Here is a 72089-nt window from a genome sequence, read left to right on the forward strand (position 1 = left end):
GTCACTATGGTCATTTTGACAAGTGACAAGGTTGATGGCTGCCTGGGGATGTAGGGGGGATGGGGTATGCATGGTTGGCATTTCAAAGGAGGGTTTGCTTGGGGCTTCTGTGCTGACGGAAGCAGAGGAGGGCACGAGGAGGCTCAGAAAGCATCTCTCTCTCTGACTTGGGGACAAAGTGGCACACTCAGAAAATGTGACCATGCCTTTCTTTCTTGCAGCCATTTGGCAGATTTAGAAAGCATAGCTGGAGGCAGTGGGATTCTACTCTTGCTCTGTGATTCCTCTATGATGGCCAAGATGCTCTCCTGGGTACGTAGACTAGACTGGGATAGCCGCGGGGATGCAGCGAATGGAACTCTTGTCTCCCTTTCACCTCCTTTTGTAGGTGAGCTAAAGGCCAGAGAATGACGCCCTGATCAAAGAGCAAGAAGCCCTTGGGAATCATAGGCAGGAGAAGTCAGACTCTTTTATACCTTAAACCTGCTTAAAGCGAGCAGAAAGTCAGAATGGTGGAATGAGACTGTCAGGGAGAAAAATGTCACAGATCGGGATTGAGTACTGACATGACTCTGCTTCACACGAAGTACATAGCATAACATATCTCCAGTACGTCAACGGCATTATGTGGCAGTAAGGTCTCACAGGCCGAAGTCCTGGACTTGGCTAAATCACTTATGTCTAGCCTGGGGTAAGTTACGTACGCATTGTAAATCTGTTTTTCCCCCTTTGAAAATGGAACCAAATAGTAGAAAGGTATACAGTTGGTAAAAAGTATAAAGTTGGGAAAAAGACAATTAATTAATTAAGCTGCTGGGACAGGTGTGTAAGATTACACTTGTGTGTGTGTGAGATCGTATGCTGGTGCTTGAGGCCTAGAATTTGTTATTAACCAAGTTTTGTCTTATTGGGTGTGACTTCACACAGGGGTTCTTACGCTCTGAGAATGTAGCCTCTCTTTGTGACACGAACCTGATTTACAGGTAGCCTTCAGGCCAAGGTGTGTTGTGTTCATTGGCAGAGGACCCACAAGGGCCAGAGGCTACTTTTAAAACCTAAGAAGTATTTCAGAATGAATTTCTATTTCATTAGTTTCCACAGCATCTTTACGTATTAGCAGACTGATGGAAACGAAGAGCCATTTAATCCTGTTGGCAAGGTACAATGCTCAACGTTATCACAGGCTCTCGCGATAGCTCCGTGGCTCCCTCACTGACTGCGAGCCATGGTCTGTCTGGACGGAACTCTAGGTGAACATCTTTAAGACAGGTCTCATGTATCTTAGCCAATAACCCGAAGCTTGGTTAGATGTAGGAGATAGCCCTGTTGTACACAGGCGACTCTTCAGATTCATTTAAATCTCACCATCTTGGGATTCATTCCATCTCTGAGGTAGATGGCTTTGTGCTGGTCTCGGCACAAAGCATGCGAGCTTTGATCCCCTTTCAAAGTCCTTGCAATAGCGGGTATAGTTTCACGCTGCTTATGGATGGAAGCACAGACGTTGTCCGTGGGAGCGTGTCCCATGTGTGCTGGGCTCTACTACCCAAATCACCAGGAAGTTGTGTCTTTGCAAAGCCTTAGATGAAGACTTGTCGACAGGCAGCACATTTTGGGAAATAATTTCAGGACGAAGAAGTAAAAGGCACTCCAAAGCTATGTCACTGTGAGCTGGTCATACTAGAGGCGGGGGGGGGGGGGGGGGGGGGGGGGGGCGCAGCTGCGTGGACTCTGAAGAAGCTGTGTACAGCGCACTTCAAAATTGTCTCTTCAGACATGAAAAGGGGACATTTTCATCAACTCCCATCTCCCAGTGCTCAAGGTTTTTAATCTATGGATGTTAACACCCTTTCTCTTCCAGGTTTGCACACCTGTCACCATGCCTGGGACAGAGAGAAAAAAACTGCAAACAATTTAGACACAGCAGTGGTTCAAGGATGCTGGGTAGTGCTGGGGCAGAGCTGAGGGCTGGTCAAGAATGAGTGTCTTGGCTTATTATTTTATTTTACTTACTAAGTCCAGTCCTGTGCTGCGCAAGAGGCTTCGTCCTCAAGTGTGCCTGTCAGGGGCAGGGCTCGATAAGCCAACAAGCATGTTTCCTTCCCTCCTTACTGTTCATCTCCCTCTGCTGAGTCCTGGTTTTCTCCCGACAGCCACGCCTGCTTATAAAGTGCTGTATAAATGTGAGCCTTCCTTCTACTCTCTCTGGAGTTCCCCCTGACTTTCCTGCCTAAGTTCTTTGTGTGTGTGTCTGTGTGTGTGTGTGTATTTTCTGTTTTAGTCCTTTGAAAAGAAGTCAATTTATATAAAATCAAAAAAGTTTCTCTTTAATCTTGTTTTTTTTTTCTTAAACCATAATACTAAGAGCACAACAGTTGAGGGGCTTTTGAATGACTGGACAAGCACACGCTGCTTGCGTTACACATTTAATCATGATAGTAAAATGGTGAGTAGCCCAACTTACAGATTTCTTGCATTTTTTTTCAGAACCTCTATTGTGGTTTCCATGCAATGACTTTTTAAAAGTAATCTTGTGGTTTAAAACTTTAAGTTTAATTTATGCGCGTGAACGTTTTTGCCTGCACGAATGTACATGCGCCATGTTTGTGCCTGGTGCCCACCGAGATCAGAAGAAAACATCAGATTACCTGGAACTTGAGTTAGAGGTGGCTGTGAATCATGGTGTGTGTGTGTGTGTGTGTGTGTGTGTGTGTGTGTGTGTTGGGAGCAGAACTTGGGTCCTACACAAGGGCAACAAGTGCTCTTGACTCTGGAGCCTTCTCTTCAGCCCCTGGTGTGATGAGTCTTAAAAAAAATCTTCCATAACTTTTGTCAAAACAGGTTGCTGAGCAATCTCTATTAATCATAACCAAAGCTCAGTTTAACACACACACACACACACACACACACACACACTCAGTCACATACCACACACAAGTACTTAGAAGCACACACATATAGATGCACAGATGCACGCACATGTATGCACATTCACACCCACCACACAATGCACACACAATCACACACACACACACACACACACACACACACACACACTCAGTCACATACCACACACAAGTACTTAGAAGCACACACATATAGATGCACAGATGCACGCACATGTATGCACATTCACACCCACCACACAATGCACACACAGTCACACACACACACACACACACACCCTACACACCTTTCTACATCTTTTGTATAATCACAGTACAGGAAAAAAAAATCAAAATGTAGCTTTTCTGTAAATGAAATTACCAGTGAACTGAATACTTAGAGAGTACTCTTGATTTCCATATGAAGTGAAAATATTCTTTTAAAATAAATGGTCGTTCTCTTTTGCGTGAAGAAACCCCCATGCCTGCTAACCTCATTTTCTCACTCCAGAGAAACATTGTTTATTGAATGCAGTTTTGTACCTACGCCTGGAGGTTTGTCTGTTTGACTGAGTGCACATCACTGGACAGTTGGCAGTTTGAAAACATCGTGTTGGTAGTTCACAGCTTTATTTTTCTGGACTGCCCTCAGGAGCAGTCAAAGGCCTTGATTTGCACTTCACTGATGAGGGGCCAGAGCACTGAAGGATTTAGCATTTGAAGCTCAGATTCAAGTCCAATGTGCTGGAATGGGACACAAAGCCCAGCCCTGCATTCATTATCACTTAATTATACAGCCTGTCGGGGTTTCAAAGACGTTCTCCTCCCTCAAGCACAGACTATACCTGGGGCTTTTGTTTTTCTGGAACGACACTTTCATCTATATATTTCAATTTAAGCTTTGCTGTTGCAAACTCAGAAGCATTTTTCGTCCACGCTCTTCCCTAACGGTCTCCCGTTTTAGTTTGAGAGCGCTGGCCACCATTTTTTTTTCTCCACCAGGAGTTGTTCCTCAATGCAAAACAGCAAGCATAGTATTTGCTTTTTACAAATATCGGCCGAGGCGAAAGATGACCAAACTTGGGGTATGATTTCCTGATTTTGTATGGACTGTAGTAAGAATCACTAGCGGGAAGTCTGAGAACGACGACGGTTCTCCCGAGTCCGAACTAGAGCATTTTAGTCTCAGCACGGTTGGTATTTGAGTTGGATAACTCATTGTTGTGTATGTGCAGTGGAGGGTAGAGGGAGTCTGTCCTATGTACTGTAGAACGATTAGCAGCGTGGCTGGCCTCCGCACACTAGATGGCAGTTTTGTGCCCGCTCTGCCTGTCAGGACCACGGAAACCCTCTGCAGACATTTTAGCTCTTGGGTGGTGAGGGTACAGGTGGTCTAGGAGTATGAGAAACCAAAATTGATTTGTCAACAATGGTGTTCCTTCTCTACAGGTGTATTTGGAAATAGCTTGTCAGCATTCAGCTTTTCGTTTTAAAATATTTTTGGTACACTTATGACAAGGAATTTGGATTTAGAAGGTTTTATACTATTTCCACCAAAAAGATTGAGTAGTTTTCCCTAGGAAAAACCTCTTTTAGACTCTGTCCATGCCCTGCGCTGAGACCCCACAGATGGTTGAACAAATGCTTTAAATCGAAGAACTGAAGTCAAATTGTATCATCCCTGGGTGCTGAGAAAACCTGCAGTGGAGCCCACTCATTCAGAGTGAGACCTAAGGCTCCTACATAGCCGGCGTGGCCCTACACGGTCGGACCTCCTTCCTAACTCAACCTTGTCTCCTTGTCCCCTGTCTCTCTACTCACACTGTCTTGTGGAAAAGGCTCCCACCCGGGCTTTCCCATTCACCCTCTGCCTTTCAAGAAAGCCTTTACCAGGCAGTGCATGATATCACCTCCATTCTGCTTTTCTGTTCTGGAGCGTGAGTATCACAAGGTGGGCACTGTCCCTCACTTAGGACAATGTCTCAGTACTTAGAGTACCGACTGCCATGTCCACCATGCATTTACTTAATAAATTTTCATTCAAGAATTGAGTGGATTTTGGTTCTCAGGCTCAGTTTCCTCCCTAGACTCCTCTGGGACCAGGGATGCGGCATAACTCATCTTGAGAAAAAGACCCTATTCCTTAAATATGTAAAATACGTATTTCATTTCAGTTGAGGGAGAGTTTAATAATCATGGAACTGGTTTTATTAATCAGAATTTTTTCCTCTGTAAGAGGAAAATAATCGCATATAACCCTAAGGAAAAAGGGAATTTGTTCATAAAACTGAAATCCAGGGGCACATTTGACAGACATGGCTCCCTTCCTCCTCACCTTCCCTTCTCTTCCTCTCCAGTCTCCTCTCCTCTCATCTTTTCTCTCCTCTCCTACCCCTCCCTTTTCCTCTCCCCTTCTCTCCTGTCCACCCCATCTCCTCTGCTCTCCCGCCCTTCCTCCTTCCTTCTCTTTCTTTCTCTGCTCCACTTCCTGTGTCTTTGTTCCCTTTCCATATGATGACAAGAAAAGCCATGTAGAAACCTCACATTTCAATTGTTAGGGTTCATGGAGATAACATGGTTCCCCATGGCCTGCCTGAGGCCACAGATTCTCTTCTGATCTGGTCCTCATGCCTGATCACACGCCCCAGGTCATACATCTAAGTACCCAGAACACCGACATCCCCAGCATGCATTTGTTACTCATTAAATAGTCATTGAAGGGTCATATCTTCTGTCAATAAATTCAGTGTAAATGGGAACCCACAAAGGTGGAGGGTCTCTCCCACAAACATCAATAGATCTTCACCTAAAGGTGGGGGAAACGGATGCTGGACAGATGGGGTAGTGGTGACCACTAACCTATTAGAGATCAGCTCACTTCCAGCCCAGCATCCTCATCCTTACACATTCCCAAGGTTTCACCAAAGGGCACATGGCATGGACCATTTTCCTTAAACTTAAAAGAAAGCAAAGCCTCATGGGAAATGTAGTGAGAGGGAGAGAACCAAAATTACCAAAATCTTTCTGGAGAATCTTTATTTAGACAGGGGCCAAGGTCTCTCAGACATTAACTTCATCATTCCTCGTCTGGTGTCTGATGATAGATCATCTCGTTACCTCCAGGGCTTCAGCTTTGCAAAGCTGATTGAAGAATACTGGAGGCAAGCGCTCAGCTTTCCAATGGAAGTCACCCCAGGGCTGTGTCCTTGTAACACGGCCTAGCGTTTTCAAGAGTAAGCAAGTCTCCTGGGTAAGTATACATCCTTGCCAAGGATGCTGCTTCATTAGCCAATGGGAGCCCAAGGAAGTGTCTCCACCTGACCCCATTCCCACTTGTCAGTGTCAAGGTGTGTTGACAGTCCAGTGACCCTTTGAAGTAACTGAATGCACTTTCTGCCTCTTAGATTGTGTGATAGTGGAGTTGGAAGGGAAAAGAGACAGCAGTGGAGTGAGCAGACATGAGGTATTTTATAATTATATGAATATATAATTATAAAGGTTATAAATGAAGGCTAAAGGTGGCTTTTTTATAGTGCAACTGTGCTTCATTATACATTACCTTTATTCTCATGCACACATGAATGCATATCTCTGTGTTATATACACACATCACATATACCTTGATTATAATATGTATAATATATGGCTATTATAAATGACATTAATATGCACTACAGCTGTAAGTTAAATAATTTTGTATTACATAAGATATAAATATAAATTTTAACTACGTAATATATAAGAAGTGTCTCATTTCATTTAGACTTTCCAGTAATTAGGAAATCCAATATAAGATTATAATAAGAGCACCTTTTACGTGTATGTGTGTGTGCGTGAGAGTGTGGAAGCCAGAATTCAACTTTGGTTGTCGTTCACCTGTGTGTGTGTGTGTGTGTGTGTGCTTGTATGTGTGTGTGCTCTTGTACATACTTGTGTATGCACCTGTGTGGAGGCCAGGGGTAATATCAGTGCTCTTCCTCAGCTGTTCTTCAGATGATGATGGTGATGGTGATGGTGATGGGGATGGGGATGGGGATGGTGATGGGGATGGGGATGGGGATGGGGATGGGGATGGGGATGGGGATGGGGATGGGGATGGGGATGGGGATGGGGATGGGGATGGGGATGGGGATGGGGATGGGGATGGGGATGGGGATGGGGATGGGGATGGGGATGGGGATGGGGATGGGGATGGGGATGGGGATGGGGATGGGGATGGGGATGGGGATGGGGATGGGGATGGGGATGGGGATGGGGATGGGGATGGGGATGGGGATGGGGATGGGGATGGGGATGGGGATGGGGATGGGGATGGGGATGGGGATGGGGATGGGGATGGGGATGGGGATGGGGATGGGGATGGGGATGGGGATGGGGATGGGGATGGGGATGGGGATGGGGATGGGGATGGGGATGGGGATGGGGATGGGGATGGGGATGGGGATGGGGATGGGGATGGGGATGGGGATGGGGATGGGGATGGGGATGGGGATGGGGATGGGGATGGGGATGGGGATGGGGATGGGGATGGGGATGGGGATGGGGATGGGGATGGGGATGGGGATGGGGATGGGGATGGGGATGGGGATGGGGATGGGGATGGGGATGGGGATGGGGATGGGGATGGGGATGGGGATGGGGATGGGGATGGGGATGGGGATGGGGATGGGGATGGGGATGGGGATGGGGATGGGGATGGGGATGGGGATGGGGATGGGGATGGGGATGGGGATGGGGATGGGGATGGGGATGGGGATGGGGATGGGGATGGGGATGGGGATGGGGATGGGGATGGGGATGGGGATGGGGATGGGGATGGGGATGGGGATGGGGATGGGGATGGGGATGGGGATGGGGATGGGGATGGGGGATGGGATGGGGATGGGGATGGGGATGGGGATGGGGATGGGGATGGGGATGGGGATGGGGATGGGGATGGGGATGGGGATGGGGATGGGGATGGGGATGGGGATGGGGATGGGGATGGGGATGGGGATGGGGATGGGGATGGGGATGGGGATGGGGATGGGGATGGGGATGGGGATGGGGATGGGGATGGGGATGGGGATGGGGATGGGGATGGGGATGGGGATGGGGATGGGGATGGGGATGGGGATGGGGATGGGGATGGGGATGGGGATGGGGATGGGGGATGGGGATGGGGATGGGGATGGGGATGGGGATGGGGATGGGGATGGGGATGGGGATGGGGATGGGGATGGGGATGGGGATGGGGATGGGGATGGGGATGGGGATGGGGATGGGGAGGGGGATGGGGATGGGGATGGGGTTGGGGATGGGGATGGGGATGGGGATGGGGATGGGGATGGGGATGGGGATGGGGATGGGGATGGGGATGGGGATGGGGATGGGGATGGGGATGGGGATGGGGATGGGGATGGGGATGGGGATGGGGATGATGGGGATGGGGATGGGGATGGGGATGGGGATGGGGATGGGGATGGGGATGGGGATGGGGATGGGGATGGGGATGGGGATGGGGATGGGGATGGGGATGGGGATGGGATGGGGATGGGGATGGGGATGGGGATGGGGATGGGGATGGGGATGGGGATGGGGATGGGGGATGGGGATGGGGATGGGGATGGGGATGGGGATGGGGATGGGGATGGGGATGGGGATGGGGATGGGGATGGGGATGGGGATGGGGATGGGGATGGGATGGGGATGGGGATGGGGATGGGGATGGGGATGGGGATGGGGATGGGGATGGGGATGGGGATGGGGATGGGGATGGGGATGGGATGGGGATGGGGATGGGGATGGGGATGGGGATGGGGATGGGGATGGGGATGGGGATGGGGATGGGGATGGGGGATGGGGATGGGGGATGGGGATGGGGACATGAACACCATGGAGATGGTTCAGTCATAAAGTGCTTACCACATGAGCATGAGGATCCGAGTTCAATAGCCAGCACCCACATAAAAATATGAACACTTAAAATTCCAGCACCAGGAAAGAGGAGCCAGATGGGTCCCCTGGGGCCTGTTGGCAAGTCCCAGCTAAATCAGAGTGCTCCAGGTTGGATGAGGGAACCTGTCTCAAAAATAGTAATCATCCCCATCCCCATCCCCATCCCCATCCCCATCCCCATCCCCATCCCCATCCCCATCCCCCATCCCCATCCCCATCCCCATCCCCATCCCCATCCCCATCCCCATCCCCATCCCCATCCCCATCCCCCATCCCCATCCCCATCCCCATCCCCATCCCCATCCCCATCCCCATCCCCATCCCCATCCCCATCCCCATCCCCATCCCCATCCCCATCCCCATCCCATCCCCATCCCCATCCCCATCCCCATCCCCATCCCCATCCCCATCCCCATCCCCATCCCCATCCCCATCCCCATCCCCATCCCCATCCCCATCCCCATCCCCATCCCCATCCCCATCCCCATCCCCATCCCCATCCCCATTCCCCATCCCCATCCCCATCCCCATCCCCATCCCCATCCCCATCCCCATCCCCATCCCCATCCCCATCCCCATCCCCATCCCCATCCCCATCCCCATCCCCATCCCCATCCCCATCCCCATCCCCATCCCCATCCCCATCCCCATCCCCATCCCATCCCCATCCCCATCCCCATCCCCATCCCCATCCCCATCCCCATCCCCATCCCCATCCCCATCCCCATCCCCATCCCCATCCCCATCCCCATCCCCATCCCCATCCCCATCCCCATCCCCATCCCCATCCCCATCCCCATCCCCATCCCCATCCCCATCCCCATCCCCATCCCCATCCCCATCCCCATCCCCATCCCCATCCCCCATCCCCATCCCCATCCCCATCCCCATCCCCATCCCCATCCCCATCCCCATCCCCATCCCCATCCCCATCCCCATCCCCATCCCCATCCCCATCCCCATCCCCATCCCCATCCCCATCCCCATCCCCATCCCCATCCCCATCCCCATCCCCATCCCCATCCCCATCCCCATCCCCATCCCCATCCCCATCCCCATCCCCATCCCCATCCCCATCCCCATCCCCATCCCCATCCCCATCCCCATCCCCATCCCCATCCCCATCCCCATCCCCATCCCCATCCCCATCCCCATCCCCATCCCCATCCCCATCCCCATCCCCATCCCCATCCCCATCCCCATCCCCATCCCCATCCCCATCCCCATCCCCATCCCCATCCCCATCCCCATCCCCATCCCCATCCCCATCCCCATCCCCATCCCCATCCCCATCCCCATCCCCATCCCCATCCCCATCCCCATCCCCATCCCCATCCCCATCCCCATCCCCATCCCCATCCCCATCCCCATCCCCATCCCCATCCCCATCCCCATCCCCATCCCCATCCCCATCCCCATCCCCATCCCCATCCCCATCCCCATCCCCATCCCCATCCCCATCCCCATCCCCATCCCCATCCCCATCCCCATCCCCATCCCCATCCCCATCCCCATCCCCATCCCCATCCCCATCCCCATCCCCATCCCCATCCCCATCCCCATCCCCATCCCCATCCCCATCCCCATCCCCATCCCCATCCCCATCCCCATCCCCATCCCCATCCCCATCCCCATCCCCATCCCCATCCCCATCCCCATCCCCATCCCCATCCCCATCCCCATCCCCATCCCCATCCCCATCCCCATCCCCATCCCCATCCCCATCCCCATCCCCATCCCCATCCCCATCCCCATCCCCATGGGGATGGGGATCAAGTCTCTTTATTGAGGTCTGAAACACACACACACACACACACACACACACACACACACACACACACACAGCTGTACACAGTTTACAAACCTGTGTGGAGGAGGATATTCTTTAATGGATAAGATTATCTTTGTCAGTGTGCTCTCATTTTACTCCCAATTTATTTCTTGTGATTGTAAGGTTGCAGAGCTTTGCCTGTGGGCCTCTTGAGACTTAGGTCAACCATTTTCCTGGGGTTTCATGGGAAAAATCTGGAATAAAAGGCTTCCTGTATCACCCCAATATGGCAGCATAATGTATTTTCCTTATTAACTTAGGGATACCCACCAACACAAGACCCTTTAGCATAATGGGAGCTGGACTTGATATGTAGGACAGGATACAAAACAGGATTGCAGTGAGTGTGGCCCAGATTAAGGGTGGCACAGAACCTGGCTGTTGCCACCAAAGAGGCAACACGCGAGCTTATTGACTTTTGCGTTAACATTTTCTGTTCTGTGATGTCTGTGATCTAATTTTTCTGGAGTCCACACTGCAAGAAGAAGGGCACCCAGGGAGACATTGTGATATTATAATTTCATCATTGTTCCTGAATAATACGAGTGCTGTGGGGAGACCTGAAGAAAATTATATTTCCATGGCAGACTCAATGGGTCCAGAAAGTGTAAGGCTCAGTCTTGGAGATGATGAAGATGTGGGAATGTCCTTAGGTGTGAGGGAGGGGATTGCCTCTCAGTTAAGATGCTTTGCATCCACATGTGGAAGTGACTCTGCAAGCCAGCTGGATTGCACTGCTCAAAATGGGAAGTCAGGCTAAAATAGAAGCTCCTTTAGGGATAGACTAGCCATGCGAGGCAGTAGTCATCCTTGCTCAGCTTCAATTCATGCTGAACTGGTTCAGACTTGGAAAGCTTGCACCAACTGCTGGCTCCTTTCCTTTGGAACTATTGTTTGTATTTCACACAAGGATGCTCTTTTGTTTGGAATGCATTTTCAAGACCGGCTGGACTTGTTCAAGCTTGGCTCAGGGAATGAAATTTATTATTATTATTATTTTTAATTTGGGAAGTGGTGGATTTGGGTAATTTCCAGGAAATGATTCTTTCTTGAGAGTCTCAATTTCAGAAGAAACAGGACACTTAACAGGTTTAGTCTGTGTCTCCCATCCTCCCATTTCTCCAGGAATGCTCACTTTATGACCAGAGCATCATGTCCCAGATGCAAGGTGAAGTGGAAGTTTCTGCTTGTGTCACATGAGGCAAGACCCATGGGAGGACATGTGAGATTTGGAGAGAGTATACATAGGACTCAGTGGACAATGACAGGGGCTTGTAGAACTAGCTTTGCAATGCTTCATTGGTCTCTAATCTTTTCTGATTTTTACTTCATTGAGAGAGACACAGCAGAGAACTTCTCCTGGTGTCCCTGCTGGTTTTGGTCGCTCCTGTTGACTTTTGTCAGTTAGGCAGAGGCCTGGCTGTTTCTGCTGGATCTTGCCACCATTGCTGATTGGGGTTTGGTATTTTGACACTACTGAACTGGACTGCTGGTATCCTGTCAAATGGAGATCAGAATCACCCCAAAGAACTACTTCTAAACAGGTTCACACCCCCTTGTCCTAATTACCTTCTATCTCCCCTACTTTTGGGCTAGGAGGAGGGGATTGGAGTGTTTCAGAACCCTTATTAAAGTAGGTTTTGAAAAATCTAAGCCTACAGAGAGGGGCTTTGAGGAAGCCCTGGTGTGAGAGGGTACTGCAAACAGTACTCCTGTACCAAGGACAAGACAAGCATCATCTCACCCACAAGTTTCAAGCAAATCGCTGAACTGTGACTCCTTCTCAGTCTACTTCATACACAAAATAGTAGTAAATATAATTAGTATCTCCCAAAGGTTCTTGTGAGAACAGACTGAGATGTTCCATGCAAGGCACTTATAGCTCTGTTCCTCCTACCTGATATTTAAACACTGATAAACATTAGCTATTATGATTTTTAAACAATTAATACCTTTTTACAGGTGAGGAAACTAGCAATTGAGAGAGATCAGATACTTCACACAAGGTCATGCAGTTGGTAAGTGTCAGAGCAATGGTTTGAAACAGGTGCTGTGTGTCTGTTATGTAAGCTGTTTGGCTGTCAGTGCTGTGTTTCCCTAAAGGAATTTACAGTTGCAGAAGGGTGTTCGTGTTCATAGGTGATGGGTGGCAGTTTCTGCATATATATATAGTAAATGAAATGAATAAATACATTATGCATAGAGTACTAGTACAGACTCTGTGAGATCAGAGTTTGTCTCAGCCAGCCCCAAAGACAGTTTTAATCCTCTCTGCCTGATACTGACATAATTCTATTTTCAACTATTGGTTGTAGCTTTCCAAGTTTGTCTAGGGATATTTTAAGGAGTTTGTATTTTGTTATAATCCCTGATCTGACATATTTTAAATGAATTTGTTTTGGAGGTCACTGTTTTGGCTATCAGGTCCCTGGAATTTCCCTGACTCCAGTCCCACCAGCACTGAGATAATGTTTACAGCATCAGACCTGATTTACGTGGGTGCTGGGTATCTGAACTTAGATCCTCACACTTGTTTAATAAGCATTCAACCCGTCAGTCATCTCCCAATTCTTGTTTTATTATTTTACTTTATTGTTGTAACAGGGTTTTATGTATACCAGGCTGGCTTCAAAGTCATTGTGTAATCTAGATTAGATTAGTCTCCAACTAGTGATTCTCCTGCCTCTGCTCCCCAGGAGCTGGGATTATAGGTGTGTACCACAGCACCTGACTTATGTTGTACCTGTTGTCAGATGCAGGCCTTGTGCATGCTAGGCAAGAGCTCTACCAACTCAGTCACATTCCAATCGATGATTTATGCTTTTAAAAGATCACTGGCTATGCGTCGAGGAGCCATGGAGACTACTGGGAGTTTTACTGAGCGCTCAGAGTGGAAAATCCGAGTAAGCTAGAAGGGAGATGGCTAAGTGGAAACCATGGAGGATGTAGTGTTTCAGAAAAAAAAAGTTGGTGAGTGTAGAGCCCAAAGATGGAAAGATTCTTATAGAAACTGGGAGAAGATGAGGGAGGAGATGTAAGGGAAGAGTTCAGATGACAGGGCTGCCAGGCTGCCATGATAGAACAATTGAGGGCAACACACCAGCCAGGTGGGCTGAAGGATGCTCAGAGGATCTTTTGAACAACTTCCTTGATCTGGGCATAGGTGCCTTCCAGATATTAGTATTTTAAATGGGAAAGACTGAGATAATCTAGAAATTTGTATTTTTTTCTGAGTTTTACATATTGGTAAACTAATTAGAGATTTTTAAAAATTAAGCATGATAATCTAGAAATTTGTATTTTTTCTGATTTTTACATATTGGTAAACTAATTAGAGATTTTTTAAAATTAAGCATGAGCTCACTAAATATGTCTCTGGGCTATATTCGCCTTCCAGCTTCCAGGTGGTGGCCTCTTGAGGCAGTGTGACAAACCAGCCCAAATAAAAATCAGGGGAAAAAAATCTCCCTCTCCTATGTGTCAAGCTACCCAGGGACAGATAAATACATATTTTAACAGTGGTTGTATTGAAAGTGGTGTCTAGAGTTGTCCCCTCCACCTTCTCTAAAATCCAGCAGCTTTATGAGAGAGAAGAGCAGGAAGGAGAGCGGGGTGTGCTGGAGCACAGGCTGTCCCGACTCCACACTGAATGATGGGGTAGCTGGAGATCAGCCACAGTGGGAATATTTACACTAGGGAAACCGGCAAACACTACATGCCAGAGCCTTATCTAACTCAGTATTTACCGGGACAATGCTGGATGGGAGGAAACATTGCATAACCTATAAGGATTAAGACTTTAGACTGTAGGCAAGGGGGAGACCAGGCAATTATCCAACCATAACTTCTCTGCTTTCTGGACATCTGCATTTGAAGCTTTTTAGACTCATAAACCATGCAAACTGATTTTTTTTTTTAAGGTCAGGGACTCTTTGTAACTTGGGCTGATCTTGAACTCACGTCAGTCCTGACTTAGCCTCCAGAGCGCTGGAAGTACAATTAAATCCTCTAGGCTAAGCTAAGACGTGACCTCTTTTCCACCTATTTAGAGTAGAAGCTGTCCCTTCTTGCTTGCTTCTTTTATGTCTGGGGGAGAGGAAGGAGCAAGGACACAATATTATCTTAGGACCAAGGAGGGAGAGGCTACATTTTGTCCCCATTTTGTGTCTTTCAACATCGTAATTCAATAACTCCCTGTTCTAAAACCCATTTGCTAGGTTACTAAGTGAAGTTACCTTCAATTTTCCCAAATAAGAGCCTTGGTAACTCCCCCTTGGCCCTTTCATCCCCTCCCAAACCCTTCATCCTTCTGGGAGACTCTTCCCTCAAGAATGATTCTCTAAGCATTCTAGATACATGGTCTTTCGCCTTTGCCAACTGCAAGGCACGTTACATTGGTTAGGAAACCCAACTTTGGGATAGCTTCCTCTTTGAAACGTCATAGTGATTTTTTCCCCTACAGGTTTGAAGCCATGATTAAATGACATGTTATATACAAAGTGCGTGACATATGCCTGGCTCAAATGGAGACCCAATAAATGTTTCTTCCCTGGGCCTTTCTTGATGTTGAAAGATGGGACCGTGCATTGAGTACTCTGTTGTTTCTTTCCTCGTTATCTGAAGGATTATTCGAATTTGATGGTAAGTGTATATCACTCTGCTAAGTGACATGTTTGAGGACTTGTGCTCTCTCTAGCACTGGAGAGCTGTTAGTACCCAGTACCATTGGTGGCAATTATACTAATATGTACAGCACAATACCTGCCCTTTTAATTATAGAATGTTTTTGAGGTAAAGTAATATTGATTTCTGTCTGATTAATATTTACAGGTTTTACTTTTTGCTAAGTGTGGGCGATCTTCATTATGGGATTTTCTCTTGCTACGTGGTTCCCTTTGCTGCCTCTCTCTTCCATCAGCTTATATTCCAGCAGAATATATATCTATCTGTGTGGACAATACTTATCTTTTACCCATTCCAGAAGTGTCGGATTCTTTAAACCACAACCTTCTGCCTGTGAGGAACTTAAAATGGGCTAACATAAGATTATCTCAGGCTACTACTGCTCTGGTGAAACTCCATGACTAAAGCAACTTGGGGAGGAAAGGGTTTATTTGGCTTAGGCCTCCACATCACCTTAGAGGAAGTCATCATGGGAACTCAAGCAGGATAGGAACTTGGAGGCAGGAGCTGACGCAGAAGCCATGGAGGGGTGCTGCTTACTGTCTTGCTCTCCGTGCTTGTTCAGCCTGTTTCCTTAGAGATCCCAGGACCACCAGCCTAAGGGATGGCTCCGCTCACTGTGGGCCGGGCTCTCTTCCATTAACTGCTAATTATGAAAATGCCCTATAGCCAGATCTTATGGCATTTTCTCAGTTAAGGTTCCCTCCTTTCAGATGACTCTAGCTTATATCAAGTTCACATAAAACTAGCCAGCACACATATCTAACTGTGAGTGAATACGGATGAATTTTACGACTTTTAAGCAAACCACTGGAGAGCTTACTTTTGGAAGACATTCAAGAAAGGTCACGAAGACTGCTGATCATTAATGAGCAGTTAAGTTCCGGGATCACAACAAGCTGAACATTTTAGCTGGGCACCCCCTTTTCTGTCTTTGCCTTGTAGTTGTTCCTCTCAGCAGTTTACAATTAGGACAGGTTGCAAAGGAATTTCGCATTTTTCCTAAGCTTTTGCAAATGGGAATTTCTCTTGCTTTGTGGTCCCCTTTGCTGCCTCTCTCTTCCATAAGCTTATCTGTGTGGACAATACCTGTCTTTCACCCATTCCAGAAGTGTTAGGTTCTTTAAACCACAACCTTCTGCCCGTGAGGAACTTAGAACGGGCTAACATAAGATTATCTCAGGCTACTACTGCTCTGGTTAAACTCCATGACTAAAGCAACTTGGGGAGGTCATACGCTGGTCATAGTAAGAGTTACAGTGGCCTGGCCTGTTATGGATGTCATTTGACATACACAATAATCATTTTTAGTGTTCAGAGTGGTTCAGCCTGTCACATATATGAATCAATGTCCAAACTTAGATGTCCTAGAGGTGAAATTGCCTTAAAGCAGAAAGGCCATACATTACATCTCTATCTCTGTCTCTGTCTCTATCTCTATCTCCACACATATACACATACATGTATATACATGTATATCTATATATACACGTGACAAGTTTGGGGATTTGTGTTCTCTCTAGCACCGGAGAGCTTTTAGCACCCAGTATCACTGGTGGCAACCATATAGAGCATAATCCTGCCCTTTGAATTATGGAATGTTCTTTTGGTAAAGTAATATTGATTTCTATCTGATTGATATTTATAGTTTTTGCTTTTGGCTAAGAATATATATCTACCTTCAGAATCCCTTTGTTTCTCATCCCACAGCAAGGCTGTTGACCTCAGCAGCCTTCGTGTCCCTTTGCTCCCGTGCAAAAATTCCTAGCACTTTGCCTGCCCTGACTTCTTTCCATCTCAGCTCACGCTCAGTTTCCATACAGTTGACGAGGACTCACTGTCCCTAGTCTTGGTATTCGGTGCTCTAAGGAACTCAAGGGGTAAGATTGGGGGTGGGGCAGCGGTGCCTGTTTGATGAGGATGTAGGCAGGAGACAAGGTATTAGGCACTGTTTCTGCTTCATGCAGAATGTCTGGCTGGTTAATTTTGTCAACTTGATGAGAGTTAGAGTCATCTGGGATTGCTGGAGTGAACTGGCACATCCGGAGAGAGAAAAGGATTTGTGGACTCCAGTAAGCACCAAGGGCTCAGTGAGAAGAGGGATCATTCTCTGCCTGCTGAGAATGAGGCTCGAGGTTCGAGTTTGAGGTCTGTTATTGATGAGAAGTTCTCTTTATTGCTACATGCTAGAAGTGGCAGCTGAGTGGTATTTGTGTGTGTGTGTGTGTGTGTCTGTGTGTGTGTGTGTGTGTGTGTAGGAAGCTAAGGGACACCTCTGAGAGGCTGAAGCAGTCTTATCCACCTCTGCCATGTGTTATGTTGTATTCAGATAGAGTAATTAGACCCAAACTCATCTCTTTTCTAAGTGACTATGATGCCACATGTGGGGGTTCATCTGTGGACTCGACTAAGAAACTACATGTTGTGACTAGTTGTATGTGAGGGGGGCATTTCCATTGGCTGAGGGGAGGAGATATGCCTTCCCCCCAACCATGCCATGCTGAAAGGATCTTCCAGCAGCAGCCTAGATTTAAAGAAGTCCAAGGGAAAAAATTAGTGCTTTGCTTACCAGCATTCCATTCTTGCTGGAGAGTGTATCTGCCTGTAGTTGCTGCTGCTGCTTCTGTCACCAGCTTCCAGCTTCTGTGGCCTTCCAATCAGTGACTTGTTAAGAACCTTCAAGCCCTCAGGGCTACACTGGGACTGCTGAGGTATTCAGCTTTGTGGAATGAACTTTTGACGGAGTACATGATCTCTATTAAATAAGTTAACTGAATAAATATCCCATATATATGTAATAGAATATATATGCATAAATACGAACACATAGATATGTTATCAAATTATGTTCCTCTAGAGAATGCTGATTCTATATATTGAAAGTATTGTGCATCTCAAAGAGAATTCTTGCTTCTCAGAATTCTCCTTTATGAGTCACAATTTAAAGTAGTTTTGGGTAAGTAGAATTTTCTTTATCTTTTGAGGAGGTCTGTATACCTTCTACATGTACCTATTTTGTCAAAGGCACAGATATTTTGATAGCTCACCTTTATCTTGCATATTAATCATAGTTTAGTGGGTCATTTTCTGGTGGCGTCACTGAAAATGGCATCCTCGTGACTGTCATTGGCTACCCAGTGACAGCAAAGTAAGAGAAGCTAACCAGAAATTAATGTGATTCACCTGTTGTATTTAAAAATTAGAGGATAGACATTGTACTTGCTTGATAGACTTTAGCTGGATTTTAAAGAAGCTGAGCAAGGTCGGTAACAAACTTCACAGCAAGGAATAGAAGGTCTGAGAGAAAAAAATAAACAAAGACAACCCAAGAGAAAATTTGGGGTAAGTAGTTCAACATAAAAAATTGATTTGAAAAATTTTCAAGTGTGTGCACGCATGCACGTGTGTGTGTGTGTGTGTGTGTGTGATTGTCCAGTATGTACAAGGTAAAGCCACCAAGCAAACAAATAGTTTAACAACCTTTGTTTCTTCAACAGCTGCCAGATGGTGGAATGATGTCTACCTAAGACATAAGGCTTTTTCAGCTCAAAGATACTCAAAAGAGTTTGAGATGTGTCTGGAGATGAGCATAAAGCTCTGGTGTAGATGCTCAGTATTTACTCAATATTTACTCTAGACCAATGTCCCATGATTGGCTGATGTGAGAATATCTAACACAGTATGAGTTGTGAATAAGACCTCCCCCCTCCCCTCAGTATCTTCCCTCTGTCTGAGGATGCTTGCAGGCAGTGGCCTCCAGCTGTGTCTGGTTACTTGGACATAGAAGTTGTGCCTCAAGGTTACCATGTCTGCACTGTAGCTGGTAGCCAACCCTTGGAAGGCAGAGGTAAGAGGATGCCTGAGAATCTGAGGCCAGCCTGAGCTACAAAGTGTCCCAAGAAAACAAAAAGTGCAAACCAGAAGAATGCTTGTATTGTGATTGTCTTTACCTCAAAATTTGCAACTCCAGCGTCCTGGTTTACCTGGGATGTCACATCTACTTTGTAGCTGTTTTGCTAATCCAACACTGAAAGGTATTTCAGTGCTGGCACCTGCTTTTTAATAGCTTGTTTCAGTGAACCACATTCTGGGTTGGAGCTGTGGCAGGTAGCCCTGGGTGCCATTATTGTCTAGAGATATCTGACAATCCTGTCACAGCTTTGATGTGCTTATTAGCTTGCCTAAGTGCTACTGGGAGCAACAGCTCTGAGTCATCCAGGGTCCAACTTGGTCTTTTGTCTTGTTTTGTTGTTGGTCCATAGCTTAGGCTGACCTGGAACTCAAGAAATGGTTCTGCTTCATCCTTGTGAAGCCTAGGATTATAGTTGTGAGTCTTTTTGCCTGCCTTCAGATTTGTTTTAAAAGTACTTTAAGCATTACAAACAAACAAAACCCACTTGACACACACACACACACACACACACACACACACACACACACACACACACGTTGTTGTGTTTGTTTTTGATTTTCAAGACAGGGTTTTTTTCTGTGTACCCCTGGTTGCCTGGAACTCACTCTATAAACCAGGCTAGCCTTGAACTCGGAGATCTGCCTGCCTCTGCCTCACAAGAAGTGCTGGATTCCTGGCTTTAGAACTGTTTTGTTTTGTTTTTTAAAACTTAAATGAATATATTAGGCACGACCTACAAACAAAATCTTAACTAACTGCCAGCATTAGGTTCCTGTGTGGGTAATCACCAAACTGGGGCAGCTTAGATAGGAAGATTCTGATTAGTTCCAGGCTAGCCTAGGCTATACAGTATGCTCAGTGCTATACTTGGCTAGTGAGTTTGAGGCCAGTTTGTGTTAGCAAACAGATGAAACATTGTCTCAAAAATCCAATCACCACTAACCCAGCCCCAAATCAAAACCCAAACCTAAACCTAGGCTCTTGGCTTGGGTTGCAGTCCATGGAACCTTACACACCGTTCATAGGTCTTTTTCTGCTCAGCTGAATAAAATCCCCAGGCAGATGTGAGCTGCCTTTGTGGATACAGCTAAATCCTTGAGTGGTTGGAATAGAATTACTTGAAAGTTTCTGAACTTTCAAGAAATTTGAGACTGGCTCAAAGAGGAATGGAAAGGGGCACTGCTCCATCTATGCAGAGCTCTGCCCCCTGCTGTCGGCTGCAGTTCCGGTATCCTTTTTACTTGGGATTCAAGGGAGAGGCTAGGATTGGTAGGGGACTTCAGTAAAATAAAATCTCCCCTTAACCCCTAGAATTACCTCCTTTATGAAAAACCAACTCATTGACAAAATATCATCAGATGATGATCATATTTTAAGGAAGGCCTGTCCAGGGCTTGGGGCTGGGTGGTAGAGCAGACTCGGGGAAGAGATGTGACCACTGTCTTTCACTTTGGTGGCAGAGCGGGGCAGGGTCCACTTGCGATGCTGGCCCCTGGCCCCATTGTGGTTGCCGGGAGACTGAGGGCTCTCGGAACGGTGCCGGGAGGTATCCATAAGAGTTGGGTAGTGTGGGGCCAGCTCTCTTGGAGGAGACTGCGGCGGGGCACAGGATAGGGCTTCTGCAGCTGCGGGTAGACAGGCAGAAGAGGAGTCCTGAGTCTTGTCTAGTCACAGAGGAGGTGGGTTGGTTGCTTTGAAGAGAACCCTGTGCTTTTGGCTTCTATAGACTCCAGCCACCTCTGGTGGGGTGACTTTCGGAAGGGGCCGTGGGGCGGCAAGCAGCAGAGCCCGTTCGCTCCTGGTGGTCGCCACCGCCCCCCCCCCCCCAAATCCGGCTTGACCAGTCCCAAGGTGGAGGAGACAGAACTGCGCCCAACCCCCGCCCCTACAGCCAGTATCCACACCAAGATGCACACGCTCCTTAATCTCTCCCCCACCCCCGCCCTCGGTTTCCCGGGCGACAGCCCAGACGAGCAGGTGATGCATTGACAGCGAGCAGATGGTCCCCCGTGGAGGCGAGCGCGGCCCACAAAGCGCCCAGCGCCGCGATCCCACTGCGCCGCCCCCGCCCCGTGGCCCGCGCTGCCCGCATGCTAATAGGGGTCGAGGGAGGGGCCTGAGGCGGGGCCGGGCGCCCTGGGCACGCCCCTTTGCTCTTTGCAGTGACTTCACCTCATTTTTTTTCCCTGAATGCCCTCTTCAAATCCTCCTCTCTCCTGAAGAGTTCTCCCACCTCACACCCTGCACGCTTCATCATCTCTCCGAACTCTCTCTGAGTGGATCAAGGCTGACACCCTCCCTCTTTTGCCTTGCTCCCGTTCTGTAGTAGCAGGCCCCACATTTGCTCCCTTCTGGCATTTCATGGTTGATCTGGGAAGACTAGAGGAATGGGTTTGCCACATCCCAGCCTTGATCCCTGCTTCTAGAACTGGCACTGGAATGGCAAAATGTGTAAAGACACCGCTCCGGATCCGCCCCCACCCCACCCCCTATCCCCAATGCTTCAGGGCCTTTCAGGCTGCTGCTTCTTCGGACTTTCCTTTCTGGAAGGGCAAAAATAAATCACTCTCTGGCGACTACTGTGCTGCCCCTCCCGGGAAGCTCTCCCATTCACCCACCACCCTCCCATTCATTGGACACACACACCCCCTTCTGTAACCTATTCACTGCTGTGTGGCAAATTGAGACTATCTTATAGTAAGGCCATGAAAACTGCTAGGGAGTATTCACAATTTTAATACTAACTTCATAGCTGTCACATAAATTCATTGCCAGGTCTACTCTATAATGGCCACGACATAACTTTAAGAGAGAGTGGGCGGGGGTGGGGGAGATCTGACGACAGTGCCTCGGCATCTTTCTTTGATTTGCAGGTGCTTCCCCCACTCCTTTAACCATTACTACAGTAACTGTAGATAGCTTTCTTTTTCTTTTTTTTTCTAACTGTCACACAGAGTGCTTTAAAAAAGCCATCCTTCTCCTTTTTATTTTACAGTAGATAAAAAATGCCAAATGCCAATAAAGGCTTTTAAAAAAAGCAACAGAAAAAGAAAGAGAAAGAGAGACTAGTGAATAAAGTTGAGACAATACGGGGTCACAGAGCTGTCGAAACTAATGTCATAGTGCGGCTGTTGGGCGGACGTACAGAAAACTTCTTGTTTCTTGATTTTTATGGAGATTTGGTGTGTGGCAGAAGCGCTCTCTGAACAGGTTTAGAACAAGTGGGAAAGAAAAAAACTCTTAATAAACTCCCCTCAGATGGTCTTTCTGCCCACAAACACCTGTGATTTACAAAGAGGCATTTTGGAGGACAAAGAGAGGCCAAGAGGGCCAGGCCATTGTTGGAAAATGATGCCTCATGTACCCAAAGGCTGTATGAGAGAGTTGTTTTATTTTAAAACACGTTTTAGATCCTTGCTATACAAACTTACAACCAGGAAAAAAAAAGTGTGATTCTTCCAAGTGCTCTTAAAGACTTTTTCAAATGCTTTTTACTCACTGTGAGTCAGTGTATTTGCTACCTTCTTCAGTGGAATTCACCATAGTCAATTTATACAAACCTCCTAGACAGGAAAATTAGTAATAAGTTCTTGATACTTAGAAATAAGTGTTTAGAATGTTCATTCACTTAAAGAATGTATTCCATTTTGTTTATTTGAAAAATTGTGAGACTGTGTTTCTTTCTCTTGGAATGCTAATAATTTTACGTTTATCTTCGTTTGTCTCTTTTCTGTTTTTTTATTTTTTTTCTATTTTTGAGATAAAGTTTCTCCATGTAGCCCCAGTTCTACATGTTGCCATGTAGAACAGGCTGGTCTTGCACTCACAGAGATCTCTCTGCCTCTGCCTCTACCTCCTGAGTGATGGAATTAAAGTGTGCACCACACTGCTTATCACCCCTTAATTTTATGACTTAGTCATACTGTTTGAAGATTTTTCTTTTCTTCTTTTGTTTCCCATTTTGGTGTTTCCTCTGGTCTTTGTCATTCCCTTCCCAATGCGTTAGAAAGGTGGGCTAGCATATAAAACCATAAAACATAACATAGCTTTAAATTGAGTGAGGTTCTCTTTGCTTAGGATAAGACGAGAGGAGGCCAGAGTTAACTGTGACCTGAAGCCAGTGAAGAAGCAGGGGGAACTAAGCAAAGAGCCATGTGTTTGTGACCAGCAGAGGTGCTGAAGAGTCTCTGTCACTGTCAGAAGGCTGCTTGTTTGGGGCCCTGTGAACTGGAAGGATATTATGAGATGAACAGACAGCCCGGCTAGGCTTGGATCAGGAAAGCCTTTTGTGAGGCATTTGGAAGGAAGGGCTTTTATTCTAAAGAAGTGGAGAGCTGCTGGAGAGCTGCTGGGGATTGGGGGGCTTTTTATGATAACCTTTTAAGATGACCACTGCTGCTATGCGGAATATTTTCTTAGTTTACTTTGTGATGCCCCAACCGAATACCACAGGTACTAATGAATGGAAACTTATTTGGATGCTGTAGTTTTGATGGCTCGTTTCAAAAGCCTTATGCCCCTGGCACTGTGCTGTGTTATATCATGCAAGAAGGCACATGGGCAAGAGTCTGCTAAAACGAGAGTGAGAGTCAAAGAGAGAGAGAGAGAGAGAGAGAGAGAGAGAGAGAGAGAGAGAACTCACAGTCTCAAACTCTTTTACAATGGGCACTGGCCAATTCATGAGATGAGAGTGGAGTCCTTATGGATTGATAGGCAGGACTACACAGGCAGTGACTGGTTAGAGAGCTGTGGGAGGCCACCTCAGTCATTCAGACAAGGTATATATGATGTCTTAAATTGTGCCAATGGAAATGAAGGGAAAGGGTAGCCTTCGGATCTGTTTTAGAGCAAAATGATGAGATCTGTAGAATGGACAATTGTGGTTGGGACGAAGACAGAAAAGCAGCAAGGACAAGCTCAGCTCAACACACGGTTTATGGGAAGGCAGGTGTGAACCAGCATGTGACTTGCGAATCAAGACTTCTGATTCAATGTGTTAATTGTGAGCTATTGTTGAGGGGCTAAACATCTGGGTGTAGGGTCAAACAGCTGACTTCTCTGGGGTGGGGGCAGTCATTCTGTAGCTTTCTGGAGACCTGCAACTCAATGTGACATAAAGAGATTAGATAGGCCAGTAAGATTTCCAACTTCTGCACAGGAACCAGAAATGTGATTTGATCTTGTTAGATTAATCCAGAGAAAGACTTTCGAAGCTAGAGACCATTCCTTGACAAGGAACCACCATTCAGAGTCATAATGGATGGACAGAGTGAATGAGTAGGAACACATAAAATAGTGCAGAGAAGAAACACTGTGTGAGGTCATAGAGACTGACAGGCAGAGGCAAAAAGAAGCTGTGCCATGGGTCTAGAGGTATTTTGGGGCCAAACAACTGTAATGGGACACAGCTAAGGTTATTATAGTTGCTTTCCACCATGCTGAATTTTGGAAATCAGGAGACAATGTACAAACGACTGGCAAGTCTATTTTAGAACATACATACACACACACACAAACATGCACAAACATACACACAAACACACACAGACACAGACACACAAATACATACAGACACACAGACTACACACATACACAGACACACAAATACACACATAGACACACACACAAACACACAGAGACACACACACATACTCACAGACATATACAAACATAAACACAAATACACAGATACACACAAATACACATACAAAGACATATAGACACACAAACACAGACACACATACACCCATACACAAATACACACACACACACAAACACACACACAAATACACACAGAGACACACAAACACACACAGACATACACACAGACACACAAACACACACACACAGACACACACACAGACACACACACACACACAGACACACACACAGACACACAAACACACACACACAGACACACAAACACACACACACACACACACACACACACACACACACACACACACACACCTAAAACTGAGATTGAGAAGGAGTTGTTGAGAACTCAGGAGATAAATTCTATCTCATTCTCTCTTCCTCTCCCTACTCCATTCCCCTCTCTTTGCTTTATGCAAACTATATGTCTTAGGGGTTCCACTGCTGTGAAGAGACACCATGACCACGGCAAGGAAAACATTTAGTTCGGCTGAATCCATTTAATTGGGTTCAGAGGTTTATTCCATTATTGTCATGGTAGGGAGTGTGGCAGTGTACAGTCAGACATGGTGCTGGAGACGGAGCTTAGTGTTCTACTTCTGTACTGGCAGGCTACATGAAGAGAGAGTGACACTGGGCCTGGCTTTAACTTCTGAAATTAAAGGTCCACCCCCAGTGACACACTTCCTCCAACAAGACCACACCCACTCCAACAAGGCCACACCCCCTAATAGTGCCAATTCTTATGAGCCTGTGGGGAACATTTTCTTTCAAACCACCACTGCAGGCTAACTTTGAAACCATCAGTTTCCTGCCCCAGTCTCCTGAGTGCAGGAATTTTAAGCGTATGCTATCACATCCAGCTAAATCTTCCCTTTCTCTTCAGAGTCCCGGATTGTAGACTAAAGGTGCATTTTGATTTTTGCATGTCAGTTTGTCAGTTTTATTGATGTATGCAAAGTGACTTAGAAAAGATGAAGAATGAGGTTTTCGTTTTAATCCAGAATGGTTTTCCTAATATTGGTGATCAAAACTGATGAGGACCACTTACAGGTACAGGACTTAATGTTAGATAGGAGAGTCTGGCAGGGCTGACTACTGCTTCTACAAAGTCTGGTTGTCATGGAGAAGCAAGAGCTCTAGGTATGAACATCTGGGCCCAGGGAAGGACACAAGACAACAACAAAGGCCCTTACTCCATTTTACTCTCTCTTCAAGATATGACTATTTTTATTTCTTGTGTATGAATGTTTTGCCTGCATGCATGTATGCACATCAAATGCATGTAGCACCTGCCCAGGCCAGACAGGGTGTTGGATCCCCTGGAACTGGAGTCACAGGAAGTTGTGAACTGCCATGTGGGTGGTGGGAATTGAAACTAGGTGCGCTGAAAGAGCTGCCAGTGTTCTTAACCACTGAGCCATCTCTCTGGTCTCCTTACTACCTTTTCTTTAAAGATCCCGGTAAATTTATCCCAATAGATGTAGGTTTTGTTTAGTCTCACCAATTATCTGTTGAAAGAAGGAATTACGGTTTTTGAAGATTTATTTAGTTTTATAATATGGTTTATGGGTATTTTTTGTGAAATTCATGTGTGCAGTGCTCATGGAAGCAGAAGACAGTGTCAGATCCCCCGGAACTGGAGTTCTAGGTTGTTAACGGCCATGTGGGTAGAGGGATTTGAGCCTGGGTTCTCTGAAAGAGCAGTGGTGTGATCAACTGTCGAACCATCTCTGCAGCCCTAGTATTTGTTTCAGTATGTCCTCTATAGAGCACAACTGAAGTTGGTACCTGTAATCCCCAGGAAACAGAATGCAGGAACAAATTCTCTCTTGCTCTAGCATGTAAAAGAGCTTTCAAATATAAGAGATTGCTGTGTCAAAGTTCATGATAATGCAATCGATTATGGAATGTAAAAGCTGATGAAACTTTCCCCAATTCATATGGTATTTTCACCTGGAAAAGAATAACACAACAAAGCCGACAAGCTATTTTACTCATACATGCATGTTACTGTTTTGAAAACTTCTTGACTATATTAAATTCATGAGTGTGCATATTGAGTAGATACCGCTTAATGCTAGTTTAGTGTTAAGCACTTTAGAAATATATCCCAAGAGTAGGATAAACATATTCATCCAAGATCCCTGTTAAATTCCAAACATAAGGTATGTCCTAGTTAATTCTTATTAACCTGACGTAAGTTAGTGTTGTCTGAGAAGGGGACCACAATCTTATGGAGAAAATACCTCTGTAAGATTGGCCAGCAGGCAAGCCTGTAGGGACTTTTTTTTTAACCTAATGACTGATGAGTGAGAACCCAGCCCACTGTAGCCATGCCATTCCTGGGAAAGTGGTCCTGGGATGTATGGGAAAGCAGACTGAGCAAGCCATGGGAAGAAAGCCAGTAAACAATGCTCCTCAGTCATCCTTGTTTCAGTTCCTGCCTCCAGGTTCCTGCCTTGGGCTCCTGCCCTGACTTCCCCCACTGATGGAGTATGTCCATCATTGTAAGGTGACACAAACTCTTTCCAAGTTGCTTTTGGTCAGAGTCTACAGCTATAGATACCCTGACTAAGACACAAATGTACAATAATTATTCTTTATAAAAAATTTAAAATACTTTAAAATGTATTCTTTGGCAGTTTTATATATGCATATAACACATTTTAGTATTCTTACTCTATTATCCTCTCTTACCATCCCCCACTGAGATAATAAAGTATTTTATGAATGGTCACTGTCATACTTAACAACAACAAAAACTAAGGAACTCAAACTAGACTCATACAATAAGACAATGTCACATTGTTTGGGACTCTTCTGGAAGTTTTAAGCAATTCAGACATAGATTCATGAACAGAAATAATGGGTGGTGCCAGTTAAAACGAACAAGGTCACTAATTGCAAATAATACGTCTCACTAATAAAATCTGGGGAAAACACACAAGATGAGACACAGGAATGCTAAAATTCAAGAATTAAAAAAAAAGTAGATTTCCAGGAAAATGTACCCTACAGAAACACAGCCTGAGATAGAAACATGTCTTTGGAATTAAGTGTCTTTCTTTCCCTCAATTCAAAGCAGAAAGACTGGATCGTTTGTTCTCTGAGTAGAAGTGGATTGCTGTAGGATGTCTTCTTCTGTTGTTACAATTAATGCTTTAAGTTAGCATACCAAGCAGTGGGTTTCAGGTGGAAGGTGCTTTTCAGTCAGGCATGGTGGAGCATGCCTTTAATCCAGCACTCAGGAGACAGAGGCAGTTGGATCTCTTAAGTTCAAGGCCAGCCTGGTTTACACAGTGAGTCATAGTCCAGGCAATATTACATAGCAAGACCTTGTCTCCAAAACAAGACAAAGCATTCCCAGAAAGACCAAACACCAATAATGAGATCAAGTTGTCTAATCAAGAGTCGTTCAAGTATATAAAAGACAAGAATTTCAATTATATATAAACTCCCATCAGTGGTTTAGAAAAGTGAATATCCCAAGTCCTTTTATGGGGCTAGCATAACCCTGATAAAAACATAAAGATAATAAGGTGGAGGGTAGAATGAATTTCACTCATGGTTACTGAAAAAAAAAAATATTGCCAGAGTAACACATTTCAGCGCTGACAAATAAACACTCCACGGCATGAATGCTCAATGTCATAAACTTTATTAGCACAACACCACATTAACAGGTTAAAAAATGCAAATGTGATCATCTTTAAACACTGAACAGAATTCACCATCTGCTCCTAGTTTAAAATAAGGGATATTATAAACGGTGAAAGAAGGGAGTCACAAGCTAGTGCAGTAAGGCAGACAACTTTAAAAGCATAGGTGTTCGAAAGGAGGAAGGACAAATTGCTGTGTGTATTGGCAAGATGTACAACTGCTCACATCAAAGATTGCCAGTGATCCACACACACATATTTAAGCATTACTATGAGTCCTGGCTAGCTTGCATTTAAGATTATGGTGACATAAAGAACAGCTTTCTCCTTAAAGGTGGTAAGAGACCGTTTAATCTGGAGTGTGATCATGGTCTGGGAACACAGCTGTAGGTTTCTGCAAATTTCATGTTTAAATGAGGCACTAATTAGTGAGTCTTTTATAGTAACAGAATGAAGAAGGTCATAAATCTAGGTAAGAAATTTTCCAAGCATTAGTGGAAATATCAAATTTCTGCTATAGGCCTCAGGCTGTCTGGACCCTTGGGCTGATGGACCCTCTAAGTCTATAACCTTTCCCAACAGTCCTGAGTATGTTAGTTCACAAACAGAATTTTTTGCTCACAATTGCATTTGTATACCCTGGAAATGATTTGAAAAATACACACTCCTATAATTTCAGTAGTGGGGGTTCTGTGAGTTTGAGGCCCAACAAAACCACATCCTTTGTCAAAGGAAAAAAAAAAAAAAGATTTCAGCACAAAAATAAAATCAACAAACCGAAAAAGACCCAAGCATTCCCTAGACCCTCATACTACATTTTGGTAAAGTTATCAGAATTCATCATCGAGAAGTAACATGTTTTCGGTAGAATGACAGAGTGTTTAAAATGATCCTTCCATCACTATACTTGGTTCTTTCTCCATCTGTTGCTACAGGAGATTAAAATCACAGAAAAATGTATGAAGTGACTCGTGTGGAGGAATGGGAGATGCCCTCTAAACGTTAGACTCTTGGAGAACAGGATGCAGGTAATGTGTGAAAGAAACTTTACTTTTTTTTTTTTTTTGAATCAGCCGGTTTGCTCCAGGTCAGTCATTCATTTTGAGTTTTGAATCAATGGTATTGCTCTCTCAGTGGGAAACATCCGGCTAGCTTCTATTCACTTGGCTGCAATGATGTGTAAAATATGCAAATGAGAACATAATTGTGTATGCCTTCAGAAAATACTTTTTTTTTTTTTTTTTTTTTTTTTTTTTTTTTTTTTTTTTTTTTTTTTTTTTTGCCGCTCCATCCCTGCAGGTCAGATATCTAACACATCTTTTGGGTTAAAAAAAAATTCGGCATAACAGTGTGCCGGTCCTTCCTGGAGACCGTCTGTTTCTTCATCTTTTCTAGCTTCTTGACCCTGCTTCAGCCTGACTCCTGCAGGTTTTCCTCCTCCTCCAAGTCAGCAGCCATAGATTGAATCCCTCTTGAGTGGCCTTGTTCCCCTGTCTTCTGTCTCACCCTTCAACAGTTAAGGACTCTTGAACTCTCCCAGTCTAATCCCACCTTACAGTTGCAAAGTTCCTTTGGGCCAGTAAGGTACTATGTTCAGACAGCGGGTACCATGTTCAGACAGCGGGTGTTAGTACCTAGAGGGGTGCTAGGGACTGAAGTGAACGTCCTAGCTTCCCTTCCTGCTTCCTGCCTGCTCTGCTCTGGCCATCTTGCCAAGCCCGAGCCTCTGCGCACACTGTCCCTCCTTGGTGTGGAATGGCTTTCATTCTTACGTAGTTCATATCTTTGCTCAGAGGGTCTTCAGTGAACCATGTCCCTACTACTCATCCTGTGCCCTCTCACCTCACATTGTCTATTATTTTTCTTCAAAGAGCTTCTCTCTTCTGTCTGGGTCTCCTGCTGAAGGTGAGGAGTGGGCCAGTTTTGCTTCCGTGTGCCACCCAGAACCTAGTCAAATGCTTAACACATAGCATGAGTGAGTCAGTGTGATTGTGTACCTTAACATACTGTGTTCTTCAGTAAGCTGGAGCACAGCAAAGTGTTTTGTAAGGATGAGCTATCACTCAGTGCTAGAGAGAAAAGTGCATGTCAGAGAATCCCGTGTGCAAAGTATCACACTTCTTTTCTGCTCTTTAAAAGCTGGGGTACATGTTCATGCTGTGACCAGTAGCTTCTCATTATCAACTCCAAATACAGGCGGGAGATGCTTGTCTTCTCTTACTGTTTTAGCAGTGACCTTTGCTGTTTGGGGGATATGAGCTAAGCTGGTATAAAATGTTTGTAATGAGATGGGTAAGTGGTTAAGAGCACTGATTGCTCTTCCAGAGGGCCTGGGTTTAATTCCCAGCTCACCAAATAAAAATAAATAATTAAAGAAGCCTGTCTTTTAAAGAGAGATATCAGCTTTGTTGTTGAAAGCCACGTTTCAGCTGTTCCAAGACAAGAGTGTCTCATCCTGTCTGGGTTTGTAGTAGTTGTCTGCCTGCATTATTTTATAGTAAAGACTAAAATGTCCATTTTAACTTGTAATTTTTGAACATTATACTATGTTCCCTGTGTGTCCCTACTTCTTAGTCTCAGCCCCCCTTTATATATATATATATATATATATATATATATATGTGTGTGTGTATATATATATATATACATATATATATATATATATATAGTATTATATTACCTTAGTAGCCAGATTTAAGCTGACAGCAGGTAGTGATGGACTCACCTGCACTATTTTATGTCTTTTTATAAATAGCCCCATTACTTTATATTTTTGAGAACAAAGTTTGATAATGACAGAATTACCATAATTTGTGCTCCCACTTACAGAACACTTACTGTGTGTCAGCTGCTAAATCCTTCATACATATATACACATACACATATATACATATACATGTATATAGATGCATGTATGTACATATATATGTGCATATATACATATGTATAGATATTCATATGTACATATATATGTATATACAGATGTACCTATATATACATATATGCATACACATATGCACACACACACGCTGTTTAATCTTTTCACTCTATGAAGTCATGAAGCATTTCTTGTTTTGTCTACCCATCAAGAATATTCCAATCACCCAAAGCTCATTTTAGGAAACTGTCTTTGCTTCCTCTAGTTCTGAGAATATAGCCCAGTTATGGTTCCCTAGTGTCTTGACTGTCAAGATGAACATGTGACCTAGACGTAGGTGAACAGACATATCTCAGAGAAGTTATTTACATCTCAAGAATCAAACAACTACTAAACAGCCACACACGGGGAATTTACCTGGGACCTACGCAGCCTGACTTCAACCATCTTTCTGCCAATGCCCTGTGCCGTGTCCTGACATCTCACAGTCGCGATCTGTCAGCCAGTCTTCCCATTCAGACGGGTTCTTGAAACCCCAGCAGGGGAATGCACATACTGCATTTTTTTTTTTTTAAATCAGGACATGGCTTAGATATTTGTTGCTTTCATTTGATTATTTTTAGGTTTATGACCAGTGCTAGAGCATAAGGCGGGAGGCGGGTTCCATTTTTTGTGCTAACTCCAGTGGAGTAGAGGTGGCTGTCTGGAACCTCATGTTGAGACGTTATTAGCTACTTTCCACACTGCTGTGACCAAATGCTTAAAAAGAAGCAGCTGACAGGAACAGTTTGAGAAGATGCAGTCCCACATGACAGAGACTGTATGATAACCAGAGTGGGAGGCAAGTTGATCACCATGCCTTTGCTAGGTCACATTGTTAGGAAGTGAAGACTGGACAGGAAGTGCATCTGGGCCTGATCATCTGCTCCAGGAAGGCTTCATTTCCTAAAGCCTTCCAAAACAGTGCCACCAGCTAGGAACCTGTGAGCCCCCGGGGGACATTTTACATTCAAACCACAGCTGAAGCCGCCTTCTGGGTTAGCAGGGAAAGGAAAGAAACAAGTTATTAAATATATTAAACAATGTTGGACTACATATAGATTATATTTTGGAAATAGGACATTACATGTTTTTCTTTCCGGAGCATGCTGAACCAACGACTTTCTAACCTGTTCAAAGAGTATTTCTGTTGTGAGCTCATCTGTGTGTGTGTCAAACGAAACTCAGTAGCTTGTTCAGTTCAGGGCAAAGGCATCTTCTAACAACCCCTTTCTTTTACAACGTGCCCAGACAGCGTTACCCTATGAGGATAGGAACAGTGACATGATCTGCATTAAGATTCTGGAACTGAATCGTTTGTGGGGATCACTCCTTTTTGGCAAGAGGGGTGCTAAATCAGAGTCACTCTGAAAAAAAATTATGTGCTGGCATTGTTGAACCTTTTTGAGCAATTGCATTTAGGTCTTTTGGGGGGGGGGTTCTATTTTCTCCACCTCTGGCCCGAGTTACTTAGCAATGACCAGCTTAACTATGCGCCCACCATATTGTTTCTCATGTTTGACCAGAACATTGACAGATTAATAGGAAGAGTAAATAGCAACAACTGCAGGGGCCCAGTGTGGGGCAGCAGGATTGACTGCGCTAGACTTCGTTGTGTTTGCTCAGAGGAAGCCAAAGCAAAAGCCTGCTGGGATGAGGTGAATCGGGTCATGGGCATTTGTTTCTCATCTCTATAGACAACAATTGTCTTCTCAATGGAAGATGGCTTTTTCTGAGTCGACATGATTGTACTGGCAAGGAGGAGACATTTGCCATTGCAGGGTGCTGGCTAAATCTCACACAAATAGAAAGGCCACATGAAAACTTCAAACAGACTGAATTCCCCAGAGACTCCTTTTGACTTGCGTTGGAGAAGAGAAACTTGAGAAAGTTTATCTTGAAGGTCTCTAAACTTTCACCTATGCTCTGCCTACTCCCACTATTGAATGTTTACCATTTCATGAAGTTTCAGAATCATCCAGTCACCTTCCCTCCTCCTCAGCCACAGAGGCAGAGCCTTGAGCATCTAAGGGCATCTCTGTTGACTTTGTAAGCCCTGGCTTAGAGGAAATCTGTTTTGACTCAGATTTGTGCTCTGGATTGATAGAGATGAGGTGTTTTAGAAACAAAGGGTAGGGAGGAACTTATCTCCTTTGGGTAAGCTTAACATAAACTGGTGGCTTCAATTATAAGTTAAAAGTGCACTTCTGGTTGACACATTCTTGGAGTGTCGGTGATTTCGCATGTCAACATTAACCCATCCAGTTCTTTATTTCCAGTAAAAGTCTCTGAAAGCTTCCACAGAGACTTTGATTAGTCATTCCTGGTCTGTCTGTCCCTTCCCCACTGTGTATGTGTACACATGCATTTGTGTGCACCAATGAATCTTGCTTTAAATCTACCAGACACACTTCTTGAGCTGGAAGGCGGGAAGGGAAGGGGTGGCATTTGCAGCTTTTCCTTTTGGTGGTTGTAACTCTGCTTTGTGGTGCCTGAGCAGATGCTATTTTCTGACCCCTCTCTTACATTTGCTCCCTCTTCTCTCTTTATTCTTTGACTCACTTTTTTTCTTCCTTTCCTCCTCTTCTTAGCACTCAAGGATAAGGAGTGGCACGGAAGCCTTGTTTGTAGTGGTGTCAGAAAACGTCTTAGCTCTCATAAGCTTCTCAAACTGAAAAAAAAAAAAGCATTGAGAATTGTCTGCTTATTCATCTGTCCAATAGCATCATACCATTTGTACCCACCAGATGACAGTGTGAGTTAGTTATTCAGCCAAGGTGTCCACTGTGGTTTTCTGCTGCCCCGTAGTGTCTGGACTGAGGTCAACGGAGACTCCCTCCATCATTCCTAGCACCTGAGTTGGGTTGCTTTAAGGCTTCTGTTCATTTGAAACCATCACCTGGCATTTCTACCCATGCCTTTTTATTTGCTGTGAACTTCCCAGTTTGTTGGTCTCAAGGCAAAGGGCTCTCTTAGGTGGTGGCTGATGACCCTGAGAAGAATTCTTCCCAGCAGACAAAGCAAGCTTCATTGTCTTTAATCACTTAGGGTGGAGTTACAGCATGTCATTTGAAAATTCTATTGTGTATGGCAACCAGAAGCCACCCCAGGTTAGAGGGAAGGGGTCAAAGATGGCTCCTTTCCTTAAGAAGAATTTGGGGCCTAGTTCTACAATTACAGTAGGGTTTGAGAGAGAAGAGACTTAAATGTGCTGGGTGACATTGCAGGAAGTGCTTGAGCATGACTCTCCTCTGGTCACACAACTTCAACAAGACCCAGACCCCTCAGAAGTCTCTTGACTTTGATCTCAGGTAGCCTCTTAGTATAACTTCAAACCAAACCCAATGCTGCTTTGCTTTAGCTCATCCTGAAACAAGCTTACATTTCATGTTTCTTCCCCTCTAAAAGGTAAGATCAAAGGATTGCTGTGTGGTAGAAGCACCTGTCAAGGGACGTGCGAAGACTCTGAAAGGCCAGTGGGTCACAAGTGTTACCAGATGCCTTTCCCACCTTTCTGTCCATCCCCCATTTTAAAGCAGGTTTCAATCCTACGGAAAACCTCTAGGAACCCTGGAGTGGGTGAGAAATGAAAGACTTGGGTTTTACTCCTCAGCTCATCACTGAAGAGAGAGAACTAGGCAGATAATTTCACTTTTGGCCAGTTACATTCTCTTTGAGGGCCCTTATGTCTTCCAGTGGCCCACACTTTTATGCCTTCACACATGGGCCAAATAGATGCACAAACTGAGATATTCATAGTGTATTTCATAATCAGAAGCCACAAGTGACTTTAGACATGTAATGGTGCCCGCTACATTACCACTGACTAAGCTTTCTATGTTGGAAGAAGTATGTCATAAGTGTGGGACGTTCCTGTGCTGCTGCTGCAGGCACCGACTGGTTGCTGGGCTCCTCTGAAGGGCCATTTGAATTGACTTTGGGCATTAGCTGTACTGATGACCCACTTCGAGAGTCCATCTTAAACACAGTTTTAGATTATGAGGTCGAGTTCTGTACAAGGATCTTACTGAGGTGTTGCTTGTCATTACCCAATAATGGGAACCACCTGCACTTTTCAATAATAGAACATTCCGTAACCTACAGTCCGCACGGACAATAAAAGCAAGGACTTTACAATAATAGAACATTCTATAACCCACAGTAGGCATGGACAAGGGTCTCTAAAACCATGTTTGTATATAATTTGCATAAGTTAATTTAAATATGTAAAAAATTAAAGCCTAGAGAAAGACTAGGCAGGGACTGAAGATCATCTTGTACTCTTTAGGGGAGGGGTATCTTTTTTATTAACATGATTTATTTTATTTTTAAAGGGTACATGTCTGTGCATCTCTCTCTCTCTTTTCTCTCTCTGTGTATGTATGTGTGTCTGTCTGTGTATGTTTCTCTGTGTGTATGTGTGTCTTTGTATCTACATTATGTGTATGTCTATGTATCTCTTTCTCTCTCTCCCTTTGTGTGTGTGTGTGTGTGTGTGTGTGTATACAGGCTACATGTGCCTACGGAGGCCAGAAGAGGTTATTGGATCCCCCTAGGGCTGGAGTTACAAGGTCTTCTTCCAAGCAGCATGTTCTTGTAACTACTGAGCCACCTCTCCAGCTCATCTTTCTGCTTTTTTAAACTCTAATGTTTTATGCATTATGTGTGTGATCTTCACAGTCAGGAAAGAAAATAAATAATATGCATAATTACCTCACATAACACCGTCTTCCTATTAGTACCTTGTCCAAAAGGAGGCTCAGCAGGCTAATGCCTTCCTGAGTTCTAGTCACTCAAACACCAGTAGATGCTGTCCTGTGTGCATCTTTCCATCCCCCCTCCCCATTTCTCTGATTCCAACAGTGATTCTCATGCTGAGGACTAGCTTTGAGACTGTAGAGGGTGGATGGGGTTGAGAAGGACTAGGGCAGCTGGGAGCTCTGGTCTGATCTTTGAGAGGCTGTGGGAGCTTGCAGCCATAGGACAGCCTCAGGCCTCCATGTGGCCTCCACAGGCTGTTAACTGGATCTCACTTAAGTAAACTGTCTTGCTTTGCAAGAACATTAAAGAATTACCTTAGCACAAACATCTTTCAAAAGGCTTATTTCAGTGTGGGCTTTTGGTCTCAACTTAAGACTCGCCAACGTTTTACAGAAAGCATAGACTGAATTTGGAATATCAAGATAATTTTCTCTTAGGGTACTTGATCTGACACCTCCTCCACTTTCCATCCCCATAGGGGTTGTCTTATATCCAAACCTGCTCAAGATTTCCCTGAAAGGCAATCTGGGTTGTGTGGGTGAAAGTGGAGAACACTGCAAAGTTCCTCCCACCTTTTGAATCTGAAGAATGGAAGAGATTGCTCTTTAATTAAGAGTAAGATAAATCTAAAACTCTGATGCAGGGAGGGACTGCAGGCTGCAAATTGTAGGCAATTTGCATTAAGGCATTTTTACTTATTCAATTGCCATCCGTGGATGAAATAATCACATGCCTCAATGCTTGCAAATCTAGACAATAAATAGCTTTTGAAACTTATGGAGGTCAAATGGCCTGGTTGCCTCCTTTGAAAATATGAAAACGTTAGCTTTTTGTATTGTCTGTTTATTCTATCTAATTATTGAAGGGAGGTGCAATAAAACCAGGAAGTAACAAACTTTGTTAAGTAGTAATGGTTCTCAGCATAACTACTTAATACACTGAATAGAAGTATTGGGGTTCATTCTCCTAATGCAGTAAGGTGCTTTCTAAGGCATTTGCTATGAAAAATGACTTATTTTGTCTTTGTTAAATTTGGTGTTGGTGTCGATTATTTTTTTGAAACGGCTTCACCTGTTTTGAAGTCAGTCAGTGTCTAAGTAGAAAAGAATCTAGCTTTCTTGGAGTCTTTTCTAATGTATTTATCATATCAGAATCAGGTGGTACCTCCAGAGGGGCTCCAGATTCTTCTGTCCCAGAACAAGGAATTGGAGAGGGATTCCTTGCTTAGAAACAGAGATATTTGCACAGCATGGCTTTTTCAGACATACCCTATCTGTACACATGATATTTCTACACACATCACATGTCTCCCTGGCCTCTTAGATTTCCATCCAAAGCTGTGCATTTTCATATTATAATGATCCCCAGGTTACCTTCAGGCACTCTGGAGTACCTCTGAGCCTGAGCCAGTGGCTCCAGAGAGTTCTAGTTGACCTCAGCAGGTATATGGGGTGTGTGTGGGGAGTTCCTCTTCTTTGCCAACTGCTTTTCTTCATATGCTAATTTTTGGCCCTTATTAAGGAGTCTTCTGGACCTCACTTGACATTAGTCTTCTGCTTCACATATAGGGGCGTGCCCAAGCTGAGGGCTAAGTACTTATACAGAGATAAAGAGAAAAATCTCTGCTGAAATATACAATGCAAACCCAAACCCAAACCTGCTAAAATTTCCAGGCTATTGACTTTCTCAGTAATATGTTATGAAGTTAAGAACTGGGAGAACTTGATCTCAGCATACATGAAGTTTCCTGTTATTAAAAGGCAAATATTATTTTAAATCATATACAGCAGTGGGATGTCATGGTCTTGTTAAGGCTTAGAGCTTCAAATCTCCTACTCTTGTACTGTCCAAATGAAGAGTGTTTGGGCCCCAAGGCCCCAAAATCCCAAAAGGCCCATGAGACAATACAGTAAAGACTGTTGGGGGACATATAGAAGAGAATCCCTTGTGTATAGCAGTCTTTGTGGGACAAAGAGTGACCCCCAAATTCAACTAGCACTTGGAAGTTTCACAGAGGAAACGGGGCCTCTGATAAAAATGCAAAACCTTTGGTCTCAGTTCCCTGATATTTTGAGGCATGTTTTAGTGGGTCCAGCAATTTATTTATTTGATGTGCTGTGTGTTTGTATGTGTGAACATATGCAGGGGCACACGTGCATGCGTGCTGAGATGTGGAGGCCAGAGGCTGACACTGGCTATCTCTTCCTCAGTTGTTCTTTACCCCATTTTGGGGGGACAGGTTCTCTCCTTGAGCCTGGAACTCACTGGTTTGGGCAGGTCAGGATGGCCAGCAAGCCATAGGCATCTACCTATTTCTGCCTCCCTGGATACTACCACAGCTTTAAATTTGTCTGTCTGTCTAATCTAATCTAATCTAATCTAATCTAATCTAATCTAATCTAATCTAATCTATTACTTTAGTATCAGTGATTTGAATTTACATGTTCCTGCTTACATAGCAAACATCTTAGCTTTAGTCATCTCTTAGCCCTGCAGCTGAGGTGGTTTTGTTTGTTTCTTCCTTGATTTTTTAAATTGAACTTTTTGTGAATTTCATTTCATGCATCCCAATCATACCTCCTCAACTTTTCACACCCTCTTTCTGCCTTGCCATCTCTTCCACAACAGGAAAAAAAAAATCTTGTGGAAGCTGCAGTGTATCAGAGTGTGTCCCACAGCACACCCGTTTGTCCACACTTCTTTACTTGCAAATGTGAGTCTCTGGTCTGGTTCGAGGCATCTAGCTATCATATCAATACTGGACCCTCACCGGGACTCCTCTCAGGTATCCTGTCGTTGCCCTGTGTCATGGAGATCCTGCAGCTTTGGATCTGTAAGACCAACCCCTTCGTGGTGATCCAGCAGTTCAAAGATAGGGAAGATGTTGGGATGGGCCAACTCAAAGTCCTGGATCTGGACCTGGGTGGTAGCTGTGTTGGTTAGGCCATCAGCTCTCCTGCACCCACACCACCAGGGTTATCTTTCCTGCATTGCCCCTGGCTAGCTCACCTAATGTTGCAGGCAGCAAAGGGTAGAGCCAGCTCCCCAGGTCTCATGTCTCTGAGGCTGGCTCTCCCATGGCCATGGCGACAGCAGGGCCACTTTTATTGTGTTCCCAGTCCAGGTGGAGGTGCATAGCCCATTCTCCCGAGTGCTGCAGCTGGTGAGGGGCAGAGCTAGCTCTCCATCTGTCCTGCTCTCATGACCTCAGTGCCAGCTCTCCAGCCTGCCATGATGGTGAAGAGAAAGAGGAGGAGAGGGCACCTCTCCCTTGCCCATGGCACTGCTCAGCAGACAAGTTGTGAGGCCAGCTCCCCCACAATTATGCCCTCATGTTGGCTCCCCCATGCCCAACTGCCATAGTCCATCAGCTTTACTATTGCAGCTGAGGTTTTAAGAAGCCCATTAGCTGTCCATTGCTATTTAATGCATGACATTCAAAGTCTGCCTTGGAGAACAGCAAATATTATCTTACAGAGTTTTTGAGGGGCTAGGTGTGGGTTAGTACTACTGGTATTTCCAAACCTATTTTTATAATGGATTCTTTTCCAGGTTTGGGGTCCTGCACACGGCTGCTTGCTTATTCCAGTGTGAAAGAGGGGAAGAAGCCTTGAAAGTTAAATGCGATTATCTTTGCTGAGTTCATTTGGTAGAAGTCAGGTGCTTATAGCCAAGAAGAGGCAACATGCAGGCCAAATTGTTGGGTGGATATGGGGTTCCCAGGAAGTATCTTAGAGGCTGATTATTGCTAAGCCTTCAGGATATTCTCCTGCCTGCTCAAGGCTCTTTGTCTCCTATATCCAGGTGTCCTTGAACTTACTGTATAACTGAGACTGGCCTTGAATTCATGATCTTCTTGCCTTTGTCCCCTGAGGGCTGGTGTTTCAGGCATTTGCTTCCATGCCCTGCCTGCTAAGACTTTTGAATTCTTTAGGTTGTTACAAAAAGACTCAGGAACATTCCACAAGCAGTGAAAGTGTAGCGGATTTTTTTGCTCAGAAGGAACACTTATAGGTGTTATAGGCGACCATGGGAATATTTCAGGGTTGGCTTTGAAATTTTTTGTGGTAGCATCTCATTTTAGGAAATTTAGTTTTCCATTCCATCTCATACCTAAGTTGAGTATAACTATTAAATCTTGTTACATACATTACATACAAGCACTACAGCGTACTTGGGCATTACGTTTTCTATGTTATCTTAATGTACTCGGTTTTTCTTTTCTATTCCTCCTGCCCCCATTTCATTCTGTTCTGTTCCATTCCATTCTGTTGATCTCCTTTCCATTCCAGTCCGTTCCCGTTCCATTCTGTTCCGTTCCGCCTCTTTTCGTTTCGTTCCCTTCTGTTCTAGAACGTTCTGCTCTGTTCCATTCTAGTTTATTCTGCCCGGTTACACTTCCACTCTGCTTCATTTAAATAGTAGTTCCATTCCATCCAGTTGACTTCATAATGGATCCCATGGCCACAACTACCAGAGATAAAAATGCTATTTAAGAAAGTTAAGAATAGAAAGAGCAAGGGGTTAGATGAAGAGGGAGAAAGACTTAGCCTTGGTGATGCTGAGACTTGAGGATCCTGGCCAGTTGCAATAATTAGTAGCTACCAGTTTTGAAGCACTCGCTGTGTGCCAGGTGCCACGCTAAGCTTTTATGTATGAGGTTTGTTTCTTGTCTGCTTCTCACAATGACCCAGTTGCATGACATTCATCTACAGCTGGATATCAAATGATTTCCTCAATACAGAGGAGACTTCTTTGCCTGATCTCCCATAGATGGCAAGTGATATAATCAGAACTCAAACTTGCCACCAATGGCTCTAAAGGACCAGATCTTGGCCACAGTCATAATCTTGCTCATAACTCTGCCCAGACCATAGGACATAAGGAACAAAGATGTTAAATTACCAAAGTTAGGGCAGTCTCTATGGGTGGGCTTTCAATGGTGAGTGGAACATCGAGGTTACATTGCTATACAGTTAGTCTTTAAATAAACAATATTGAAACTGATAGTGTGTGTGTGTATGTGTGTGTGTGTGTGTATCTCTGTGACATTATGTGTACATGAGTACAGGAGCCTGCAAAAGCCAGAAAGGGTTTGTGAATCCCCTGGATTTGGAGTTACGGGCAGTTGTGAGCCCTCTGACGTGGCTGCCGGACAGGACATTGAACTCTGGTCCTCTGGAAGTGCAATTAAGTGCTCATAGCCTCCGAGCCATCTTTCCAATCTCCATACAACCTTGTGTGTGGGTTTCAGGGCACATTCTAGTTTGGGTTGGTAGCAAAGGCAGAAAGCAATAGTTCATTATATATCGTGAAATTATGAGGCCCTTCATTTTCTGAGCGTGGGTAATATTTCTTCATCTGGACTTAGTCTGTGTTCTGCAGTTTATCAAGAGTTGAAGTTAATCTTAGCTTTCTAAATGATCTTTAGAAAGATTAGCTTTATTTGAGTCTTAAATCAAGGGAACCTACTTGGGTCTAGATTAAGCAGAAAAGCCAAAGACATTAGGGATGAGATTTATTCCTCTTTCAAAGATCCTAAATTTGCATAGCACTTTGTAGTTTTCACCTTTCTCTCTCTCTCTCTCTCTCTCTCTCTCTCTCTCTCTCTCTCTCTCTCTCTCTCTCTCTGTTGGTATTGACCCCAGGGCCTTAGCACATGCTAAGCAAGAGCTCTATCACTGAGCTATACCAACTGCCATCCACATACATTTACATTTGCATCTGAAGACTGCCCTGGGAAGAAAGAAAGCTAGATAGTTCTGTAAACAGCCTTCTTGTTCTGAAAGGCTGTAACGTGGGTGTGGGCGAAGTCATCCACCTCCAATCTCAGTTTTCTGGAGTGGAAAAGCAAAGCTCAGGCAAGCTGGATGATTTCTCTGAGATCACACAGGAAGTAAATGCAGAGTTGTGGCAAGCCTTTGTATTCTTAGAAGCTCACATCAGAACCCTTTCTGCAACACCCCAGCAGCTCCAGTCCATGAGTGTAAGCACAGACACCAAGAATGCGCTACCACTGATGTCCACACATCTGTAAGTGCTATGGAAATGTTTTCCAGTGCAGCGTGTGTCTGGAAAGCAGCCTGCAGATTTCCTCTAATCAGGAACCTATTGTACAACATCTTAGTCTAAAATTTCTTGGCTCTCATCTCTAAGCCCATGATATTGCTTATCCTCTGAAGTGGACGGTGTGGTGCAGGAGTGTACTGTCAGGGGGACTGCGGAGATTGTCATTCAAAGAAAGGAAACAGAGATGTAGCCTGAGAAGAAAAGAGACCTGGCTTCCTTGCCCGAGCAAAGTGACTAGATTGGCTGTAGGCTTGTGTGTTCTCTTCAAGTGTATATTTGAAATGACATGTTTATGTACATGTAAGTGTCTAAAATAAAACCTTACCATAATTCATTCAATAAAGCACAGAACTTTGTTTTCAACAAAAGACTGTTTTACTTCTTTTTGGAGGGTAAAAAAAAAGGCAACGTTTTAAGTCAGTTGGTGGCTGTCCCAAACCCCACAGGAGTTAAGAATCTACTTTATCGTGTTAAGTTGACCTGCAACAAATCTTTAATAGACTGTAGGTTATAAGTAAAAACTTCCAATGGTCTCAGAAAGTGTCTCCCTATCATGCCTCTGCCCTGCCCCTCATGCTAAACACACATCTTGTTAGAGGACCCCAGCCAAGTGTCAGTGACTTTGCATTCAATCTCACACTGTCTCAAGGTTTTACAGGATGTGACATACACATTTGTGCTCACTTACACATATATCTAGTGATTAATGTACAGATGGGTCTTCTTACAGTCTGTTTATAAATAGGTTGTTTATAACTCAAAACACATTTTCTCATAGAAAAATGTCTGCCTGAAAATATTTCCCAAATGCCCAAAACTGAGATTTTAAGCAGCTCGGTTGTGTATGTAGGCTCTAAAGCCAACTTCAGAAACTGTGTGTGTGTGTGTGTGTGTACTGTGAATGTACAAATTCACATATGATTCTAGTTCATGTGAAAACTCAAAGATATCCCTTGAAGGTTGTTCCTCAGGGGTCGTATGCCTTGTTCGTTGAGACAGTTTCTTTCACTGGTCTTGAGCTCACCAAGTAAAAGGCTATCTGGCCAGTGGGCCAGAGGGATCCACCTACCTCCATCTCTCCAGCACTAGGACTATAGATTTGTTGTCACACCTGTATTATTCTAAATATCATCTCTGAGGATTGACTTAAAGGTCTTGTATGTTCAAGACAAGCACTTAATCAACAGAGCTGTGCACAGTCTTGAGGAACCTTTTAAAGTAACACCGTCCCTTATGTTGCTCACAGGGGTATTTCTCTGTGCAAGGATTTAGTTAGCCTGAGACTGCAAACTTCAGGCCTCAGCACTGCAACCTTAGCAGAGACCACCGGTGTGGCAAGGGCGCTGGGAAAGCAAAGTGAATATCATTTACAGAGTGAGTCCCCACAGCCTCATCATGGACCCAAGAGGTGAATTTTCATGCTTCGGTGGTTTCCTAAGTCAGTTTCATTTATTCTTTTTTGTCATAGTTTATTTTTATATTTACATTACATCCCAATTGCAGCTCCCTCCCTCCTTTCCTCCAAGTCCTGCTTTTACAAATCCCATCTCCATATCCCCATATCTTCTCCGAGGAGAAGGAGAAGCTCTCACTTGGGTACCATCCCACCCTGGGACATCTAGTCCCAGCAGGACTAAGCACCTCCTCTCCCACTGAGGCCCAACCAGACAGTCCAGGTAGTCAAAGGGGATCCAATGGCAGGCAACGAAGTATAGGACAGTCCTTGCTCCAGTTATTAGGGGACCCACATGAGGACCAAACTTTACATGTGTGCTACAAATGTGTAGAGGTCTAGCCTGTGCATGCTTTTTGGTAGGTGGTCCAGTCTGTGTGAACTCCCATGAGCCCAGACTGGTTCATTTTGTAGGTCTTCTTGCAATGACCCACAGCCAAACATCAAGCAGAGCTCAGGGAGTCTTGTGGAAGTAATAGTACCGGTTAGAATTGAGGGAACCGGAGGGGACGAGGACATACCACATGTTTTATTTTTTTCTCTAGCTGTGAAGACAAGCTTAACTTAAAACAGATATTTCCGAAAGAAATACTTTGGTATAGAAGGCCAGACTGTGGACTGATGAGGGCTTTATGCAAAGCAGCCCAAGGGTTGTTCTTGGTTAGTGACCAGGACAGCAGGTGCATTGGGCTGGGCATTTGGTGTCAGTTGCAGAAGATTCCTGAGGATGACAATCTAGGAAGCTCCCTCCTTCCCATCATTCCCCCTCTCCTTCCCACGGGATGAGATTTTTCTCTCTTCATTTTCTCCTACAGTGGCTCTTATGGTAAATTGCCCATTTTATCCTCCTTTGTTTGTTTGTTTGCTTCTCAGAAGATCTGAACATTCCCAGAAAGCCACTGTCATTCTAATCTTTCAGTGTGAAGGTGACCTGCTTTGGTTCTGCGACAGTGAGAGGTTGCTAGTCTATAGCGTCCTTGGTAAGCCATAGCTGCACAGAGCCCTTTGGTCCATCCAAGAACACAGAAGTCAGCTTGCAAGAGCCATTACAGAAGAAAACATTTAAAAAAAAGGTGTGTGTGTGTGTGTGTGTGTGTGTGTGTTGTGTACTTGTGTGCGCATGCATGTAGGGGTTGTGGTCAATGCTGGTTGTCTTCCTCATTCACACTCCTCCCTTATTTTTTCAGATAGAGCCTCTCACTGAGCCTGGACCTTACCTATTCAGCAAGACCAGCTGACTGCCTCCTCCTGTCTCTGCCTTCCTAGTGCTAGGAATATAGGTGAGCGCCAATCACACCTGGCCTTTTATGCGAGTGCTAGAACACAAACCCAGGTTCTCCTGCATGGCAAACCCTTTATTGAGACATCTTTCTGGCCTGAGAACTTATTTTTAAACACAGAGATTCCTGGTGGAGTTGAGAGAGCAAGAAGTCAGGGCTATTTTGTAAGACCTCTCTAAGCTCTATGCTTTCCTTATGAGACCTCAGTCTGTTACTAGATGGAAACTTTTCTCAGCCAGATGATTTGATTCCCAAGCAGTGAGACTTACAGAGTAAGCAATGTGGTGACCACACATATCCATTAGGAGGCAGAACCTGTAGAAACCATCTTGCCTTCCCATATCCCAAGAGCCTCCTTCCCGAATGACTTTTTAGTAGAAAAGTTTTGTAGTGAATTCTTCAACAACTTCTGTCTTTTTTTTTTTTTTTTTTCCTTAATGACTCAGACAAACCAGTTTCAGAGTGTACGGAGAGGGCAAGGCTTCCCCCTCCCCCATTAGATTCCCATCAGCCCTGTCTTCATGTGAAATGTCTCTTGATTAAAAAGCACAGACTCTATACGGACACTGAGCCTTTTCAGCCGGGACTGGGACTCCAAAAGTGGTTATTATGCATGGATGTGCGGCTGGAATTAGATTTCTGTGGTCTTGACTTTAATGGCCCCGTCTAGATATGTGGCTAAGCTTTTGTTCTTTGTCTCGGGATGACTGGTCAATGGAGTTGTGTGGTTTTAATTTCATCTGAAGGGCAGTTGAAGAAGAGGCAATAGAGCCTACTGATTTTTTTTCTCTCTCTTGCTTAGTTACTGGGACCACTATTTCAATATTTTCAGGTCTTGTTAAACAGGTGGAATGATATGAAATTATGTTATAACATGTTTTTGAGTGCAATGTGAAACTTCTAATTTAAAAGTCTATGACACAAAGGTATACAAAGGGTAAATTAGTTTACAAATGTGCAGTTCTTGGGAAGTGGAGGAAAACACATTTTAATATTAAATCATAGGTCCCTATCTGTGATCATCTGTTACTATGGCCACTGATTCCAATGCTAAAAAGACCAACATAGGCAATATAACTTGATGTTTCTGACAGTATAGACACTAAATATATTTTAAAAACAGACACATGCAGATCCCACTCGGTGACAGAGGTGACACAACAGCTAGGCATTGTTGTGACAACCAGAGGCTTTGCACAAAAGAATATAGCTTAGCAACAATAGTCTCAGTCAGGAAGGCAGGCAGGAGGCTGCTGATCCTCGGTGGTCAGCAGCATGGGGCTCAGAGCTCCCCTGCAGAGTGAATAGCAGACTCACCTTTTCCAATGATATAGAAATTTGGTCTTATCTCCGTGTTCGGTTGAAATGATAAACTTCTAGATTTCTCCTCCTCTTATCAGATGTTATAGGTAGAAAATAAAAGGCAAATAGATAAAAAATAAGCATCCACCATTTTTGTTTATTTTATGTGTGTGCACGTGTGCTCATGTGTTTGTGCACTTACATGGGTGTTCATGGGTGTGCACAAGCACATGGGTGAGCGTGCATGTGGAGCTGGGGGACAACCTTTGGTGTCATCATAGAGACAGGATCTTTCATTGTCCTGGAGCTCACCAATTATATCAGACCAGCCAGCCATTGAGCCCCAGGGACCTGTCTGTCCTCTGCTCTCCCAGAGACTATATAAGTCCATGTCAACATGCCTGGATTTTTAAAACGTAGATTCTGGGAATCGAATTTAGCTCCTCCTGCTTGCAAGGCAAGCACTTCATGGAGTGAACCATCCTCACTGCCCCCAGCAGTTTCCATGGTTTTAAAGCAACATGGCTCAGGTTCCATGAACACAGTAGGTCTTTAGCACATAGTTACGTACACGGTATTTGAGGGAAGTCCACAGAAGCAAGAAGAGACATTAGACTGAGGTGCCTTCCCTCCGAGTTAGATGTGGGCTTTCTAGGCTTCTAGAAAATACATTTTCAGCATATTGGTTGGGTCAACCTCAAGCCTTCAGCAATTAGTGGTTTTCATGGAAATGCAGGCTGTTCCCTGTAAGCAGGCAGACATTCAAGGCATGCCCAATGTTGATTCCCTCACAGTTTTTTACTAGTTCTTCCCTCATGGGTGTTACAGGCTATTGATACAGCAAACATGGCAAGTAATAAATCAAAAATCCCTCTCTCGGGTCTCCTTGATAGGGAAGAAGACATCTATAAAATTATGGATTCTTGAGTTATATTAGTGTACCACATCACCCATAGAAAGATTTTTATACTGACTTGCTTTTGACAAGGTTTAGGAGTTCTGTCTATCCTCTAGATACAGGACTTCTGAAACCTTCATATGCCAATGAGGGCTCCATTCTAGAGATCTCAGTGTTACCAACATCAAGGAGACAGGGACATGCTGGACAAGTGGGAGACAGGGCTTTGAGTGTCTCCTCCTCCCTTCATTCTGTTTGTAGTTCTAAATATTGATGGTGGAATGTGGCAGCCTGAGACCAGCAGGAGCTGGGTGGAGCATGTAACTCAGTCATCCTTGCCATTTCATCCCATGGTCAGCTAGCTTGAGGCAGATAAATAAGGGCATCCTACATGACCCCCAGTATTCAGCACATGGACCTGTCAGAAAAGGCCAACCACATCTAATTTAAATCATTGGAATTTCCAGCTGATGCTTGGACTCATGAGTGGGTTATATAAGTCAGCACCACAAACCTTAGAGAAAATAGACTGATGCTGTGTAAATTTCAAAATGACTTCTGGGTCCCTAGCTTCTAGTGGATGGGGGAAAGATTTAATGTTCAGTATCAACCACCATGCCCCCCAAAACTTTAAGATAGTGATGACTTAGTAAATGCACTTCTAAAAGCAAAGACAGAAATCATGGCAGAACCAGTGGGCAGAACAAATAATTACCAAGAACAGTGACTGGGGACCACTCCTAGAATAATGAAACCCAATCAAAGCTGCCTTCCTTATGGCAGGGGATGAGGCTGCCTGGCAACATTCCTTGGTAAGTCTTCACAGTTGCTGTAAAGCATCACTATGAGTGTACAGACAACTGAACTACCTCCCTCTCCTAAATCATGAGGCTAATATAATCTTTATATTGAGATGAGTCAAAGAAAAAACAAGTGATAAAAATTAAAGGGCATTAAAAAAATATTAGTTTGAGAATTTGATCCAAAGTCTAGCAAACTGGCTTGAGAACACAGAGTTTATTCCAACAGTGCAATGGTGACCTGATCCTGGAAACTCAGTCTTTATACTCTAGTTTCAAAGTAGAAGGATGGTGTAGAGGAAAAACATGAAGAAACAATGTCACTATCATGAAGAGCATGAATGCAAAATTCTAAGCATAAATCTAAGTCAAACCCATCACATCAAATATATTTCAGAGAAACTAGGATGGCTTAGCCTGAGAAAGCCAAGGAACTCACCAAAGTCAAGGCTAAGCTAGAAATGTAGAGAACATGCCTCTGGGTAACCATGGTAGATCAGAAGCTGCCCCTTGTGAGTTGGTGAAGGAAGATATTAGAGTAAGAAAAAAAATAGACTCTTCCAAAGAAAAAAAGAGAAGAGTCTCAGAAATCCACAAAGGAACTGAAGGGATACTCGGAAGAAAGAAAAACGAAACAACAGATAAAACGAAAAAAGTTAAAGATACAGAGGAGTAAGATGAACACAGCTTCTGCTTTGATGGTCTCTGGATGGAAGCGAGCAGAAGCTCCTTCCAAAAGTGAACCAGGTTCGAGACTAGCAGCCCTGGCCCAGGACAAGCCTACAGCCTTCACATGACTCAAATCCAGTTGTGGGTGTTGGTAAGATACTGACACCTTCAAGTGGGTCATGGGGAGGGAGAATCCCATTTGTCACTCTGAAAGACCCAGGGGTCAGTGCTTGGATACCATCTTGAGAGAGTAAAACTGATAGCCACGGAGATGGCTCAGTGGGTAAAGTACTTGCTAAGCAAGGATGAGGACTTTAGACTGGATTCCTAGAACCCATGTAAAACCGGGCATGGTACTGCATGTCTGCAGTCCCAGCACTAAGATGGTGATGTGGGAGGCAAACTTGGGAGAAGCCTAGAAGCTTGCAGGCCAGCTAGCCTGGCCTGAGTAGTGATGCATAATAAAAGCCCTTGGTTCAAAGTGGTAGGCAAAGACTGAGACAAGAGCTTGTCCTCTAACCTTCCACATAAGTAGTAAGTCTTAGTACTTACAGTGCTTGGGTAGGGAAGGGGCCTAATGGATCTAGTTAGTTTCAGGGACTTCCTAACCCGTTTCAAGTCTTTTACTTAGGAGCTTCAGGAACTTCTGTGCAGGATGAAATGTTTTACCTTTTTGGAATTACTACATAACAGCTTGAGACCCAGAGGACAACAGCAGGGCAGGGAGCCTCAATTTGTCCTGGCACAGTCTCAGGGCAAGGGAGGCCCAGAGAACCAGTTATGAAGAGCAGGCGGAAGGCTGAAGGGTGAGGAGCTGGCCAGGTGGGAAAGTACACAGGGACAGATATTCTCACCCTGGGTGGCCAGGGGCAAGTCTCATCAATTGCAAATAAATGCAAAGTGGTAAGCTGAGGCCAGTGGGAGGAAAAACAAAATAAAACAAAAGCAGGCAAGCAAGCAAACAAAACCCTAGAGTCACCTATCTGTCTTTCATAGCAGTAGACCCCAAGAACTCTGTGGTTCCAGCCACATCTCCTCTGTAAGATGATGAGTTGCATGTAAGACAGGACTGATTTCACTGTGGTGGGATCAGGTGCCCTTTATCTCAGGGAGTTCCAGGTCGGGAGGGTGGAGAACCTCCCCAGCCTTCAGTCTGCAAAGCTTAGTGTGACCAGTAGAGGTCTCTGGTATGTCAAGAAGGAAACTTAAGATGAAGACAGCTCTGGGGGACCTCAGACCTTTGCCTATCTACAGACTCAGCAACAGCACAAAACACAGAAAGACAAGGGGCCACAAGATCAACCACTGTCCTAGGCTCCATGAATGTAACGTTGTCTCCAACTTATCAGCCCACTGTCTTCTCTTTTCGACCCTAGTGGTTCTCCACTGCCAAGTTTCACTGGAGTTTCAGCAGGATGTTTTATTATTTTTAGAAATTACATTTCTGTTTTATTTTTAAATTTTATTTTTATTATTTATATTTCACTTATCACTCCCCAATGTACAGCCACCTAGTTTTGTTTACATTTTAAAAATTATTGGGCAGGGCCTCTCAGAAGACAGCCATCCATTGGACTGAAGTCAGGGACCCCTATGGTTGAATTAGGGGAAGGTTTGAAGAAGCTGAAGAGGAGGGCAACCCCATAGGAAGACCAGCAGTCTCAATGGACCGCAGGGAGCTCCCAGAGATGAGCCAGCAAGCAGGCAGCATACACGGATTGGTCTGAGACCCCGACACTTATATAGCAGAGGACTGCCTGGTGCGCCTGATCCTCAAGAGACTTGAGGCCCCAGAGAAGGGGGGAGGCCTGCTGGGGATGGGAGCACCCTCCCAGAGACAAGGGGAAGGAGGAATGGGATGAGGAACTGTGGGAGAGAGGACCAGGATGGGGGGGGGGGGCAACGGTGGGAATGTAAATAAATAAAACAATTAAAAAATAAAAATGAAAAAAAATGGGCAAAGTGTTCTCTTTTTTCTTAGTTTTCTTTTTTCCTTTTGCCCTGGAGTTTTGAAAAAACCACATTCAGTAGCATTTTGATTCTCCCTTATTGATTTAAGAATTCACTTACATTTTTATTTTTTTGTTCTTCCTGTATTTATCTAGTTTAAAAACCATTTTCATCATTGGGGAGTCTTTTTCCTCCTTTTTTTTGTTTATTTCACATTTATCCAAATAATTTTAATTTTACTATCCAAATAATTTCTTAATTTTGTAGCATATTCTACAGTAGTCTTCAGTTTAGTGGTCACTGGTGATAATATATATTAAGGAGCTATAATTTCAAATGTATACGCATATCTTGTATATGCTGAGGTTCTTGCTATTAGAACAGTTTCTTTTTTACAAGGTAATTAAAAAGTAAGCAAGGTGCAAGAAAAATTTGGCAAGAAAAAAAGATTTTTGAAAACAAAACAAAAAAAATTAGCAATGTTAAAAATAAAAATTTCAGCCGGGCAGTGGTGGCGCACGCCTTTAATCCCAGCACTTGGGAGGCAGAGGCAGGCGGATTTCTGAGTTCGAGGCCAGCCTGGACTACAGAGTGAGTTCCAGGACAGCCAGGGCTACACAGAGAAACCCTGTCTCGAAAAACAAAACAAAACAAAACAAAACAAAACAAAACAAAACAAAACAACAAAAAAAATCAAAATTTCAATGATCAGTCAATCAAAACATCCCCATAGAATGGTCAGCTATAATTAATTACAGTTTAGAAGTCAAGATTTAATTTCATGAAAAAAATTGTAATTCATTGAAGAACATCAAAACCCAGAACACAAAATTTAAAACATGTTCATATGGAAGACTTGTAATTGTTAGTTACACTGATGACCATTCTTTGCAGTGCATTTAGACTTGATGCATTTCCGTTCAAGTGTACATGCTTTAAAAGAAAAGTAGAAAAACATTCCAAAGTTTGGACGTGAAGGATGATTAAGCCACTCCTACATGAAAATAATTTCGGGAGAATTTCTGTCAGATATCAGGGTTTGTTACAAATGTGTAGCAATTAAAAAGCCATTATAGTGACTTAGTCCCCATTGGGATAGAAGAGAAAGCCATATGTGTGCAACCCCACTGTCTGAGAGAGTTTGCATCACATAGCAGAACACAGTAGAGAGCAGGCATCACGTGTAAGCCATGTAGAAGAGTGGCCAACATGAAGTAAGTATGCCTCATGCATAAGTTGGCCGTTTTGCATAGTGTTATTATTATTACAAATTGGTGATGAAACTATAGTCTAATCTATAAATAATGATAGGATGGCTGATTACCTCACAGGACAGAGAAAGTTGACCCTCACGTTACACCATAGACTCAAACACCAAATTACCTCATACTAAAAGACCTCAACATAAAATGGGAATTTGTTAATCTTTAAAAAGGCAATGTTGTGTGTCTGAGATGGTTTAGCCAATGAAGGTCTCAGAATAGCAAGCCTGGTGACCTGAGCTCTATTCTTAGGTGCAGTAGATGTAGTACACGAGAAATTACTTCTGTTTATTTAAGCCCCCAAACAAAAACCAAGCAAACAGAAATCAATAGGGCAGAAGTCATCTCCACATGGGAGAAGGAATGGAAAGAGAGAATCTGAGAAGATTTGGCACCCAGCAATAAGAAGATGGGCATAGGACTTGCAAAACACATGTTACTGAACAGCCTTATGCTAATGGTGTCTAATGAGGGTTTGAGGACAGTCATACAGGTAGTCAAGAAATGCAGGCAAGATTTAAAATGAGATAGCAGTTAGGGATTCTCCCTGGCCCACCATGCCAAATTAAGCAGAATGCTGGTCAGGATGTGGGAGGCTCAGCACCAGTACAAACCTGTCTGTCTCTGACCAAGTAGGTGTTGTGTGCTGTGTACAAATTCCTGCGAGGTTTTATGACTTACTAATCGCACCCCAAGTTTGCACACCTTGGAAATCCTTGCACATATACACAAGGAGTCAGTGTGTGTTACCCACAGCTGTATTACTCAAAAGGGTAAAGAGTGCCATGCATTGGTTTTTCTGGTTAGCAAGATGGAGGAAAAAGTCTTGGAAAGTGGCTGTGAAGGTGGCCGGTTGTCGGCTTTGATCGTGATGGTAGAGACATCTCCAGAATCCCGGCTTCGGGGCTATGCCTCAGTGTCCTTCTCTTCCTGTATAAACAGACTATGAGCTGTTGCTTAGTTTCGGCAGCAAGATGAGCAGTGAAGTTACTGTGGCCAGGTATTCAATAAAGCTTATCTTTCCCGCTTAGGTGGTTGGAAAAGGAAGCTCACGAGGGGCACTCAGCCTGTGCACTCAGCATCACGTTCTTCTTCCTCGTCTTCATTTGCCTTTCCCTTTTAACGTTAAGTCTATCAGCTCTTGCTAGCCTCTCTCCTACTTTTTATTTTTGCTCTCAGGACCTTGGCAAAGGCCAGAATCTCATGAACACTTAAAAAGTGTTTGCTGCATGGATGGATGAATGATTGATTAAGAAGAGAGAGAGAGAAACTTCTGAGACAATTTCTCTTTAAAACAATCTGAAAAATATCACATTTCTTTCCCAGTTAGAACACCCTATTACCATTTAACTCAACTTTCTCTAATTGCAGAGCATGTGATTTGATTTGTTAGAAAAATAATTCGGTGTAAGTTGGGATGAGAATAAAATGTGTGTGCCAGGGCGTCCAGAGAGGAGCTGGCAGAGTAAAGAGCTGACTTGGATCACAGCACAAGGAGCAAGGACAGAATAATCTGGAACCCATTTTTCAGACTGAAATGTTAGTGAGAATATGTTCCAGGAAAACCACCTTGTCTTCAGCCCTCTGAAGGTCATGGATGCCCTGAGCAGCAGACTTTCCACCTGGACAGCTGTGTTTCCTTGTGCTTGAGAACACCATTGTCCGAAGCCTGCCATCCTCTGGGCCTGACCTGATCAGTCACTTCTCTGCCTTTGTATGGGAACGGCAGCCATGTGAACACAATTGTTATCGTTAGTGGCTAGCGGTGTCTAACTGGAAAAACCCGGAGAAATTCTAGGATATCCGATTTATATTACAGGGGTTTCTAATGGAAGCGATATGAGGCATTAATGTTGAAAGAGTTTGGGAAAGCACAAACCAGGATGGAATAAGCATCTTGTGAAATTTTAGTGAAAGTAGTTTTTTTTTTAATGACCAGAATCACATTTTTATTTTTAAGAGAGAGTTTTATTTAAAACAGAATCATGTTGCTGCCTTTCTCTTCAGAAATTTCTGTCCTTTGATAGTACTTTTTCTGGCTTCCCAACTGCCCACTCGAATTGGGCAGGGGACAAGACAGGAGATGGTTGCTGGTCCCATTGGAGGGTGGGGTTCATTTCGTGTGTTTTCCAGGCCTCTCTCCATTGTCATAGTTTCTGAGGACATTCTCATAATGGAGTCTGATCATTTAAACCCATCTGAAGCTCCCTTGGTCTCTGCTCACAGGTTTTCAAGGGGTTGCTTCTATGTGACAGATCTGTGACACCTGCTCTGCAATGCTTGAGTTTAAAAATGAATGATAATCAGGGATGCAGGAGGGACAGGAGGAGGCAACGAGGTTTTGCTTATGCTTGGAAAACATTTCTTAAAATAACTTACCTTGAAATTGCTCTAGCTTTTCTTTTGATCAGATTTCAGTTTGAAGGTTTATGCTCTCTCTCCACTGCCCTCCCTTTATCTGATCCCCCCTCACCCACTTCCCTCCCCATCCTCTCTCCCACCCTGTTCCCTCCCTTCATCCACCTCCAATATCTGTTTTATTTCCCCTTCTGAGAAAGATTCAAGCATCCTCCCTTAGGACCTCCTTGTTATTTGACTTCTTTGGGTCTGTGGATTATAACATGGCTATGCTGTACTGCAAATATCCACTTACAAGGGAGTACATATCAATTTGAATGTTTGATGTGTAGAGAAAAAATAGTCTCAAATTTTTGTTAGATTTGGCTAAATAGCTTGATTGAATTAAGAGTAACAATAAACTCTGAAGCCTGGACTGACAGATAGCTCAGCAGGTAGAGCTGCCAAGCCTGACAACTTGAGTTCGATTCTCAGCACCTGGGGTTGTCCTGTGACCTCCACATGCATTCAGAGACATATGTCAATCTCCAACCCTAATAAATAAATATTTTAAAACTTCCAAAATACATAGTGATCTAATAAGAAGAATGACAATGTCTTAGAGATTATCTTCAGTGACTTGTCATGTCTTTATTATCTTACGTCAGGAGACACTTAACGTCTACCCAGACATCATTCTGTATCTCAGGATTGGTGAGCATGCTTGGATGGTAGCAACACAAGTGTCACATTGTAAACCCCCTACCTGCGATTCATCAGTGACTTTAGGATCCTTTAACATTAGTTTCTGCATTAATGGTCACAAGACGACAATCGCCATATTCTACCAGCACTTCTGCAATCGAGATAGCATTTCTCCAACAGACTTTGTCATTAACTAGCTGCCTATCCAGGGACATAGGAAATGCAATAGAGAATTTTTCATTTTTTTATTTAATAGGTGACAAGAATATGTGAGGTGCTAGGGACACATAGCACGCATATCTATATCCTACAGCAGGGAGTGTCTAACGGGGAATACCATACCATGTGAGATTGACACCTATTTGAATTCTATTTGAGCCCTCCTACTCAAAGTGATTGGCTATTATTGTTTCAATCTATTTTACATAGAGCATCCATTTTCTTGAGATGCTACAGAAAACACAACAGATTAGAGAGCTCAAATGACAGAAACTGAAATAAAAGAAAATGGCCTTTATACAAATATTGATAAATAAAGCGTTTTGAAAAAAAAAAAAAAGAAAGAAAATGGCCATCGAAAGCATGTGTGAGAGAATTCAGTGGTTACTGCTTGGGTACTCTCATTGGTAGGCTGAGTAGTGTGTGTCTGTATTACTTCACCTTTATTATAACTCTGAGCATTGACTGTCAATGCTGTTATTACAGTTTCTGGTTTAAGGCATGAGGAGTGGGAGAGGCAAATGGTCTGAGTTGTCTTAACAAATTAGAGCAGGGTGCAGAATTTGAATCCAGACTTCATGGGCTCATCCTATTTTATTCTGCTCAAGACATTAGCTAAATGTTTCATAAATGGGGAAGAATTCGAGGGGGTGGGGTGGGGGGTAGGTGGGGGGCACACCCTTGTGGAGGCAGGAGGGGGGACAGGATAGGGGGTTCCTGGGTGGTGGGGGGAATGGGGTGAGGGGATAAAATCTGAAATGTATTTTAAAGAAATAATAAAACAAAGTTTTCCACAATGCAGCTTGGTGAAAATAACATGGGCTCTAGATTTAAAAAAAAAAAAGTCTCCTCCATCACTCCTTGACCTGTGGTATTGGTCTTCTGATTCCTCTGGACCATAGTTTCCCAAGTCAGAAGGTAGAAACATTTCCCTTATTGTGAGCGTGGTGGTTGGTAGCGTTAGGTGGACACCCTACCACTGTGCCTGAGTGATGAAACTCAGGATAAATATTAACTAGGTGGCTGTCTCTGTCCAGCCTTGGGCATGATTTCACATGGGTTAATTCTCATTAGATGTGTGTGTGTGTGAGGGGCAGGCATTAGATGTTTGGGTGGGTGGGTAGGTTGTGGGGCAGGCATAAAGGCATGGAGGCAGAAGGACAGTAGGAGGAACCATGATCTATTCCTTCCAAGCCCACAGATCCCATTCAGTGTGTCGCTGGCTGAGCAGGCCCCCTGCACGGCATCTTATGTGCGCAGGATGTAGGAGAAACCCGGACGTACAGTACAGGCTCTCATCCCATTGGAGATGTCCTCCCAACACATCTTTTCTGCAGGGTGACTGGTGTGAATGTATTTCCATATGAGGCATCATGAGTCTCCCTCACCAGTAAAAGTGACCCAGATGTCACTCACCCTGTGTAAAAGTTAAGACAAAGCTATAGACAGTATAAACCATTATGCTATGCACTTACTTTGAAATCCAGCTTCTGGAAATAGAATAGAATAAATTTTTTTTAACATGGAACAACAAAGCAACACCACCATAGGTTATTTATACATGTCTTCGGATGTCTCTGGAGGCTGCAGTTCTCAACTTGTTATTAAGGAGTGCTGAGCATTCTGACTTCATTTAGAACTTTGAGGTGTCACAGTTGGGTTATTTCCGTCCCCCAAAACTCATTAAATTTTAGCTAGATGACACTTGGTGTGTTCACCTGTGGGGAAAAGACATATTTGAAATAAATATCTCATTTATTATTAAAATAAATATGTTGTTATTTGCAAAAATATGTCTAGTTTTAAGCCCCAGAACAGGAATCTGCCCGGAGGGAGTGCGCGCTGCCAGTGGCATGCAGTAGAAGCTCATGTTCAAGCAGAGGGGGCCCAGAATGTTCTCAGAAGTTTCCTGGCACATTTAATACTAGAAGGTTTGAAAATTTCCCATTCAACTCTACTAAAGAGTTGGGGGGTGCGGAAAGAAAAAAAACACTTATCTTAAAGATTCATGATTCAAGCGGCCAATAGAACCTGCAGTTACCATAGTGCTGGGCCCTAGATTTCCCTTTAATGTAATTAAGCCTCAAGATTTATGAATACAACAGGCCAGAACTTGATCCGTGTTCGTTTTCAATTACTGCAGTGAAAGGGCTCTACCCAGATGTCTCTATTTATAGCATTCAAGCAGGCCAGGCTGGGGATGGGGGGGGGGGGGTCCAAATTGTCAACTTGTTAATTCTTCACAGAGGGTACTCAGCTGAGGTTCTGGCTTTGACCCTTCCACAAAAGGCTAGAGGCCCTGGGGGCAAGGGCATCAATGCTTCCAGGGACAACATGGGGAGCCCCAGGGGTCACTCCCTCTGCTTTGTAGGTATTTGTGTAATAATGGGGTCCATTCCTTATTTTTTTTATTTCTGTTACAGTTCTGGGAACAACGAAGGGGGAAAAACTGGCTCGAATGTAGATGTGAAAGACAAACATATATAATGAGAGAGCATCAGGTGTCCCCTGGCAACAGTAACCAGGATAAAATGCAACAGGGGAACACACAGTATGCAGTGACCCACATAATCAGGCCTATTTTGGGAGTATTGTTTTATTTTTCTTTTGAAGGGTGTTATGTCTTTTTTTTTTTTTTTTTTTAAATGTTCCCAGGTCTGCAATTTAGTTTTGCCAGGATTATCAGGACCTGTGTGTCTTTTCTCTTGACACAGTTACAGGCTTATTTCTTTTTTGGAGCAGGTTTTCAGCCATCAGAAACCCACCTGCTAGGGACGCCTTAAAAACAAATTCCATTTTATTCTCTTTTATTTATTTATTTTTTCTTTGAAAAAGATTTCTGTGCTTTCCAGGACCACTCTACAGGTTTCTCAGACATGTGCAAACTGTTTTCTTACACGAATGTGGATGTCTGCATTGGAGATATCATTTTAAAAGGAAAATCCCAAACAAAAGGCTTAGAAATAAGAGCCCAGCGGGGGACGCAGACCCACTAATGAAACGAACCTCATCCAGTAAAAAGCCCCAAATCCTGCCCACGCTTTTCCTTGGTGGCTCCTGTCCATCATTTCGTTTTTCGTAACTCACAGCCTTGAGTTGTTACCTTGTAAACAGGAATGAAGTCGGAGATTTGTGTTTGTGGAGCGATAATTGGCTGTTATATTAACATGTAGCTCAGAATGGCCGGCCAGTTCTCGTCTCTCTTCTGTTTCAGAAGTCTTTTAAACGGGACTGCAAATCTTCCTGGTTAATCCTGTTAAAACAAAGTTTTTGAGGTGTGTGTGTGTATGCTTGTCTTTTTTGAGTAGCGACCTTTACAGGACTAAACGGTTTTGACTAGAACAAGGAGTTTGGTTTTTTTGTTTTTTTTTTTTTTTTTTTTTGTTTTGTTTTGTTTGTTTTTAAAATAAAGTCTCCACCCAGGCTCTGTAGTCCACTGTTGCTCTTTGTGAAACACCTCTTCCTTCTCCCGTTATTTAAGAAGTTATTTAATAATTCAGTACCAAATCTAATCAAGTTCAAAAACTTCATTATACATAAATGTACCCTTCTGGTTTCAATGAATATACTTTAGAAACAAACATCATTTCTAACTACTACCACCCCCCCCTCCTTTTTTGAAAATAAATGTGTACCAGAAACGCAGGACAGGAGAACAGGACTGAAATCGATCATGATTAGCCATTCCTCCTGGAAGACTGTTGTCTTAGCTAATTCATCTGTCTCTTGCGGAAGCACTTGTGTACTTCCTGCGCGTCCCTCGGTTGCACTGTCAGCTTGGGAACCACGCTGAAGCAAGGTTGCAGGGGTTTTACAAAATTTTCTTAGTTCTCTCGTTGCTGCCTCTGCTTGGTTCTGTCATATCCATTCAGTCACTTGTTTTCTGGAGTGTTTTTAAGTTTACACTCACTTGGTCCTGTTTGCCGTTTGAAAGCCCTCTTAATGATCTCTTCCGCGGTCTCGGTCTCTGGGTTTCATCGGTAACCAGCCCCTGTGCGTTCCCCTTCCTGCTATGATCATGCAGCAGGCAAGGGAGGCTGAGGCAGACACAGAGGAGCAACACAAAGCGGAGTGCAAGAGGCCCAAACTGGAAGTTATCATCCGTGAGCAACTTAACAAAGATACTGACTTCAATAACCGGAAGTGGCAGTTCACAGGCTCTTCCAGCCTCTGAGGAAGGAGACCTCCAACATGGTGCTTGCTTTTTGTCTGTGCTCAAGGCTTAGCTAGCGGGACATAACAATCCTCGCTAGCAGCATAGAAACAAGTTGCTTAAGATGTTAGTTAGAAATCTGTAAAAATATATTTTCAAGTGTATGTGGATAAAGAAACGGTCGTGGCAGGAAAGACTGTGTATGTGCACAATTAAAGACAGTGCAGCTGTCTTAACATTTCTTTGGGTTTGAAAAAAACAAATTTTATACACTATATTGTATATGTTATATATCATAATATTAAACTGTATAGTAAAATAGGTATTATATTTCATATATATTGTATGTATATATGCAGCTTGAGTGTGAAGTGCTGTCTTATGCTTATGTGATTGAACATCACTGGGTCCCCAGTTGGTGGTGCTGTTCTAAGTGATGGCGGAATGCAGGGAGATGAGGCTGGGCAGAGGAAAAGGTTGCTGATGTGTAAGTCTTAGGGATTCTATCAGCAGCTCCTGCTTCCAGCCTCTTGTCTCCCGTGCTTCCTGACTCCTTACAGACACAGTCACACATCTGAACCAGTCTCCTCATCTACTGTTGCCCAGGGGTGGCTCTTGCTTCATGCTTTCTTGTCGATGATGGAGTGACATATTCTCAAACCTGTGGACCAAAATAAGTTACTTCTTGCCAAGTATTTGGTCACAGTGATGAGAAAAACGAACCCAATGTAAATGAATAATATTTTAATTTAATTTTGTGTAATTCATAGTTCTGGACAATTTTATAGTAAGCTTTTTCTTAGACAAACTTAATTTTATGACAGGAGACTCTTTGCATAAAGTTCTCATGTGAGATACATGATTATAAGTTAATGTAAGGGTTTGAGCACAGTTTGATATGAAATATGACAAGCTATTCATCAAGGAGGAATCTGGAGTGGAAATGACCAGAGGGGTGATCTTCAGTTTATGGTCTCTAAGAAGGTCAAAGGTCAGGTTAGAACAGTCAAGTTAAAAAATGGACAAAGACAGGCCCAAGGTCGGGCATCTATTCTGAGCAGATTGGAGAAGTTTGGAAGTATAGTCTGGGGGATGCTGGGTAGGGAGCATCTGAAAAGTTGAGGTCACTAAGGTTGTTACCATTGTCAATACCATGGTCCGTAGTGATTATCAAGGTTATCAAGCAGCCTTGGAAGGTTAAGGATTTGTCTTCTCCAAGCTTTCTCCAAGTCACTATCATGTGTCCCATGTCCTGGCTGCTTTAATTACTCCACTTTTTTTTTTTTTTTTTTTTTTTTTTTTTGCTTTAACACTTAATGACTATCCAGTGTCTCCCAAGTTAACCCCTAACTTCTTTTCAGGTTCATTGCCACACAAAGCACGACACAGTAACACCTTGTTGCCATCCTCAGACTTCATGCTTAAGAATTGGCCATGCTTAAATGCCTCATCCTCCCGAGAGCTAGAATTATCAGCATGGACTAACTCCCCAGAGTCTCTGTAAATATGTTTTGGGTCATTAGGACCTCAAGGCAGTTAAAGAGAGATGAGAGTTGAAGGAAAGAGTGTGCATGCCCCACACTGGGAAAGCGTGGAGCCTAGAGCTGGCAGTGGGGCTTGTGAGAAGGTTGGTTAGAATATGTAAAGAATGCTGGCCAAGATTGAGAGGGTGGTTGGGATAACGGCGTAGACACCCTTCATGCCAATAAGAGGGGCTTAGAAAGTCTTGATGATTTCTGAGCAGGGCAAGTGTTAGGAAGTTGGAATATCCCTTAGAAGGTCAATCCAGTCATTTTGGAAGGTGGAATGAGGGAGACTGAGGAGATAAGAGACATAGATCATTCCAAGCCAGTTATTCAGATCTGGGTCATTTCCAACACCCAGACTGTTGCCATAGTGAAGCTAGGGGAATTTCCAGTTAGAACTACTCAGTCTTGTTCACATTTCAGGGGCAGGAAAGAGAAGTTGCATTTAGATTGCTTTCGTTTTCTAGTTCACATTCAATGTTGACTTTCTCTTAATTGTTGAGATTAACTTAGATATTCAGATTGTTCTTAACCCGGTGCTGTAGTATAGCGGCACGACTTGGGCAGTAGAGTGAGGAGGGGAAGGTACAGATATGTCCGAATTTAAGAGTGGGGGAAGGGTAGGCCTCCTTTCTAACTAAAATAATGGAAACCTAAAAAGAAATCTGTTGCCCTTGCACATAGCAGGGCAACTTACCCAACAGGACCTCTCGGTAGCAATGATGTCTGTCACTAGGTTTTTAAACTTCCCAGGGGGCAGGGGGACTATGTATTTCCTCACATATTAAGCTATGTTACATGCTACTTGCTCCTCCCAGACTCCCTGATGTACTAAACCTTTTGGTTTATGCAAGATTCTGATATATTCTGAATGATTTATAAGCTCAACAGGTCAACTGAAAATATATTGGAATCAGAAATGTTTAACCATCTACATTTCTTTTCTACAAAATTCTGTACTAGTTTGTATACACATACATGCCCCTTAATGAATACAGATTTTAGTTATAACAAAACAGGCATCCAGATGCCATCCTACCGCACATGCGTACACCTTACACACTCAGTTGTACAGAGGCTAAGACATACTCTGAGAAAAAGACCAAGTTGCCCCAGAGATAACCTGTTAAGACATGTGAATGCATTGGAGAGAAACCAGGAAGCCTGCAGCAGGCAGAGGGGATTTCTCTTCTTGGAAACAGGGAGAAAAGAATAAAATTTGGCACTTTCTCAGCGTGGCAGCTGTGCCTGCCTCCACGAGAACTGCCGTCAAGCAGTTTGCGAACTCTTGTTACATAATTACTCTTCACTTAAGGTGACTATTGTGTTCTGTCCCTCATTATGAATATCTTGTGGTTTGATTTTTGGCACATATAATCCTGTTCAAAACCAAATTAAACCCCTAAAGCATATGCTTCTGTAAAACTTGAATCACAAGCTTCTGTGATATTTTGCAAAAAAGGTTGTCTGGAAAAAGAAAAACTCAAAGCAAAGAGATAAATCTGCTATATATGTCTATCATGAGTTTGAGGCTGGAGTGATTTTAATCACTATGTATGTATGTATGTATGTATGTATGTATGTATGTATGTATGGGCGTGAGTGTCTAATACAGTAAATGATGACATCACTCATGGCCTTTCCTCCTAACAGATTTGGCTAGAAGGACGCCTTCTTACGTGCCTAGAAAATCAGACAATAATAGCTTTGGTTAATCCTGTGCTGTACAGCAGGTACATCAGAAGTGGGAATTATTGAGGAATAGGCTATCTGGTGGCTCTTTCTCATTGATGGCTGGCACATCTGTGGACTAGGTGAGACTGTCTGAAGGCTTAGTTATGCTACAGTGTACTAATTTCAAAGATTTGACCAGAATCTTTAAAAAAAAAAAAAAAAAAAAAGGTATACTTTTCCAAACACGAATACTTCAAATTAAAGTTTCAATGAATTATTTCCCGGTACACTGTTATTTTTACCCCTCCTTTTGATCTTCATGAAATTTTATCTAAGAGTCTTATTAAGCTGTCTAATTCTTTCAATGAAGTAGAATGTTTATTGTCATCTTTGCAATTACAGCATCATGACGCCTTGGATTATACTAGTTCCTAGCCATGTTCTTCTCTGTTTGAGATACCAAGCACACACAATTTTTTTTTATATGCTGCGGTGCGGTCAGGATCATGCAAGAATTATTTAATTTCATTACATTTTATAGATACCATTAGCCGGCCTTCATCATTTCTTATTAGTATTTGTTTGTTCGGATAATCTTTGGGTAAGCTTGTCTTTTCCTCAGGTTGTTCAAATAGTTTATTTCTAAAACACAATATTAACAATAATATTTACACACACTCAAACCACTGTGAGGTTTGCTTACCATGGCTATCGTCTAACTCCTACTCCAATGACTGATTAAATGTGTTAACATGTACAAAGTGCTTGGCGTCGCTTGGGGATTTGGTAAGTGGCTGATTTTGTTATTCCGTCCTAAAGGTCATGGGGCTGGCAACGGGAGGAGGAGGCAAATGTGGCATATTGGACTCTTGAGTTTAGTCTGTTTTCACCACAAATAACATGTCTATCCCATGGCAAAGAAAGCCAAGTCCACTCTGTTCCCAAACACAAACTCTGAGATGTCATCTCATACAGCCTGTGTTGGTTTTGAACTCACAGTGTAGTCAGGAATGATCCTCTTGATTTCTGATTCTCTTGTCTCCAACTCCAAGCACCGGGGCCACAGGCTGTCTGCTTCCTCCCGTGGAATCTAACACAGGCCTCCTGCTTCCTTATCTTACATGTCTGGTAAGCTCTCTACCGACTAAGCTATGCCCTCATCTGAAGTTCTCCTTGGTAGGAAGAAGTTATCTCTCTGAAAAGCTATTACAGTTTGCCAGACAAATACAGCATATACTTGCACCATAGAAGTACTATCTGGTCATTATCTTTTGCCTGAGTTAAAATATACTTAGTGTTGAAGTGAGTAAAATTGAATCAAAGTAGTCTCCGGGTTCAGTGTGTTTCTCACTGCTTCTGAATGATAACATTTTTCTTATGATCATCAAAGGTTAAAAAATTGGACTTCATTAAAATGTTAGTCTGCAGAAAGAATTCTAGAACATGTGCTGTCTCTTGGAGTGTCAGATGGTGTTTTGTTGCCTTGGTAACATGTCCAGATGTGACATACACCTGAGTGTAAGTATAGTCTACTTAATTATACTCAATAAACTCAGAGTACAGTAATTAGTGCTTGTGGCGTCGGCTTCCCAGTCTGTGAGCAGCAGGGACTACATCGAGCTTTTTATGAGTAGTAGTTAAGACTACAAGTGGGCTATGGCACTGCAGCAATGTGTTCTTAAGTCACTCAACCTGTCTGTCTGTCTGTCTGTCTGTCTCTCATGTGTGTGTACACTTATCACATATTTAGGTTGCTATAATAAAATTTTTGGACTGGGTAACATATAGACAATAGAAATTCATTGCTCACAGTCCTGGATATTTTGAAGTTCAAGGTCTAGACACTAGATGACCCAGTGCTCTCTTAATATGATGCTTTATTGCTGTCCCTTCTACGATAGAAGGGGCAAAAATGTACCCTTAGGACTTTATGATGCTTTTAATCCCATTCTTGAGGCCAACTCATCTCCTGAAGGCCCCAAATTTTGATACCAACACATTAGTATTGTGAATTTTAATGCATGGAAGGGCAGAAGCACCCTGACTATGGCAATAATTGTCCTTATCAAGTTTCACTTTTAGATATTAATTTTGTATTTTCTAGTATGTAGTGTTATCATATCACATGGAGCAAAGGGGACTATTATCGGATGAACAAATTGCTATAGTATTACATAATAAAAAGGACAGTAAGCCCTTGTGTTTATTATTTATTTTGAAAATTTTCATATTAAGGAGATTAAATAGGGGCCAGAAAGAAGAGTGGGGTTAAGAGTATCTTCTATTCTTGGAGAGGATCCACGTGTGGGTCTTAGCACTCATGTCAGGCACCCAGAACCATCCAGAACTCTAACTCCAGGGTAATTTGATGCCTCTGGCCTCTGGACACGTGGGCATACTCTCATATAGACACAGACACAAGTGCAACCACAAATAGCAAAAAATATTTAAAAGGATTAAATATACTTTATTATGGAAATAAGTACCAAACAGATAAAAAGGTGTGTATTTAATATTATATTAATTATTAATATAATTATATTAATATTATATATCATATTAATATATGATATTATTAACAAAAGAGACAGATTTTATTTTAGCTATGTGGTGAATGAATTATTTGTATCTTGGGTTGATAAAACAGATGGCAAGTGAATCTGCAAAAGTTCTCTGTGCTTCCATATGGATGGGAGAAAGACTCAAATATTTTTTTTTTCTCAAAGGTTTTCTTAAAGATAGATAAATTCCATAGTCAACGTAATTTGAACTGAGCCTGATGCCTTGGGTACAGATCTTGGTCCAAATCCCACTTGTTTAGTAACTGTGTGTTCTTGGATGTGTCAGTTTGTCCAGTCATCCATCAGTTTTCTTACATGACTAAAGACCACAGTTTCTCTTCTGCAGGATGGTTGAGATGAACTCAGTAACTGTTGACCCCACTTATTACTCCTTCCGCTTTCAGGAGGGGGGAGGTACAGAGCACACGGGCTTCTACTTTGCTCCTCCGTTTCTCGTCAGGAAGGATAGAGGCCAGCTGCATTCAACCCTAGACAAGAACCACGCTGGAAGTTGCCTCTTGTTCCTACCCACTCTGTGATTCTTTTTCTTCTTGCCAGAACAAAGTTGCAGTCTTAAATGTCCCTCTTGCAGCTTATTCCAAAGCACTGGCTACAAAAAGAAGGTAGATGCTGCGTTGCTTCCCCTTCAGCTCTGGGACTTGCTTGGGGCACAAAAACCATCCTGGTAGCATCGACACTCTTTCACGGGGAGCTTGGAAGGATTTCCAGGCAATGGTTGCTTGTTGACTTGAACATCTGCACTGAGGGTGTGTCTGTATCCCAGCCAGAAGGGTTAAATGTGTGTGTCCTGTCTGCATTCCAGCTGGATCATACAGACCTAGAAGGTCTTCGGATGTAATCCTTGCCAGAGCACCCATGTTGCTGGATTTGACTTGAACATGGATTCAACTCAAAGATGATTCAGTTGTCTGACCTAGCACAAATCAAGTGCACAGAGACCTTGAGTCAGAGATGAAGGTTCAGATACCTACCTTCTTTTCATGTAAATAAGGTGCTTGAGTGAATTATTTGAGTTTTTAAATTGGCTAAAGAGCTAGAATTAAAATTTGAGACACTTGACCTCATTAATTGAAAATCATTTTAGTTCTGTTTTCAATGTTTGCTCGTGAAGATTGTGTCTTTGGGAGTGGATGGCCCTAGGAAGCAGCAGGTTTGAAGAATCTGTGCAAGTTCTGATCTTCAGATCGGATACAGTGAGGTAGAGATGTGACCCGGGAGTCAAACATCAGCTGTGATGTGTGACCTGCAAGATATCTTCGGGCCCGAGATCCTTAGCTTCATTTTTTTTTTATTATATCAGTTAAGAATATAATTTCTCAAACATGAAATACTGGAAAGTAAGGACCGGGGCTCTTTTGAAATTGGACATTTGAGACTTTAAAATAACACTCAATTTAGTTAACTTATGTTTGGTTTCCATGAAACATATTTAGAACTCTGGTTATGGTCATAAGTGCTCAGTATAAGGTGAATATGATGAAATTTAGAGAAGAAGAACCATAAATATTTAAGATTTGCAAGTTAAAGAGCTGATAGGTGAATGGCCAGACCCCAACATGACTTTCTGGTAAAAACAAAACAAAAAACCAAAACTTATTCATGTATACTCCCCTCTTCAAAAGCATCTATGGGGCAGCTGACTATTGAAAAGAACTTCTGAATATGAGATTTCAGAGGCATACATCTGTCCATTTTGAACACAATGAATGATAAATAGATTCTCGAGTTTGTGTGTGTGTGTGTGTGTGTGTGTGTGTGTGTGTGTGACGGGTTTGGAAGTGATGTTCTTATTGAGCCCTGCAAACCTCAGTGAGCTTCTCTTGTGTCCCATCTTCCCCCTTGCAGAGCTTTAAATCTAACTTCTGCCCACACCATTGTTCAGGAAAAATGGCCATATTGTGCTGATTGCTATTAAGTTAAAGCAGAAAGGGAGAGACACAAACGTGGAAATCCATATTGCCGGCAGGGATACCACCGTCTTTTATTTTGCATTATGGGAGGGTCAGAAAGTCATGACAGGCATCTGACCCCTGATAACCTCTTTGATGCTTCTGTGTGCAGCTTTTTTTTCTAGGGGGGGGGGTGAACTTAATTAAATACAATTGAATTTCCCTGCTAACATGCCCAGTGAAAGGACTCCTTTGAGATGGCTGGGTATTTGCTGGCTAGGAACAAACAAAGATGCTTCTTTTGTTCCTCAAAGAAAAGTTAGCATATGTTAGTTAAGGATTTGTGATTTCTTTTGACTAGACTGGCTGGTTCCTGGAAATTCAATGATTCTTCTGAAATGGTAACCACATGCCAAGATGGAATGCACGATGGAACGCATGATCCATAAAAGCCCGACCCCCAAGAGTCCTGCTCAGGCTCTTTATTGTAAGACTTCCTGTATCTAGCCACACTGAAAAAAAAAAAAAAAAAAAAAAAAAATCACAACAATGACTTATAATGAAGTTGCTGATATTTGGCTGTACATAATATAATTTGTTCATTTCTTGGATTTTTTTTCTTGCAGCCAAAGGAAGGGATGTTTGTAGAGTCATATTAGTGCTATTTGATTGAGAACTACTTTAAACAGACGTTGACAAAGAATATTCAGCTGTTGCTTTTGCGTAGCTGACAGTGGGTATCCAAAGTTGAATAAACAACCTGTTTCCTGGTAATGCTTTAATCAAAAGAAGCAGCAGCTGTAAATAATGCCATTTAAATAAAATTTCTATTCATAAAAAATTCAAATAAAGTGTCCATTGTTTTTCTTGAGTTTCTGGACTCAGTGGCTGACAATTAGCAGACGAGGGATCCATTTATGATCTGGATAATCACAAAGGGTGAGTGATTTTGTTCAACTTGGAGCTTGTCTGTTTGTCTAGAGGGGAATCAGATTTACTTCTTAGACTTGGAGTCATTTGACTTAGATGATTTTGTCTTCCTTGAAGAGAGAGGATTAGAGTTGGGAACTGGTGCCTTGGGATTTAAAGTTGACTATTGTAAGTGTTAAGGCCCTCCCCTTTCCAGGTTTCACCCCCCTCCCCCATGCCTCTGCTTCCAAGCTTTCCTGAATCTCTCTAATTATTTAGGGGGATAAAAAGTCATCACTTGACCCATTGCCCTGTCTGGCTTCTGTCTTATCTCTTGTTCTTCAATCATCATGGAACTCCTAAAAGCTTTGTATACTGCACCCAGCCCATGGTTCCACTTTGCTATCAATCTAGAACAGAGTTTTTAGACACACCCACTTGTATTGCACTGGACAGGTGATGCCAGTGGCAGTCACAGCTGCTGTGTGACATTGGAAGGTTTTGCTCTACACAAGTCTTGTCAGGGGGTCCTATTTGCCTAGAGAGGGTGCCATGCCCTTTCATTTTTGAAGTTCATTTAGAGATCAATGGGAGTATGGGTATCTTTGCCAATGCATTCCTCAGCCCAGTTTCTGCCTTTCTTGTTTGAAACTGTACTTTTCAAAGTTGAGGCCTGTCAAAGGTAAAGATACTTTAAAGACTGAGAATAAAATTATAGTTATTTAAAAGGTCCAGAAATTCATTGTCAACAGGAAGTTTGCCCAGGGCCGATAAAATATTAGGTCACTATCAGACTGGAGTCAATTATTTTTCTGTGTATTTAAAGATTCAAAGTACGAGCTGAGGGAAGGAAAAAAATAGTGGAACGTTTGCATAAAAATGCAGTGTCAGCATCTTCTTTTCTCACAGGCTGCCTCATGCTCCACAATCTAGACCTCCTGAAACACTTCCATGAGATATCGGGCACCCTGAGAAGAACACGTCTTGCAACTAGGCAGACTCACCTTGGAATCTCAACCTTGGGATTGAGTGAAATTCTTTAGGTTTCAGATTTCTCATTCCCGAAGTAAGTCTTGATTAAAAGTAGCAGATACCCTGTAGTAGCATGGTTGAGGGTTCAGGGAGTCATTGCAGGGACAGGGCTATCCCTGTCACTCTCAGCAGCTAACACAGGGTCAGAATGTTCTCCAGTAAAGACTTGGCCACATGTGTTCTCCGCGACTGCCATTTTGTTTCCTTTTCTGCCACAAAATCTATATTTGCTTCTGCTTCCAAATTTAGCTCAATGGATCTATCCTCCAGAAAGAGGCTGATGTTTTTTCTTTGCATTTCTACTTATGCCTGGCTGGGGTTGGGGGGAGTTTCTCAGGTACTCCATCAATCCTTCCATCAGGGGCTTTGTTCTGCTGGGCTTGAAGTGTTCTGGGGGAGTACCACGAAGATTGTATACTATTTAGTTTTATGTGTTTGGTGCTGAACACACTACAGTGTGCAATAACCAGACAAGTGGACAGAAACACTCTGGGCATAGCTATGGCAACGGGAAAACCCACTGCGTGGTGGCTAGACTATGTCTTTGTGTTTCATTATTAGTGGACATTGCTTAATTTCTGGTCCATTATACTTTCTAGGACTTTCATCAGAGAAGAATTTATCTATTTCCAAAGCTTTGGTTATCTTTAGTCTTAATATTTTTATTTTATTTTTTTTTGAGATGGGGTCTTACTAAATAGCCCTGGCTGGCCTCTTAGTGGCTATCTATCACCTACAGTCTATTCTTGGCAATTCTGCTTTGGCCTCCAAAGTGTTGGGTTATAGGCATGTTCCACCATTCCTGCCCTCTTAGAACCCCTTTAAGAGAACAAACAGAGTAAAGATGGCCGTCTCAACAGTGTGTTCTCAGTGAACCACATCACCAGGAAGCTTGATGTAAAGGCTGGAACTCAGGCTCACACTAGACCTCCTGACCTACCCTGTGCATTTCAACCAGTGAGTCCCAGGTGACCGTTAAGAATCAGTGGCAGGTAACAGCTGCTTCAGGAAGAGCGGAATTCCTGAATTTTCTGGTGTATGAAGGTCTTTGGCTATGAGGACTCCTGCAAAGCTCCCGGAACAACAGCTGAGGGAATAAAGTGATGTGTTGGTCCATCGTTGAGGCGCGGCTTAAATCCGCTGACCAAGAACACGTTAAATGAAGCATCCCTTCTTAGGTTAGAGCTAAGTAGACAACCTAGGCTTTAAAGGGGGGTTTAGTTAATTTGAGAAATGAGTTTCTGAGATTAATGTCTTCATTTTATGCCTGAAAACAAAATGGTTTTCCGCTTATAATCAAACTTTTAAAAAGAAACAGTGCCCTCCATGGTAAACACATCTTTTTATTTGGTGCAGTTCAATGACATAACCAGGGATTTCAAAAGCTCTCTCCCAGCTTCCGATTTCTGTTCCAATCCCAGGGGTAAAGCAAGTGTTTGCTTTTGGCATTGTTGACACCCAAGCACTCGCAAATGTTTCCACAAGGGCAGCTGCCCTTTGTAGAGCCTCCTGGGAACTTTTCTTTTGGTTACTAACCCTCAAGTGCATGCAAACCTTTATTTGGGAAGATATTTGTCACATCCCATCTTTCAAAGGAGGGCGATCCAGACCTTGACTCAAGCTTGAAAATCTTTGTGTCTTTAGTCAGGCTCATCTGAAGATCTTCTCTTGCAGCCTATTCATCTTATTGCTGCCCTTAGAGGGAACAGTCACACTCACACACAGACACACACACACATACACACACACACACACACACACAGACGCGTGCATGCACATTGTGCCTCTTCTTAATTCCTCCACTACGTCTTAGAGGATTGGAAATTCTGAAAGCTGAAATCCTGCAGATACAGGTTTTACCACTGACAGTTTTTATCTTCAGATGATGCTTGAATGTGCTGAATTCAATGCAGTGCATGGCTAAGAGATACAGTCAAGAACTTCTTTTCCGGAGAGAATGCTGACAGGAAGTGGTGGCACACACCTTAAATTCCCGTTCTGGAAAGAAAAACAGGAGGAAGAGGAGGAGAAGAAAGATGGAAAACAGAAGGGAGAGGAGGAAGAGGAGAAAGAAAAGAAGGAGAAGAATAGGAGGAAGGGGGAAAATAAGGAGAAGGGAAAGAGAAAAAGGAGGAAGAAGAGGAAGGAGGAGGAGGAGGAGGAAGAGGAGGAAGATGCAGAAGCAGTGGAACTTAAGGAAAGAATTCAAGGAGAGATGACTAAACTAGTTAAAGCAAAGGAAGGGAACACAAAATTTTATGTAAAACTTATCAAAAATTTATCATCAGAAGTGTCTGTCCCTGCAGAGTTCCATGCAAACGTCATTAAAGATTTCAAGCAGGATTTCAGCTTTCAGAATTTCCAATCCTCTAAGACTTAGTGGAGGAATTAAGAAGAGGCACAATGTGCATGCACACGTCTGTGTGTGTGTGTGTGTTTGTGTGTGTGACCTTATTTTTGGTAACCTGCCTCTTTGCTAACATATGGATTATGACTATATTTCTTTTCACTGGACTTGAGCCCGTTGTTCCTCACTTATGGGATATTTTTGCCTTATCTTTCATGTTTAAAAAAACATGGGGTGTTATTATAGTCATTATTGTTGTTGTTATTATTCTGGATATTTTGGAGCAAAACACCTTGCTTTCTGTGGTGACTCCTGGGGCTTTCTCAATGCACTTGAGTTAGTTTTCAGTTATTGCCAAACAAGTTAATTGCTTTATAAATGTCCAGAATTCCTTGCTTTGATTTTGCTTTTGTTTATCAACCTTCATCATACATCAACTGTTCAATATAAACACAGATGATTGTTAATGAATGCCTAATGCCATATTCATTAGAAAATCACGTTAATGGCTGATGATATCCCCTCTAGTTTTTCAAGTCTCTCCGTTACCTACTGCTTGTGGATTACAATAACCTTTGTGTTTGAAAAGAAATTCTACCTGCCTTCGAAGGTCCAAGGAGAAGCTTTTCTAAAGAGTTGATAGTTAATCTTAATCTCTGCTGCTTCTTTTGTTTTGTTAGATACCTCTGAAGTTGTCAAACTGTAGATATCAAGTGTACAAAGTCATTTGCACATCAGTTATACCTCAACAATGCATTCTACATTTTTATTTTAAAGAACAGAATGTAC

General features: G+C 43.5%; 1 long non-coding RNA gene across 1 annotated transcript; it reads left to right on the plus strand.

The window, feature by feature from the left end:
• Nucleotides 1–12582: 12582 nt before the first annotated feature.
• On the plus strand, nucleotides 12583–29594 carry LOC143435676 (uncharacterized). The gene is made up of 3 exons (XR_013106149.1): nucleotides 12583–12671; nucleotides 15116–15294; nucleotides 29502–29594. It is a non-coding gene; the product is annotated as an uncharacterized LOC143435676 (long non-coding RNA).
• The last annotated feature ends 42495 nt before the right edge of the window (nucleotides 29595–72089 follow it).

Source organism: Arvicanthis niloticus, chromosome 22, assembly GCF_011762505.2.
Source record: "Arvicanthis niloticus isolate mArvNil1 chromosome 22, mArvNil1.pat.X, whole genome shotgun sequence".
Lineage (NCBI taxonomy): Eukaryota > Metazoa > Chordata > Mammalia > Rodentia > Muridae > Arvicanthis > Arvicanthis niloticus.